Raw genomic sequence first — 50,813 nt, forward strand, 5'->3', positions numbered from 1 at the left:
CAGGCTGATACCTGGGAAGGCAGGAATGACATATGAGGAGGGATTGGGAGGATTGGGCTCGTACTCGCTGGAGTTTAGAAGAATGAGGGGGGATCTCATTGAAACTTATAAAATTCTGACAGTACTGGAAAGACTAGATGCAGGGAGGATGTTCCTGATGGTCGGGGACTCCAGAACCAGGGGTCACAGTCTAAGGATAAGGGGTAGGCCATTTAGGACAGACATGAGGAGGAATTTCTTCTCCCAGAGAGTGGTGAACCTGTGGAATTCTCTACCACAGAAGGCAGTAGAAGCCAATTTATTAAATATATTCAAGAAGGTGTTGGATATATTTCTTAAGGCTAAAGGGAGCCAGGTGTATGGGGAGAAAGCAGTGACCGGGTACTGAAATTGGCTGATCAGCCATGATCGCATTGAATAGCGGAGCAGTCTCGAGGGGCCGAATGGCCTACTCCTGCTCCTATCTTCTATGTTTCCCTGTTTCATCCCTGGGATCACATGGGCCAGACCAACCAATCAAAAAGGGGGATTCCTATGAGGCGAATTGGGATTCCATTTATGTACGGAATCCCCATAAGCATATTAGAAATCTCCAAATAAAGAGCATTTCACACCACGGAAATAAAAATAAATGGTCACTTGTTCAAACGTAATGAAATTAATTAAAGATTTAAAATATAATTTAATTTTATGAAATATAAATTTGAACATTTTAAAGCAGGCCAGAATTTACCTAAAGTAATTTTAAATGTATGTATGTTTATATCATTAAAAAAAATATGTTTTAATCGACCGACAAAAATTGTGTTGCACAATGAAGGAATTGCTAACATGTTTGCTGGGTGACAGTCAAACTTTAATAACCTTTTTTATAGAATCAGAGATTTATGACAGACGCCGATTGTTTGGTCCAGTGTTATCGTAGTGTAGTGGTTATCACGTTCGCCTAATGCGAAAAGTCCCTGGTTTGAAACCGGGTGGAAACATTATGTAAATCGTGTTCATTTAAATAGTAGAAAAAATGGAACAATTCGCATTTCTAATGCAATGTAACAAAATCCTGCTACATTTGTGTTTCTCTGTACAGTTCTGCACTCACTCAAAGCACTACAGTGTCGCTCGCTCACTCCCGTTTCCAGCTCTGACCGTGCAGGCAGCCCCTCTCAAAGCTACACATTCCGGCTGCTTTCAGTTGAATTGTGAAAGATTATTCAAGGGTCCTGCAGCTTTACTTCGGTTCACAACAGCAGATCTAAGCCACGTTTCTGCAAACTACGAACCATGTTTTCCAGAATTCCAAGGTGTATAAGGAACTCAACCATTAAAATCCCTTTCATTAACCACAGGAGTTCAGGAAATTTTCTATGATTCTATAAAAAGTTATTAAAGTTTGACTGTCATCCGGTAAACATGTTAGCAATTCCTGCAGTGCGCAACAAAATGTTGTGGGTTGATTAATGATAATAGAAACAATTATGAAGTGTCTCACAGACTTCAATGATCCCTTAATACTGTTGGTTAACTAAAATCTATCAATCGCAGGTTAAAATGAGCAATTCATGTTGCATCTTTGAAAGAGCTAACCAATCAGTCCCACTCCGCTGCTCTTCCCCCATAGACCTGCTGACACTCCTGCCAGTGAAATTTTGATCACCTCTATTAAATCTCCCCTGACCAGTGATTAATGGAGTTCAACGCGGGCAAGTGTCAGATCATCCACTTGGGGCCTAGCAAAGATGGGTCAGTGTGTGGTCTGAAAACATCATGTCAGAAATAGGTTTTTATTCTGTGAAATAGCCGGTCCCATTAAATTTAACAAATATTGCCCCAGATCGCTGCTCTCTCAAGCAATGAACATTTTAAACCATTCTCCTAAAATGCAATGTGTAAAATGAGATATGGGTTAACAGTTCAGGAGATGCAAAGAGCAAAATAAATGAATGAAGTTTCGACTGTCCCTCAGTAACCATAATATCATGTCTTTCATTCTGCAAAATAAAGTTACTGGTTAATTAATGGTGATTAAAGCAGTTCTTATTTATTCACATTAGATGCATGTAATTAATTTAATAAAATTACATCGCATTCATGAATAAAAAATGGTGATACCAAAATTTCTTCCCTAACTGGGAATCGAAACCATCTCGCAGCGCTGATAGGAATACGTTATTGAATATGCGTTATGATGCCATCGAAAAATGTCACAGTGCTAAATTAAAATCACTGCTATAATGTGTTTCGCTGCTGAAGAAGGGGATTGAAAATGACAATAAAAAGCCCATACTGCGCCCGCAGTGAGACAGAGTTCGAACTTAGAAAGTAGGTGGTGCTGCGAAGCAAAGTGCTTTCTCACCTTGTCAATATCTCTCGTCTATTTGCCGGTGATTCCCGATTCTGCCTGTCTCTCTGGCTCTGTTTATTCTTTGTGACCACCTGCAGGTTGATTTTGAGCGAATACCTGTGCTTGTGTCTTGTCACATTAAATAAATGAGGAATTGTGGCGCTTCTCTCCCTGATAATGGGGAAAGAGTGACACAGTCTTTGGAGCAAGTGTCTGGTTATTGTGAAACGGCAAAGAAAACAATAATTCTGGAATTACCCGAAAGAACAGTGACCCCGACGTGATTTGGACACACAGCCTTCTAGATCTGGACGTCGGACGCGCTACCATTGCGCTATGAGGTCCTACAATATAAGTCGCGCTGTTTTTATATACACACGTTCCACAAACACTGTTTCATTCCTCCTGCCTTCTCCTGATTCCTCAGTGTCATGCACAGAAGCGCCTGATGCACTCATTTGTTTAACGTAACAAGCAGACACAAACACAGGTATTCCTTCAAAATCAACCCGCAGGTGGCCACAGAAACAATAAACAGAGCCAGAGAGAAAGACAGAATCGGGAATCTCTGGGAAATAGACAAGAGATATTGACAAGGAATAAAGTGCTTTGCGATCAGAAAATTGCCTGAACCCCTGTGGTTAATTAAAGGGATTTTGCTGCTTGAGTTCCTTATATGCCTTGGGCTTCTGGAGAACTTGTTTCATAGTTTGCAGAAATGCGGCTCAAACATGCTGTTGTGACCGGGCCGGTGCCACCAGGTACCTGACTGCAATCAGCGACAATGAAATACAGCTTCAACAGGACTGGCTAGCTCAGTCGGTAGAGCATGAGACTCTTAATTTCAGGGTCGTGGGTTCGAGCCCCACGTTGGGCGGTATTTATTTCGTTAACTTTTATGTTGCTTTCAAAGCGTCATTAATTGAGCGATAACCTTGTTTTGCACAATGAAAGAAATGCGAACTGAGGAAATACTGCAGATGCTGGAAATCTGAATTGGGCAGAAAATGCTGGAGATACTCAGCAGGTCAGGCAGCTTCTGCGAAGAGAGAAACAGAGGTAACTTTTCAGGTCGATAACCATTCTTCAGAACTGGAAAAAAGAGGTAATGGAACAGATTTTTAAGAAAGTGTAGGGGATTCTATGAGATCATGGCTGATCTATTGCCTCAATTCCATTCACCGGCCCTATCACCATATCCCTTGATGCCCTTACCAGTCAGAAATCTACCGACTTCTGTTTTGAACATACCCAATGACTGAGCCTCCACAGCCCTCATGGGTAGAGAATTCCAAAAATTCACCACCCTCTGTGTGAAGAAATGTCTTCTCCTCTCAGGCCTGAATGGCCTAACCTTTATCCTGAGGCTGTGTCCGCTGGTTCTAGAAACCCCAGCCAAGGGAAACATTCTCCCAGCATCCAACCGATCAAACCCTGTAATAATTTTGCATGTTAATGAGATCCCCTCTCATTCTTCCGAATTCAAGAGATTGCAGGCCTAGTTTACTCAATCTCTTCTCATACGAGGCCAGTGACAGTCTTGCAAATGGTGACTTGATATTTGGTAGTGGGGTCATGGTCCAGGCGGAGGTAGGAGGAGGTGTTGGAGAGTTGGCGTACAGCTTCCGCTAGGTAGAGTTCGGTTCACCAAACAGCAACAGCACCACCCTTGACAGCAGGTTTTGTGCTTTGCATGTTAACTGTTAACTGTTACCCATATCTCATTTTACACAATATATGGGCTACTCCAGCTCCTAATTCTTTTGTTCTTAGTTGTTATTTCCTCACACAGGAGAGCAATCTCGCCCCCGGACAAGCAGAAGGAGCAAGTTCCAACAAAATGATTCCGCAAACGTGATAACTGCTACACTGTGGAACCGTCTCCACTTTCAGTACCAGGTCAGATGGAAATGTTAAAATTTTTTGAGGGTGTAACTAGTAGAATAGATAAGGGAGAACCAGTGGATGTGGTGTATTTGGACTTTCAGAAGGCTTTCGATAAAGTCCCACATAAGAGATTGGCGTGCAAAGTTAAAGCACATGGGATCGGGGGTAAGGTACTGACTTGGATAGAGAACTGGTTGGCAGACAGGAAGCAAAGAGTATGTCTAAACGTGTCTTTTTCCAAGTGGCAGGCAGCTACTAGTGGGGTGGGGCAGGGACAAGTGCTAGGACTCCAGCTACTCACAATATATATTAATGATCTAGAAGGTTGAACTAGATGTAATAACTCCAAGTTTGCAGACGACACAAAGCTGGGTGGGCATGTGTGCTGTGATGAGGATACAGAGTAACTCCAGTATGATATGGACAGGTTAGGTGATTTAGCAGAAGCATGGCAAATGCAGTATATTGTGGATAAATGTGAGGTTACCAACTTTGGTAGCAAAAACAGGAAGACAACTATTATCAGAATGTCAATAGATTGGGAAAAGGGGAACTGCAATGACACCTGGGTGTCCGTGTGCACCAATCGCTGAAGGTAAGCATGCAGGTGCAGCAGGTGGTTAAGAAGGCAAATGTTGGCCTTTCTAGTGAGAGGTTTCGAGTACAGGAGCAAGGGTGTCTTGCTGCAGTTGTACAAGGGCTTGGTGAGACCATACCTTGAGTATTGTGTGCAGCTTTGGTCACCTTAGCTGAGGAAGGATGTTCTTGCCATGGAGGGAGTGCAGCGAAGATTCACCAGACTGATACATGGGATGGCAGGAATGACGTATGAAGACAGATTGAGATGATTAGGCTTATATTCGCTAGAGTTTAGAAGAACGAGAGGGGATCTCATTGAAACTTACAAAATTCTAACAGGACTAGACACACTAGATGCAGAAAGAATGATCCCGATGGTGCGGGAATCCAGAACCAGCGGTCACAGTCTAAGGATAAGGGGTAAGCCACTTAGGGCTGAGATGAGAAGGAATTTCTTCACCCAGAGAGTGGTGAACCTGTTGAATTCTGTACCACAGAAGGCAGTTGAGGCCAATTCATTAAATATATTCAAGAAGGAGTTAGATATATTTCTTAAGGCTAAAGAGATAAAGGGATATGGGGAGAAAGCAGGGACAGGGTACTGAATGTGGATGATCAGCCATGATCTCATTAAATGCCGGAGCAGGCTCGAGGGGCCGAATGGCCTACTCCTGCTCCTATCTTCTATGTTTCTATGTGAATGGAGCAGGTGAACTGCTGAATCCCACTTTTAAGGGATGTCCCAAAGTGCTTGACAGTGGTGTGAAAATAAATGAGTTCCGCTTGGTAATTTAAAGTAAAGTCTGTCAGAAGTGGGATTCGAACCGTCGTCTCCATAGAGGAGACTGCGATCTGAACGCAGACGGCTTAGACCGCTCGGCCATCCTGATTGTTTCATTAACTTCTGCATCTCATCACTTCCGGATGATAAACGTTTCCGTCCGGGTGCTTGTTCGATGCTGTTGAAGGTTCAGTGACCGGGATATCATCTCCCCCGGGGTTTTCCTGAGCTTGTGTTCGGTGTATGGGGAGTCCCTGGTATCTTGCAGCTCTTAGGGATGGGCAGTAACAATCTGAGCTCTGGAGCTGGGGAAAAGCGAATAATTAATGAGTTTGTTTTCGGGCTTGAAATGCGGCTTAGATCTGTTGGTATTAACCGAGGCCGGGGCTGCGAGATATTTCAGTTTGTTCACGTTTAATCAGAGGAATATCCGCAGTCAGGAGCTGAAAAGGACCAAGAGCTGAAAAAACACCAGAAAAAAGATAAGAAATATCAGCAATTGTGATCAACTCTTTAATGTGTGTTCTGGTAGTTTAGTGGTTTAATTGTTTTAATCAACATTCATTAACCGAAAGCGTTGTTTTGCAGAATGAAAGAAATGCTCACAGTAAGGGACAGTCGAAAGATGAGTAATTTAACTTTAATAATGTGTGAAAGTTTATTCATTGACGAAGATTTATACCCTATCAGAATTTACGCACTGCGTATTTTAGGAGTCTGCTTTAAATTATTCGTTGCTTCTGACACAAGAAACCTGTTAAATTTATTTCACATAAAAATAACATTCCCGCCCGGGCTCGAATTGGGGACATTTCGCGTGTGAGGCGAATGTGATAACCGCTACACTACGGAAACCTCTGCTTAATTAAGCAGCGAGAAAGCACTGTTCAGACAGAAGGGACACTACAGAATCGCTCTTTCTGCAATGATTTCCTTTCACTGGCATTTCTCTGACCGAAATGCACAAGTCAAAAATGTTCCTTTCAAACTTATTAAACTGCCGAATTTCCTTCCCTCTGGTTTAACCCAGGGGTTTAAATTGTTCTGCAAACCATGAACCAGGTTCACCTGAATTCCAAGGTGTGTAAGGAAATCAAGCATCAAAAGCCCTTTCCTTAACCACAGGGATTCAGGCAATTTTCTAATCGCAAAGCGCTTTCTCACCTTGTCAATGGCCCAGTAATTCGTCTCTGAACGCGTGAGTACGGTCGGGGTACTCATGCGTCTGGCCGGAGGAACTGCTCGTGTTCAGCATGCACAACGCATGCGGGGAAAACCGTCATTTCCAGTCCACTGAACGAAGGGGTTCAGAGGCACAGCGCGTGCGACTGCACAGGCAGTGCATGCGCAGTGAACTTCGTCGATTTCATTCATGGATTCAGTGAGGGTAAGTCCTGACAACTTACACATGAAAAAAGCAGGAGTAAAGCTATCGAGAAGCTGCGGAGGAAGAAGTCTGTCATCGTGGAGCTTCTGAAAGTCTTCAATTTCTGTTTGGGAAAGGGAGGAAAGTAATTTTAAGAAAGGCTGAGGTAAGTTTAAAAATTTATTTTTGTTTAAAACGGGTTTTCAGAACTGTAGTTAGAAGGAGCAACTGTGGCTGTGGCCAAGGCCTCATTGAATTTATTTTTATAAAATGTGAAATTTAATGTTTTAATAATAATAAAATGCTGACAAAATGTTATTGTCATCAGTAATATTTAGTAAGTATGTATGTATGATTGTATGTATGTATTTATATTTTCCATTTAGGATGTGGATTTATGTATGTATTCCTTTCAGTACATGGATGAATGTATTTATGTATGCAATTTAGAAAAATATGTAGGCCTGTGATATTTATCAGGCGGGAAGGATGTGTTTGCAAGCCGTTAAAGCATGCTTCCTGTCATAGGCCGAGTTGATGTAAAAGGCACTCAGTTTATTAAAATAAGTGTAACAACTATTTCCATTTACTCCGTACAGGTACGTCTGTGTGAGGAGTAGTCCTGTCAGCGAGGAACATGCCCTGGTGTAAAAATTTTGCCGTGATGCTATTTGTGTATTTGCTTCAAAGAAATAGGAATGCCAGGGAGCAACGTAGAAGATTTAGGAACCATGAACCTCTCCTGATCAGAAGGAACAACTACCCACCCCACAGAGTTTACAGGGAGAGGCGATCATTTGAAATGCTGTCCGAGGAGTTGTGTATCAGGCGGCTGCGCTTCAGTAAAGAGGCAATTGGACGACTATGTGACATGTTGAAGGCAGACTTGGAACCACGCTCAAAGACCCGTACTGCCTTGTCAGTGAACATGAAGGTAACCACAGCATTGAACTTCTTTGCAAGTGGATCATTTCAAGCAGGCACCGGTGACATAATCAACATCTCTAAGAATGCTGCGAGGGTCTGCATTCACCAGGTCACAGCAGCCATTTGCCGTAGGATTTCTGATTTCATTATGTATGACTTGTCCGCTCGTCATCAGAAGGAGATGGCCTTAGCATTTCATCGCATTGCTGGATTCCCCAAAGTGATTGGGGCCGTCGATGGAACACATATTGCATTGAAGACACCCAAGGATGCACCTGTGACATTCATTAACAGGAAGGGGTATCATTCATTGAATGTAATGATATTATGTGATGCGCACCTGAGGATCCTAAACGTTAATTCAGGACACCGGGGGAGTAATCATGACTCCTTCGTCCTCCGTAACTCTAAATTGTATGATTCTCTCAGCAAATTGCCTACAGGATCCGTATGGATATTGGGCGACAAGGGCTACCCGGTAAAACCATGGCTGATGACCCCCTACCGCAATACCATTAATGAGTCTCAGGAGAGATACAACCATGCACACGTGTCTACACGTCAAGTGGTGGAGAGGACAATAGGAGTTCTGAAATCACGCTTCCGGTGCCTGGATAGGTCAGTGGGGACCTTGCAGTACTCTCACCAGAAAGTGGCAAGGATTGTGCTGGCCTGTTGTGCTTTGCACAACCTTGCCCTGCAGGAAGGACTGACCCTTAACAATGAGGAACAGCTGCCTGTTGAAGTGGAGGATGAAGACGATGGCATTGTACATGTTGCCAGGCCTCATGGGGAGGAGCCAAGTGCCGCCGAATCTAAGGCTGCTCGCGAACTGCTGGTAGCCAACACCTTCACGCGGTAGTTACGCCCTGTACCTACCCCTCCCCCCCGCAAGGCAAAGACAGAAGCAGACACATATTGAAGTGAAACAGTTACCTTTTATTGCATAATCAAACACTTTTCAGATTCAGTTTCAATGTTTAAAGTGAATAACTTGTAAATTTCAAGTAACAGTTATGAACTTTAAAAAAATTTATGGACAGGAACAGCGAGGAAGTGTTATTGGAAAGAGTTCGTCTTTACTTGTCTTTCTTTCTTCGTTCAAGGATGTTAATGACCTATTTTATGCAATTTAAAAATGTTAACGTTAACAGTTTTGAAATCACTTTGTAAACATGTTTAACTAATTTGTGTTTGATTCTTAGTGAAATTAAAAAAATTAAGATGCTAACTACCTCTTTTAACGTTTTGAAACATGTGCAAAATGGTGACTGTTAGAAAAGAAAATGTAAATATTTTACAGTAATTTTTACTTTCTTACTGCAATACAGACATTCAAAGCGCAAACTAGCTATTTTACAATTTTGTAACATTTGTTGTAAAAGTTTTTGAAGTCAAATAAAAGTTTAAATTCTTTATACATTGATTACTGGGTGTACTGCTGAAACGATAAGGTTACCTATTCTTTCCTTCATAAATAAACACTTGAATTTAAATATGTAAGAAAACATTTAACATTTAAATAAAGTGAAAAATATAACAATTTAACGATTTGCCAACTGGCCTGTGTGACTGAGGGTTGAAGGTGGCGGAGTGAGCTGACGGTGACACTCTAACGCTTCCTGCGCCTTTTCACTACCCGTGACTGGAGCCCTCCAGATCTATTTGCAAGGGCCCTGTCAGATTGTTCCTGCTTTTCAGCAGCGGCTTGAGAAAAGGGTTGTTGCTGAGGCAATTCTATGCTGTCCTGCATCATGACTGGCGCAGCTGCTGGCTCCTGGGACCAAAGTGGCTCTGCACTGTGACCTGGGGAGGGCATTTGTGCTGGAGTCAGCGTTATGCCAGTAGTGATAGATACAAGTGAATTAAGTAGTACAATCATAGTTTCATTAAGCATCACCAGCTGCGATGATATCTGATTAAGAGAATTATCATTAAGCACCCCTAACTGCGATGATATCTGATTTAGTGTAATGACAATATTCTCCATTCCCTGCCTGATAGTCTCTAGCGTCTACTTCCTTCTCAGTGAGAGAGCTCAGCAATTGCCTGAAACCTGCAATATCTTGCTGCTCATCTTGTAGGTGCTGCTGTACTTCTGCTACTCCCACCTGCACTGAATTGTCCATATGGTGTCTGCCTGTGGAGCTACCGTCATCAGTGTCTAGCACAGAGCCACAAGGGCCAGGAGATGGTGAGATAGTGGCCAGCGACACAGGGTCTATACACACCTGCTGCACTTGCTGACATAGGACAGGTTGCTCCTGTTCCTCAACCACCTCAGCCTCTTCAGTAATTGCTGCCATTGCATCGGAAAAACCTTCCCCAATGCCCTCTGTGGCCGCTGACTCCACGCACTGCTCATCCCGTGTGTGAGAGGTACTCTGTCCAGCTGTGGGAAGGAGGCAGAAAACATTTGCTAAGGTAAAGCACGATGTGCCACATCACAGATATTCAGCACACACCTAACCTTATTTAACATATAGCTGCCCAGGCCAACTCAGATTGAGGGTCAGCAATGTCTGTTTCAGATGCATCCGCGGGGCAATTGCTAGCAAATTCGTACATCTGCTGGACCCGTTCCTCATGTTCGGTCAAAACCCTCAGCATGGCAACACCACCGCCTGTGAGTGTGCGTTCCCTGGAGTTGTGAGCACTTTTACTCTGAAATTGCAGCAGAAATAAGAGAATCACACAGCTGTATTTCTGACATGGACAGCGAAGGCTTTGAAGACTGGGTTGGGTGTTTCTTTACATCTTTCATTGAAGTCTTACAGCTCCAAGCAATGGAATCAAGATAAGAGAACAGTAGGTATCCCTGAGCTGGCCCCAAAGCCATAAAGTTTTATCGCTACCTCAGGTGATTTTACCAAGAAGTAAATTGACTGCAGTAAATGCATTGAGAAAGCCTTTATAAAACTAGCTAACTTAAATTCTAAGCAATGTTACAGTACAGTTTAGTAATAACTGTACAAACCCTGACAGATCGGAGTAAGTCACTGAATTTCTTGCGGCATTGTTCCGCTGTACGTGGAATGGTGGAGGTCGCGCTGACAGCTTGTGCAACTTCCGACCACGCTGCCATCTGACATTTTCGTCGAGCTCTCGACTGCTCATTCCCCATGATGCGCAGGTGCCTCGCCTCCACCTCGTTGAGGAGATTGCTGAGGTCATCATCAGTGAAGTTCTGAGTTCTTTTAATCACGTGAAATGTGCTCATTCCAGCCATTTCACTTTGCTAATTAACTGAAAAGAATTAATAGAATGTTTTCAAGGCTTTAAAAAATGCTTAAATAGCATCAATTCTCTTTAAAACTTTCTAAGAGTCATCAAAATCATTTAAACGTTTTTAAAATTTAATAAAAGTTCACAAAACATTCATAAAATAGCAGATACCTTACTTTCCCTGCAGCTGTGTAACTACAAAGTCCTCTGCAGCGTCTTGGAGAGATTGGGGGCGTGTCCTATACAATGAGACCTTAAGGGGCGTATCTCACTTGCACAGCGCGCTCCAGGCTTCGCGCTGGCTGCACTCCTGGGCGGCGTGACGTCAGACGCTGCCCGGGATTCTTCTCTTTCAAACAGGAATTCCAGGCATTCCTGGAGCTGAAATGTCAGCGCGTCGGGTAAGTGCAGATCCGGGGCTTGCACGCGCGGCAAGCCCCCGACCCGAATTACTGGGCCAATATCTCTCGTCTATTTGCCGGTGTTTCCCGATTCTGCCTGTCTCTCTGGCTCTGTTTATTCCGTGTGACCACCTGCAGGGTGATTTTGAGCGAATACCTGTGATGTGTCTTGTCACATTAAATAAATGAGGAATTGTGGCGCTTCTCTCCCTGACACTGGTGAAAGAGTGACACAGTCTTTGGAGCAAGTGCCTGGTTATTGTGAAACGGCAAAGAAAACAATAATTCTGGAATTACCCGGAAAAACAGTGACCCCGACGTGATTTGAACACGCAGCCTTCTAACCTGCAGTCAGACACGCTACCGTTGCGCCAGTAGTTCCTACAATTTAAACCGCGCTGTTTTTATATACACACGTTTCACAAACACTGTTTCATTCCTCCTGCCTTCTCCTGATTCCTCAGTGTCATGCACAGAAGCGCCTGATGCCCTCATTTGTTTAACGTAACAAGCAGACACAAACACAGGTATTCCTTCAAAATCAACCCGCAGGTGGCCACAGACACAATAAACAGAGCCAGAGAGAAACACAGAATCGGGAATCTCCGGGATATAGACAAGAGATATTGACAAGGACTAAAGTGCTTTGCGATCAGAAAATTGCCTGAACCCCTATGGTTAATGAAAGGGATTTTGCTGCTTGAGTTCCTTATACGCCTTGGGCTTCTGGAGAACTTGTTTCGTAGTTTGCAGAAACGCGGCTCAGACATGCTGTTGTGACTGGGCCGGAGCCACCAGGTACCTGACTGCAATCAGCGACAATGAAAGGCAGTTTTAACAGAGCCGGCTAGATCAAGCAGTAGCGTACGAGATTCTTAATTTCAAGGTCGTGGGTTCGAGCCCCACGTTGGGCGGTATTTTTTTTTTTAACTTTTAAGTTGCTTTCAAAGCGTCATTAATTGAGCGATAACCTTGTTTTGCACAATGAAAGAAATGCGAACTGAGAAAATACTGCAGGTGCTGCAAATCTAAATTGAAACAGAAAATGCTGGAGATACTCAGCAGGTCAGGCAGCTTCTGCGAAGAGAGAAACAGAGTTAACGTTTCAGGTCGATAACCTTCCGTCAGAACTGGAAAAAAGATGTAATGGAACAGATTTTTAAGCAAGTGTCGGGGATTCTATGAGATCATGGCTGATCTCGTGCCTCAATTCCATTCACCGGCCCTATCGCCATATCCCTTGATGCCCTTACCAGTCAGAAATCTACTGACTTCTGTTTTGAACATACCCAATGACTGAGCCTCCACATTCCTCTGGGGTAGAGAATTCCAAAGATTCGCCACCCTCTGTGTGAAGAAATTTCTTCTCCTCTCAGTCCTGAATGGCCTATCCTTTATCCTGAGGCTGTGGCCCCTGGTTCTAGACTCCCCAGCTAAGGGAAAAATTCTCCCAGCATCCAACCGATCAATCCCTGTAATAATTTTGCATGCTAAATGAGATCCCCTCTCATTCTTCCGAATTCAAGAGATTGCAGGCCTAGTTTACTCAATCTCTTCTCATGCGAGGTCAGTGACAGTCTTGCAAATGGTGACTTCATATTCGGTAGTGAGGTCATGGTCCAGGCGGAGGTAGGAGGAGGTGTTGGAGAGTTGGCATACAGCTTCTGCTAGGTAGAGGTCGGTTCGCCAAACAGCAACAGAACCACCCTTGTCAGCAGGTTTTGTGCTTTGCATGTTAACTGTTAACTGTTACCCATATCTCATTTTACACAATATATGGGCTACTCCAGCTCCTAATTCTTTTGTTCTTAGTTGTTATTTCCTCACACAGGAGAGCAATCTCGCCCCTGGACAAGCAGAAGGAGCAAGTTCCAACAAAATGATTCCGCAAACGTGATAGCTGCTACACTGTGGTACCGTCTCCACATTCAGTACCAGGTTAGAAGGAAATGTTAAAAAATTTTGAGGATGTAACTGGTAGAATAGATAAGGGAGAACCAGTGGATGTGGTGTATTTGGACTTTCAGAAGGCTTTCGATAATGTCCCACATAAGAGATTGGCGTGCAAAGTTAAAGCACATGGGATCGGGGGTAAGGTACTGACTTGGATAGAGAACTGGTTGGCAGACAGGAAGCAAAGAGTATGTCTAAACGGGACTTTTTCCAAGTGGCAGGCATTTACTAGTGGGGTATGGCAGGGAAAAGTGCTAGGACCCCAGCTACTCACAATATATATTAATGATCTAGAAGTTTGAACTAGATGTAATAACTCCAAGTTTGCGGACGACACAAAGCTGGGTGGGCATGTGTGTTGTGAGGAGGATGCAGAGAAACTCCAGTATGATATGGACAGATTAGGTGATTTAGCAGAAGCATGGCAGATGCAGTATAATGTGGATAAATGTGAGGTTATCAACTTTGGTGGCAAAAACAGGAAGACAGCTAATTATCAGAATGACAATAGATTGGGAAAATGGGAACTGCAATGAGACCTGGGTGTCCGTTTGCACCAATCGCTGAAGGTAAGCATGCAGGTGCAGCAGGTGGTTAAGAAGGCAAATGTTGCCCTTTATAGTGAGAGGTTTCGAGTACATGAGCAAGGATGCCTTGCTGCAGTTGTACAAGGCCTTGGTGAGACCATACCTTGAGTATTGTGTGCAGCTTTGGTCACCTTATCTGAGGAAGGATGTTCTTGTCATGGAGGGAGTGCTGCGAAGATTCACCAGACTGATACATGGGATGGCAGGAATGACGTATGAAGACAGGTTGAGATGATTAGACTTATATTCGCTAGAATTTAGAAGAACGAGAGGGGATCTCATTGAAACTTACAAAATTCTAACAGGACTAGACACGCTAGATGCAGGAAGAATGATCCCGATGGTGCTGGAATCCAGAACCAGCGGTCACAGTCTTAGGATAAGGGGTAAGCCACCTAGGGCTGAGATGAGGAGGAATGTCTTTACCCAGAGAGTGGTGAACCTGTTGACTTCTGTACCACAGAAGGCAGTTGAGGCCAGTTCATTAAATATATTCAAGAAGGAGTTAGATATATTTATTAAGGCTACAGAGATAAAGGGATATGGGGAGAAAGCAGGGACAGGGTACTGAATGTGGATGATCAGCCATGATCTCATTAAATGACGGAGCAGGCTCGAGGGGCCGAATGGCCTACTACCTGCTCCCAGCTTCTATGTTTCTATGTGAATGGAGCAGGTGAACTGCTGAATCCCATTTTAAGGGATGTCCCAAAGTGCTTGACAGTGGTGTGAAAATAAATGAGTTCCGCTTGGTAATTAAAAGTAAAGACTGTCAGAAGTGGGATTCGCACACACGCCTCCAGAGAAGACTGCGACCTGAACGCAGCGCCTTAGACCGCTCGGCCATCCTAACTTGCTCCGTTAATTTCTACATCTCATCACTTCCGCATGAAGAACGTTTCCGTCCGGGTGCTTGTTCAATGCTGTTGAAGGCTCAGTGACCGGGATATCATCTCCCCCTGGGGATTTCCTGAGTTTGTGCTCGGTGTATGGGGAGGTTTGTCCCGGGTCCCTGGTATCTTGCAGCTCCAGGGATGGGCAGTAACAATCTGAGATCTGGAGCTGGGGAAAAGCGAATAATTAATGTGTTTGTTTTCGGGCCTGAAATGCGGCTTAGATCTGTTGGTAATAACCGAGGCCGGGGCTGCGGGATATTTCAGTTTGTTCACGTTTAATCAGAGGAATATCCGCAGTCAGGAGCTGAAAAGGACCAAGAGCTGAAAAAACACCAGAAAAAAGATAAGAAATATCAGCAATTGTCATCAACTCTTTAATGTGTGTTCTGGTAGTTTAGTGGTTTAATTGTTTTAATCAACATTCATTAACCGAAAGCGTTGTTTTGCAGAATGAAAGAAATGCTCACAGTAAGGGACAGTCGAAAGTTGAGTAATTTAACTTTAATAATTTGTGAAAGTTTATTCATTGACGAAGATTTATACTCTGTCAGAATTTACGCACTGTGTATTTTAGGAGTCTGCTTTAAACTGTTCGTTGCTTCTGACACAAGAAACCTGTTAAATTTACTTCACAGAAAAATAATCTTTCCGCCTGGGCTCGAACCAGGGACTATTTCCGTGTATAAGGCAAACGTGATAACCGCTACACTACGGAAACCTCTGCTTAAATGCGCTCGAGAAAGCACTGTTCAGACAGAAGGGACACTACAGAATCGCTTTTTCTGCTTTGATTTCCTTTCACTGGCATTTCTCTGACCGAACTGCACAAGTCAAAAATTTTCCTTTCAAACTCATTAAACTGCCGAAATTCCTTCCCTCTGGTTTAACCCAGGGGTTTAAATTGTTCTGCAAACCATGAACCAGGTTCACCTGAATTCCAAGGTGTGTAAGGAAATCAAGCATCAAAAGCCCTTTCATTAACCACAGGGATTCAGGCAATTTTCTGATCGCAAAGCGCTTTCTCATCTTCTCAATATCTCTCGTCTATTTGCTGGTGTTTCCCGATTCTGCCTGTCTCTCTGGCTCTGTTTATTCTGTGTGACCACCTGCAGGTTGATTTTTAGCGAATACCTGTGCTTGTGTCTTGTCACTTTAAATAAATGAGGAATTGTGGCGCTTCTCTCCCTGACACTGGGGAAAGAGTGAGACAGTCTTTGGAGCAAGTGTCTGGTTATTGTGAAACGGCAAAGAAAACAACAATTCTGGAATTACCCGGAAGAACAGTGACCTCGACGTGATTTGAACACGCAGCCTTCTGATGTGGAGTCAGACGCGCTACCGTTGCGCCACGAGGTTCTACAATGTAAACGTTCCACAAACACTTTTTCATTCCTCCTGCCTTCTCCTGATTCCTCAGTGTCATGCACAGAAGCGCCTGATGCCCTCATTTGTTTAACGTAACAAGCAGACACAAACACAGGTATTCCTTCAAAATCAACCCGCAGATGGCCACAGACACAATAAACAGAGCCAGAGAGAAAGACAGAACCGGAATCTCCGGGAAATAGACAAGAGATATTGACAAGGACTAAAGCGCTTTGCGATCAGAAAATTGCCTGAACCCCTGTGGTTAATGAAAGGGATTATGCTGCTTGAGTTCCTTATACGCCTTGGGCTTCTGGAGAACTTGCTTTGTAGTTTGCAGAAACGCGGCTCAGACATGCTGTTGTGACCGGGCCGGAGCCACCAGGTACCTGACTGCAATCAGCGACAAAGAAATACAGCTTCAACGGGCCCGACTAGCTCAGTCGGTTCGAGCATGAAACTCTTAATGTCAGGGTCGTGGGTTCGAGCCCCACGTTGGGCGGTATTTATTTTGTTAAACTTTTATGTTGCTTTCAAAGCGTCATTGGGCCAGAAATTCGTGAACGGGGCTTGCCGCGCGTGCAAGCCCCTTATATGCACTTACCCGACGCTCCTGCCGATCACCTCCAGGGACGCCTGGAATTCGTGTTTCAAAAAGAAGAATCCCGGGCAGCGTATGACGCCACGCCGCCCAGGAGTGCAGCCAGCGCGAAGCCTGGAGCGCGCAGTGCAACTGAGAGACGCCCCTTGAGGTCTCAGTTTCACAGGACACGCCCCCAATGTTTCTGCCAAGCTGCTAAGCATTTTTACATGCAAAGCAGCAGTTTAAATAGGTTTTTGGAAGTTTTTTGAAGATTTTGGTAACTTTTATAAACTTTTAAAAATGTTTACATTATTTTGAAGAATCTGAAGTAGTTTTAAACAGAATTAAAGCAATTTAAAGACCTAAAAGAATTTTTTTCATTCCATTTATTTATTTAGCAATGTCGTCATCATACGTGTCTTCACACTGTTCCCTTTGGGGAACTGTATGAAGTGGTGGAAGGATTTATGGCCATGATTAACGCTCATTCTTGGCAGTAACCATTTTTGAACCAGCCATTAGGGCAGTTAGTCCTATGGCAGGAGGGTTTTACAGGCTCTCACAAGCTATACAAGGAGGGGGGGCCACCCACACCCACGGACACAAATATCCCACTGGATGTCAACCCAAAATTTAGAGCTGGAGTTCCGACTCCACTTGTCAGGACTGTCTGGAGCAGAGTTTGAAACCCCGATCCTGATCTGGCACTAGCGACCGGGATCCTACCGCTATGCCAAAGGCCCAATCCAATGAGCAACGTGAAATGGCTGGAAAGAGCACAATTCATGGCATTAAAAGAACTCACAATTGAACTGATGATGACCTCAGCAACCTCCTCAAGGAGGTGGAGGCGCAGCGCCTGCTCATCATTGGTAATGAGAAGTCAAAGGTGCCGCAAAAAGGGCAGATGATAGCTTGGTCTTTCAAGTGGCAGCATAGGGCTCCAGTCACGGGGAGGGAAAAGGCGCAGGAAACGTATGGGTGTCACCTTTTGTGTGGAGTGGGCCTTTTGCGTAGCAGTAAGCATCCCTGCCGCTGGGCCAGAAGGAGTAGGGTTTCGAACCCCACTCCAAATAGTCCCAGCAAGTGGAGTCGGAGCTCCAACTATAAATTCTGGGTGGACTTCCAGCGGGATACTTGCGTCCGTGGGTGTGGGTCCCCCCCGCCCTCAGATGGGTTGTGGGAGCCTGTAAAACCCTCACGCCATAGGACTAACCACCCTAATGGCTGGTTCAAAGATGGTTACGGTCACGGAATGAGCATTAATCACGGCCATAAATCCTTCCACCACTTCATACAGTTCGCGAAAGGGAACAGTGTGAGGATACGTACGACGATGACCTCTTGCGCAATGCACCTCCTTGGACCCTCAGTCGCAGATGCGAGGGGGCAAATCGTGCAATTGTTAAATTTTTCATTTTATTTACATGTAAAATGTTGGCCCAGTAATTCCCTTCCAAATGCGCGAGTACGGTCGGGGTACTTACGCGTCTGGCCGGAGGAAATGCCGGTTTTCAGCATGCACAGCGCATGCGGGGAAAACCGGCATTTCCTGTCCTCTGAACGAAGGGGTTCAGAGGCAGAACGCGTGCACAGTAAAATTCGCCGCTTTCATTCATTCTTTCAGTGAGGTCAAGTGCTTACAACTTACACATGAAAAAAGCATGGGTGCAGTTGCTCCAGAGGCTGCGGATGAAGATATTTCTTATCGTGGAGCTTCTGAAAGTATGTATGTCTGTATATATTCCTTTGCGTGTTATGTATATATTCCTTTACTTATGTGTATGAATGTATTATTTAATTATGACTTTCAGAGAAAGTAACTTATTGGAAAATCATAATTAAAAACATACATTCATACACATAAGTAAAGGAATATAAAACATACATACATATATGTAAAGGAATATATGCGGATATACATACAGAATTACTTATTACTGATGAAAAGTTTCTTTCTTAAAAGTGCTGGAAATGTTACATTACTCATTTTAGAACACTCATTTTCACATTCCATTCACACAGCCACAATTGCTCCTTCTACCTACCGCTCTGAAAACCCGTTTAAAAAAAAAAAAATTAACTTTAAAACTTACTTAAAATTTCTTAAAATAACTTCCCTCCCTTTCCCAAACAAAAATATTGCCTTTCAGAAGCTCCACGATAAAATATATCTTCCTCCGCAGCCTTGGAACAACATTACACCTGCTTTTTTCAAGTGCAACTTGTAAGGACTTACCCTCACTGAATCCATGAATGAAATCTACGAAATTCACTGCGCAAGCGCTGCCTGTGCAGTCGCACGCGCTGTGCCTATGAACCCCTTCGTTCTGAGCACTGGAAATGCCGGCGTTCCCCGCATGCGCTGTGCATGCTGAACGCTGGCATTTCCAACGGCCAGATGCGTGAGTACCCCGACCGTACTCACGCATTTGCTCACGAATTTCTGGCCCATTAATTGAGCGATAACCTTGTTTTGCACAATGAAAGAAATGCGAACTGAGAAAATACTGCAGATGCTGGAAATCTGAATTGAAACAGAAAATGCTGGAGGTACTCAGCAGGTCAGGCAGCTTCTGCGAAGAGAGAAACAGAGTTAACGTTTCAGGTCGATAACCTTTCGTCAGAACTGGAAAAAAGAGGTAATGGAACAGATTTTTAAGCAAGTGCAGGGGATTCTATGAGATCATGGCTGATCTCCTGCCTCAATTCCATTCACCGGCCCTATCGCCATATCCATTGATGCCCTTACCAGTCAGAAATCTACCGACTTCTGTTTTGAACATACCCAATGACTGAGTCTCCACAGCCCTCTGGGGTAGAGAATTCCAAATATTCACCACCCTCTGTGTGCAGAAATTTCTTCTCCTCTCAGTCCTGAATGGCCTAACCTTTATCCTGAGGCTGTGGCCCCTGGTTCTAGACTCCCCAGCCAAGGGAAACATTCTCCCAGCATCCAACCGATCAAACCATGTAATAATTTTGCATGCTTAATGAGATCCCCTCTCATTCTTCCGAATTCAAGAGATTGCAGGCCTAGTTTACTCAATCTCTTCTCATACGAGGTCAGTGAGAGTCTTGCAAATGGTGGCTTGATATTCGGCAGTGGGGTCATGGTCCAGGCGGAGGTAGGAGGAGGTGTTGGAGAGTTGGCGTACAGCTTCCACTAGGTAGAGGTCGGTTCGCCAAACAGCAACAGCACCACCCTTGTCAGCATGTTTTGTGCTTTGCATGTTAACTGTTAACTGTTACCCATATCTCATTTTACACAATATATGGGCTACTCCAGCTCCTAATTCTTTTGCTCTTAGTTGTTATTTCCTCACACAGGAGAGCAATCTCGCCCCTGGACAAGCAGAAGGAGCAAGTTCCAACAAAATGATTCCGCAAACGGGATAACTGCTATACTGTGGAACCGTCTCCACTTTCAGTACCAGGTGTGGTAAACCAGTGTTATACCTGCCAGTGTGGGTGTTTTTATTCCACTGTGTACATGTCTGTACATGCCTCGGCTGACTCCTCCCACAAGTCCAGGTATAAAGGTGACTTCTCCACAGTCCCTCTGTATTCTGGACTGGTCGACCACTCGAGGCACACCTTCATTCTCTTGTTAATAAAAGCCTGTTAGTTACTCGCTTAACCTCAGTCTTTTGAGTAATTGATAGCGCATCAATTTTATTAACAAGACTTTTTATAATGGAGAAGATCCTCACACCAGCATGCCTGGACTTAGACCATCGGGAGGCGGATGCATCCACCAAGTTTGCTCACTGGCTTAGGTGCTTTGAAAGATTCCTGATCGCCTCCGCTGCAATGGTCAAATCGGATGAGGACAAACTGGATGTCCTGACCTCCAAAGTGAACCACCGAGTGTACTCGGTCATCCAGGATGCGACCTCATACACGGCTGCTCTCAAGCTCCTCAAGGACCAGTACACGTGCCCAGTGAACGAGCTGTGCGCCAGGCACCTCCTGGGGAGTCGTATACAACAACCTGGGGAATCGACCGAGGAATACCTTCAGGCACTGTCTGTGCTTGGCCGGGCCTGTGGTTGTAAGGATGTAAAGGCCACCGTGTACACAGAGGAACTTATCCGGGACGCTTTTGTAGCGGGCCACAGGTCCAATTACACCCGACAGCGACTGTTGGAGCAGAGTGACCTCGACCTCAACACGGCCTCCGAACTCGCACTATCATTGGACGCAGCCTAACGGGGCATGGATGCCTACTCTTCTGCACCGTGGACGCCGCGGGGAACGACAGCCTGGGACATGGTAGGACCGTCTCATAGCGCCGTGCCACACCAGCCACATTCCAGCAACGGCCCAACTACCGCAGCAGTGTCCCAAGGCCAGAAATGTTACTTCAGTGGCCAGGCCAAACACCCCAGAGCGCGCTGCCCGACGAAAAATGCGATCTGCTCGGGCTGCGGGAAGAAGGGACACTACGCCAGCGTCTGCAGGGCCAAAGCCACCCCGAACCCCAGCAGCGCCATGTGTGGGCTGTGCGGGCCACCATCTTGGGCCTCCCCAGCCATGTGCGAACCACCGGAACAGCAGCCATTTTGGACGCCTCCAGCCACATGGGGATCATGGACGCCGCCATCTTGGATGCCAGCCGGGACGCAGCAGGCCCCAAACACCACCTCATCTGATACCCGCAGCGACACACCGACACCTACGCTGGCCTCCGTTACGCTGGACCAAGCGAGACCGCACCAACTGGCCCGGTCCACAATGGACATTAAGGTAAATGGTCACAAAACAACCTGCCTTTTTGACTCTGGGAGCATGGAGAGCTTCATCCACCCCGACACGGTGCGGCGTTGCTCTCTCCCAGTCCTGCCTGCGCACCAGCGGATTTATATGGCCTCCGAGTCCCAGTCGGCGGACATTGGCGTCTACTGCATGGTGACACTCTTAGTAGACGGGACTGTGTATGATCATTTTAAACTTCTGGTCCTGCCCCACCTCTGCACTGCCGTTCTACTGGGGCTAGATTTTCAGTGCCACCTTAAAAGTGTTACGATGGCGTAAGGTGGACCCCTCCCCCCACTCACAGTCCACAGCCAGCAGCTTCCAAACTGCCCGCTGCGCACCAGGTGCAACCTCTCCACACTCAGAGTCACCCCCACCCCCACTGTTTGCTAGCCTCACCCCCGACTGTAAGCCCATCGCCACAAAGAGCCGGCGATAAAGTGCCGGGGACAGGGTTTTCATTAAAACCGAAGTGGAGCGGCTCCTGAAGGAGGGGATTATTGAGGGCAGCACCAGCCCCTGGCGAGCCCAGGTTGTGGTCGTTAAGACCGGCGAGAAGCAGCGCCTGGTCATCGACTACAGCCAGACAATAAATCGCTACACCCTGCTGGAGGCTTACCCACTCCCCCACATAGCTGATATGGTCAACCAGATCACGCAGTACCACGTCTTCTCGACCATTGACCTGAAATCAGCGTACCACCAGCTCCCTATCCGCCCTGAGGACCGCCAGTATACTGCCTTGGAGGCAAACGTCCGCCTCTATCACTTCCTTCGGGTTCCCTTTGGCGTCACCAACGGGGTCTCCGTCTTCCAAAGGGAGATGGACCGGATGGTCGATCAAAATGCGTTGCAGTCCACTTTCCCATATCTGGACAATGTGACCATCTGCGGCCATGACTTGCAGGACCATGACGCAAACCTCGAAAAATTCCTCTGCACCGCCCAACTCCTGAACGTGACGTATAACAAGGAGAAGTGCATATTCCGCACAACCCGCCTCGCCATCCTTGGCTGCGTTGTGGAACACGGAGTCATCGGTCCCGACCCCGACCGGATGCGTCCCCTTATGGAACTCCCACTGCCTCAAGGCCCTGAAGAGGTGCCTAGGGTTTTTCTCCTATTACGCCCAGTGGGTTCCCTACTATGTGGACAAGGCCCGTCCGCTGATCAAGTCCACCTCTTTCCCCTTGACAGCAGAGGCCCGCTTACCCTTCCACCATATCAAGGAAGACATTGCCAAAGCCACCATGCACGCAGTGGATGAATCCATCCCCTTCCAGGTGGAATGCGACGCGTCCGACTTTGCCCTGGCCGCTACCCTTAATCAGGCAGGGAGACCCGTGGCCTTCTTTTCACGAACCCTCCAGGGCCCGGAGACCAGACACTGTGCTGTTGAGAAGGAGGCACAGGCTATTGTGGAGGCTGTGCGTCATTGGAGGCACTACCTGGCCGGAAAGCGATTTACCCTGCTCACTGACCAGCGTTCAGTTGCTTTTATGTTTAACAACAAGCAGAGAGGCAAAATCAAAAACGACAAGATCTTGAGGTGGAGAATCGAACTTTCCACCTACAATTACGAGATCTTGTACCAGCCCAGGAAGCTCAATGAACCCTCGGATGCTCTATCGCGTGGCACCTGCGCCAGCGCACAGATCGATAGACTGCGGGCGCTCCACAACGACATCTGCCACCCGGGGGTCACCAGGTTCTTCCACTTCATCAAGGCCCGCAACCAGCCTTACTCCATTGAGGAGGTCAGGACCATGACCAGGAACTGCCAAGTCTGCGCTGAGTGTAAACCGCACTTTTATAGACCAGACAGGGCTCACCTAATAAAAGCCACTCGCCCCTTCGAGTGCCTGAGTGTTGATTTTAAAGGGCCTCTCCCCTCCTCCGACCGCAATGTGTACTTCCTCAATATTATTGATGAGTACTCCCGTTTCCCATTCGCCATCCCCTGCCCGGACATGACCAGTGCGACCGTCATTAAATGTCTGAACGACCTCTTCACCCTGTTCGGTTTCCCCAGCTATATCCATAGCGACCGGGGCTCATCGTTTATGAGCGACGAACTCCACCAGTACCTGTTGGCTAGGGGTATTGCCACAAGCAGGACCACCAGGTACAAACCCCGGCGGAACGGACAGGTGGAAAGAGAGAATGCGACAGTTTGGAAGGCCGCCCTGCTAGCCTTAAAGTCTAGGGGCCTTCCGACCTCCCGCTGGCAGGATGTGCTCCCCGATGTGCTCCACTCTATTCGGTCACTGCTCTGCACTGCCACTAATGCCACCCCTCATGAGAAAATGTTTGTCTTCCCAAGGAAGTCCACATCGGGGACATCGCTACCGCCATGGCTGACGTCCCCAGGGCCGGTCCTACTGAGAAGACACGTGAGGATCCATAAAACGGACACCCTGGTCGAGAGGGTCGACCTCCTCCACGCCAACCCCCAGTATGCATACATTGCGTACCCGGACGGGCGGGAAGACACAGTCTCCATACGAGACTTTGCACCCTCGGTGGCCCCAGTAACCCACTACCCACTACCACCGCCCCCCCCACGATCCAATATCCAACCCCAGCAGATGGCATGCCTGGGCCCCACGACCCGCTCGACACCCACGAGGGCTACACACCAGTGCCCCAGCCTACGCGGGAGTCGACGCCGGAAGCTTCACTACCCCTGCCATCGCCACGTCGATCACAGCGGCAGACAAGACCTCCGGAGAGACTCCAATACACAAACTTTTAGTACACTTCACCCCGCTGGACTCATTCTTAAACAAGGGGTGAATGTGGTAAACCACTGTTATACCTGCCTGTGTGGGTGTTTGTATTCCACTGTGTACATGTCTGTACATGCCTCGGCTGACTCCTCCCACGAGTCCAGGTATAAAGGTGACTGCTCCACAGTCCCTCTGTATTCTGGACTGGTCGACCACTCGAGGCACACCTTCATTCTCTTGTTAATAAAAGCCTGTTAGTTACTCGCTTAACCTCAGTCTTTTGAGTAATTAATAGCGCATCACCAGGTCAGATGGAAATGTTAAAAATTTTTGAGGATATAACTGGTAGAATAGATAAGGGAGCACCAGTGGATGTGGTGTATTTGGACTTTCAGAAGGCTTTCGATAAGGTCCCAGATAAGAGATTGGCGTGCAAAGTTAAAGCACATGGGATCGGGGGTAAGGTACTGACTTGGATAGAGAACTGGTTGGCAGACAGGAAGCAAAGAGTATGTCTAAACGGGTCTTTTTCCAAGTGGCAGGCAGATACTAGTGGGGTAGGGCAGGGATAAGTGCTAGGACCTCAGCTACTCACAATATATATTAATGATGTAGAAGGTTGAACTAAATTTAATAACTCCAAGTTTGCAGACGACACAAAGCTGGGTGGGCATGTGTGCTGTGAGGAGGATGCAGAGAAACTCCAGTATGATGTGGACAGGTTAGGTGATTTAGCAGATGCATGGCAGATGCAGTATAATGTGGATAAACGTGAGGTTATCAACTTTGGTGGCAAAAACAGGAAGACAGCTTATTATCAGAACATCAATAGATTAGGAAAAGGGGCACTGCAATGAGACTTGGGTGTCCTTGTGCACCAATCGCTGAAGGTAAGCATGCAGGTGCAGCAGGTGGTTAAGAAGGCAAATGTTGGCCTTTATAGTGAGTGGATTCGAGTACAGGAGCAAACATGTCTTGCTGCAGTTGTACAAGGCCTTGGTGAGACCACAACTTGAGTATTGTGTGCAGCTTTGGTCACCTTATCTGAGGAAGGATGTTCTTGCCATGGAGGGAGTGCAGCGAAGATTCACCAGACTGATACATGGGATGGCAGGAATGACGTATGAAGACAGATTGAGATGATTAGGCTTATATTCGCTAGAGTTTAGAAGAATGAGAGGGGATCTCATTGAAACTTACAAAATTCTAACAGGACTAGACACACTAGATTCAGGAAGAATGATCCCGATGGTGCGGGAATCCAGAACCAGCGGTCACAGTCTAAGGATAAGGGGTAAGCCATTTAGGGCTGAGATGAGGAGGAATTTCTTCACCCAGAGAGTGGTGAACCTGTTGAATTCTGTACCACAGAAGGCAGTTGAGGCCAATTCATTAAATATATTCAAGAAGGAGTTAAATATATTTCTTCAGGCTAAAGAGATAAAGGGATATGGGGAGAAAGCAGGGACAGGGTACTGAATGTGGATGATCAGCCATGATCTCATTAAATGGCGGAGCAGGCTCGAGGGGCCGAATGGCCTACTCCTGCTCCTATCTTCTATGTTTCTATGTGAATGGAGCAGGTGAACCGCTGAATCCCACTTTTAAGGGATGTCCCAAAGTGCTTGACAGTGGTGTGAAAATAAATGAGTTCCGCTTCGTAATTAAAAGTGAAGACTGCCAGAAGTGAGATTCGAACCCACGCTTCCAAGAGGAGACTGCGACCTGAACGCAATGCCTTAGACCGCTCGGTCATCCTGACTTACTTGATTAATTTGTGCATCTCATCACTTCCACATGAAGAACGTTTCAGTCCAGGTGCTTGTTCAATGATGTTGAAGGCTCAGTGACCGGGATATCTTCTCCCCCGGGGTTTTCCTGAGCCTGTGCTCGGTGCATGGGGTGGTTTGCCCTGGGTCCCTGGTATCTTGCAGCTCCAGGGATGGGCAGTAACAATCTGAACTCTGGAGCTGGGGAAGAGCGAATAATTAATGGATTTGTTTTCAGGCCTGAAATGCGGCTTAGATCTGTTGGTATTAACCGAGGCCGGGGCTGCGAGATATTTCATTTTGTTCACGTTTAATCAGAGGAATATCCGCAGTCAGTAGCTGAAAAGGACCAAGAGCTGAAAAAACACAAGAAAAAAGATAAGAAATATCAGCAATTGTGTTCAACTCTTTAATGTGTGTTCTGGTAGTTTAGTGGTTTAATTGTTTTAATCAACATTCATTAACCGAAAGCGTTGTTTTGCAGAATGAAAGAAATGCTCACAGTAAGGGACAGTCAAAAGTTGAGTAATTTAACTTTATTAATTTGTGAAAGTTTATTCATTGACGAAGATTTATACCCTATCAGAATTTACGCACTCTGTATTTTAGGAGTCTGTTTAAAATTGTTCATTTTTCCTGACACAAGAAACCTATTAAATTTATTACAGAGAAAAAATCATCAGGAACATAATGTTTCCGCACGGGCTCGAACCAGGGACTTTTCACGTGTGTGGCGAACGTGATAACCGCTACACTCTGGAGACCTCTGCTTAGTTAATTATCGACAAAGCACAGTTCAGACAGAAGGGACACTACAGAATCGCTCTTTCTGCAATGATTTCCTTTCACTGGCATTTCTCTGACCGAACTGCACAAGTCAAAAATGTTCCATTCAAACTCATTAAATCCCGAATTTCCTTCCCTCTGAACCTGACGTCTCTAGTTTTGCCCACTCAACCAATGTCCCTTTGCAATTTTCTGCTCCCTTCCGCACTACTTACTCTGCCACTAAGTTAGTGTCGTTAAACTTGGTAATATATGCCTATAGAAGACTTTGGGATTACCTTTTATGTTAGCTGCCATTCTTTTCTCAGACCCTCTCTTTGCCCCTCTTATTTTCCTTTTCACTTCTAATCTGAACTCTCTATAGTCAGATATATTAGGATAGTTGAAGCCCCCATTATCACTAGTCTATACTTCATTGTCATAGAGTCGGAACGGCACAGAAGGAGGCCATTCGGCCCATTGATTCTGTTCCAGCTCTCTGTGGAGCTATCCATTCAGTCCCATTCCCCCGCTCTATCCCCATAGCCCTGCAAGTCTATTTCCCTCAAGTTTCTAACCAGTCTCCCCTTGAAAACATTGAGTGTCTCTGCTTCTACGACTTCCGTTGGCAGCGAGTCCCAAGTCCTCACCACTCGCTGAGTAAAAAAGTTTTCCTCACATCCCTCCTGTATCTCTTGCCCAAAACCTTGAATCTGTGTCCACCAGTCCTTGTACAATGAACTAGTGGGAACAGCCTTTTCCCCTCTCGTGTATCCAAACCCGCCATAATCTTGTACACGTCTATCAAATCACCCCTCAACCTCCTTTGCCTTAAAATCATCCTGTCCAGCGCCTTGGGACGTTTTACTACGTTAAAGGTGCTATATAAATAGAGGTTGTTGTTGTTGTTGTTGTGGTAATGAAAACAAACCCAGCTTCTCCAACCTGTCCTTGTAGCTAAGATGCCCCATCCCCAGAACCATTCTGGTAAATCTCCTCTGCGCCCTCTCAAGGGCCTTCACATCCTTCCTAAAGTGTGGTGAACAGAACTGGACGCAATACTCCAGTCGTGGCCTAAACAGCGCTTTATAAAGGTTCAGCATAACTTCTCTACTTTTGTACGCAATACCTCTATTTATGAAGCCCAAGATCCCATATGCTTTGCTAACCACTCTCTCAATATGTCCTGCCACCTTCAGAGACCTATGTACATTAACTCCCAGGTCCCTCTGTCCCTGCACACTCTTTACAACTGTGCCATTAAGTGTATATTGCCTCTCCCTGTTCCTTCTACCAAAATGCATCACTTCACACTTCTCTGTATTAAATTCCATCTGCCATTTGTCTGCCCATTCTGCTAGCCTTTCTATATCCTGCTGTATTTGACTGGTATCATCCTCACTGTTTGCCACACCCCAAAGTTTGTTGTCATCGGTAAATTTAGAAATTCTACTCTGTATTCCAATATCCAGGTCAATTACATATATATCATAAAAAGCAGTGGTCCCAGCACTGACCCTTGGGGAACACCACTGTCTACCATCCTCCAGTCTGAAAAAACACACATTTACCACAACTCGCTGTTTTCTATCCTTAAGCCAATTCCTTCTCCAAGCTGCCACTGACCCATCTATTCCATGAGCCTCAATTTGGTTATCCAGCCTTCTACGTGGTACCTTATCAAACGCCTTCCTAAAATCCATGCAGACAACATCCATTGCATTCTCTTGATCAATGTTCCCTGTTACTTCATCAAAAAATTCAATTATATTAGTCAAACACGATCTGCCTTTTACAAATCCATGTTGGCTCTCCTTAATTAGCTTAAACCTCTCCAACTGGCCGTTAATATTTTCCTTGATTATTGTTTCTAGAACTTTACCCACCATTGATGTTAAACTGACCAGCCTGTAGTTACTAGAATTATCCTTACAGCCTTTCTTGAATAGTTCTTACATCTCTCTGTAATTTCTCTGCAAATTTGCTTCTCCATATTTTCTCACTAGTTGGTGGCCTATAGAATACATCTAGTAGTGTAACGGCCCCTCTATTATATCTTAACACTAGCCATATAAATTCAGTCCCTGTCTCCCCATCCTGGAGTCATGTCTGTTCTCCTCGTCTGTCTAACGGTCACCCATTCCCTCTCTGCCTGTACACTCCTTAGCTGCGGGGTGACCACCTCCTGAAACGTGCTGTCCACGTAGCTCTCAGCCTCGCGGATGCACTGCAGTGATGCCAGCTGCTGATCAAGCTCCGAAACCTCGAGCTCCTCCAGCTGACGACACGACCTGCACACGTGGTTGTCCAGGACATGGGATAAGTCCTGGATTTCCCACATGGCACAGGATGCACATTCCGTGGGACTGAGCTGCCCTGCCTTTATTTATTCGACTATTAACTAACTTTACAGAATATTAAGACTAAGATGTACCTAATTAAAGTTATCAATGCAATATATTATTAACAGTTACTAATTTAACGTAGAATTAAATTTTTGCTAACAGTCGCTTGTGTGAAATCTTCTCAAATGCCTGCTAGAAATTATCATATTAAATCTAGAAAATCCCTCCATAGTGTCCTATGTACATTAACTCCCAGGTACCTCTGTCCCTGAAAACTCTTTAAGACTGTGCCATTAAGTGTATATTGCCTCTCCTTGTTCCTTCTGCCAAAATGCATCACCTCACACTTCTCTGTTTTAAATTCCATCTGCCCATTCTGCTAGCCTTTCTATTTCCTGTTGCCGTCGATTAGTATCAACCTCAATGTTTGCCACACCCCCAAGTTTGGTTTGATATTTAAGGGGGAACTGATAGGGTAGGTAGAGAGAAACTATTTCCCCCAGTTGGGGAGTCTAGGGTTAGGGAACATAGCTTAAAAATTAGATCCAGGCCTTTCAGGCGTGTAGTTAGGAAACATTTCTACACACAAAGGGTGGTAGAAGTTTGGAACTCTCTTCCACAAACAGCAACTGATGCTGGGTCCATTGTTAAAATTAAATCTGCGATTGATCGATAATTGTTAACCAAAGGTAATAAGGGGTATGGGCAAAGGCGGATAGATGGAGTTAGATCACAGATCAGCCATAATCTCATTGAATGGCGGAACAGGCTCGAGGGGCTGAATAGTCTCCTCCTGTTCCTATGATCCATGGGGATTGACAGGGTAGACACTGAGAGGTTGTTTCCCCTGGCTGGAGTGTACAGAACTAGGCATAGTCTCAGGAAACGGGGTCGGCCATTTAAGACTGAGATGAGAAGGAATTTCTTCACTCAGAGTGTGGTGAATCTTTGGAATTCTCTGCCCCAGAGGGCTGTGGATGCTGAGTCTTTGTGTATAGTCAAGACTGAGATAGATATAATTTTTGGACTGTAGGGGAATCAAGGGACATGGTGATCGGGCGGGAAAGTGGAGTTGAGCTCGATGATCAGCTATGATCTCATTGAATGGTGGAGCAGGCTCGAGGGGCCGTATGGCTGACTCCTGCTCCTAATTCTTAGGTTATTCTGTTCTAAGGGGGCTTTCTGGTTGATGTTGGGTGTCAGCCTCGGCTCAGTTGTTCGCGTGCTCGCGTGAGTCGTAGGTGCAAGCTCCACTTGACTGAAGCACAAATTTCTGTGAAATAGTACTGAGGGAGCGCAGCACTGTCGGAGGTGTCGTCTTTTGGATGAGATGTTAAACCGAGGCTCTGTTTTCCATCTCAGGTGGACGTAAAAGATTCCACAGTTGTATTTGGAAGAACACCGGGGTTTTCTCCTGGACAAATGTTTATCCTTCAACCAACACCTCCAAGTCTGCAGACGACACAAAGCTGGGTGGGTGTGTGTGCTGTGAGGAGGATACCGAGAAACTCCAGGATGATTTGGACAGGTTGGCTGATTGGGCAGATGCATGGCATACGCAGTATAATGTGAATAAATTTGAGGTTATCCACTTTGCTGGCAAAAACATGAAGGCAGATTATTATCTGAACGGCAATAGATTAGGAGAAGGGTAAGTGCAACGAGACCTGAGTGTCCTTGTGCACCAGTCGCTGAAGGTAAGCACGCAGGTGCAGCAGGCGGTTAAGAAAGCAAATGGTATGTTAGCCTTCATATCGAGAGGGTTTGAGTACAGGAACAAGGATGTCTTGCTGCAGTTATGCAGGGCCTTGGTGAGACCACACCTTGAGTATTGTGTGCAGTTTTGGTCGCCTTATCTGAGGAAGGATGTTCTTGCCATGGAGGGAGTGCAGCGAAGAGTCACCAGACTGATACCTGGGATGGCAGGAATGACGTATGAGTTATATTGGACTTATACTCGCTGGAGTTCAGAAGAATGAGAGGTGATCTCATTGAAACTTATAAAATTCTAACAGGACTAGACAGACTAGATGCAGGAAGGCTGTTCCCGATGGCAGGGCGGTCCAGACCCAGGTGTCAAAGTCTAACGATAAGGGGTAAGCCATTTAGGACTGAGATGAGGAGGAATTTATTCACCCAGAGAGTGGTGAACCTGTGGAATTCTCTACCACAGAAGGCAGTTGAGGCCAATTCATTAAATATATTCAAGAAGGAGTTAGATATATTTCTTAAGGCTAAAGGTATCAAGGGATATGGGGAGAGGGCAGGGACAGGGTACTGTGTTTGGATGATCAGTCGTGATCTCATTGAATGGCGGAGTAGGCTCGAGGGGGCGAATGGCCTATTCCTGCTCCTATCTTCTATGTTTCTATGTTTATTTTTCCCTGTGTACACGGAGGTCATTGACAGGCTGGTGGAATGGGCGAGCACATGGCAGACGAAATTCAATGGGTTTGAATGTAAGAGTGAGGAAAGTGTCGCTGCGATTGTAGAGGGCCTTGCTGAGACCACACCTGGAGTACTGTGCAGAGTTTTGATCTCCTTTCCTAAGGCAGGATATACTTGCCTTAGAGGGAGTGCAATGAAGGTTCAGCAGACTGATTCCTGGGGTGAGAGGGCTGTCCTATGAGGAGAGATTGAGTAGATTGGGACTATGCGCTCTGGGGTTTGGAAGAATGAGAGGTGATCTCATTGAAACGTGTAAAATTCTTAAGGGGCTTGGCAGGGTAGATGCTGAGAAGCTGTTTCCCCTGGCTGGAGAGTCCAGAAGGAGGGGGCGACTGAGATGAGGAGATATTTCTTCATTGAGGGTGGTGAATCTTTGGAATTCTCTACCCCAGAGGGCTGTGAATGCTGAATCGTTGAGTATATTCAAGGCTGAGATCGATAGCTGTTTAGACTCTAGGGGAATCAAGGGATATGGGGATCAGGTGGGAAAGTGGAGTTGAGGTCGAAGATCAGCCATGATCTTATTAAATGGCGGAGCTGGCTTGAGGGACCATATGGCTGACTCCTGCTACTATTTCTCATGTTCTTGAGAGGGGAAGATAATGGGCGGGGTCAGTGGGAAGGTAACGGTACAGGGGATGCAATGGGAATGAGGGGTGGGAGGCGTGAGTGTTTGGGGATGGGTCGGGAGGGAATTCCGGCCAAGTCCTACCCACAAATTGCTTCCGGAAGACATTGGCGGCTGCTTATTGTGCACCGCCACACGATGCAAACCAGCAGCTCCCATGCGAAAGGAAAAAAGAAAAAGGGTAGGGGGAGAAAAGGAGAAAAAGAGAAGTGAACATAGGAACTGAGGATTGAAGAGAAGGGATATAGGGAGAAAGAAGCAAAGGAGGAGACAGAGAGAAATAGCACACACAGCGAAGAGGAACCTTGCCATGTGCAGTACCTTAGGATACTGACTATATTTATATCTTTCAATAGCATTCTATTATTATCAGTTAATCTCCATTAGTGCCACACACGGGGCACTGTGACTAGGGGGGAAAAGTTCAGTATCGCCCCGTTTGGGGCGGCATTATCGGCCATGCGCAAAATTTAGTGCCTGGCGCACTAATTATCGCCTCCGACGGCAAACTTGGCTTTTATTGCCCCTGGAGGTGATTGGAGCGCTAAATCAGGTGCTTCACACCAGTCTTAAGGCAAAAAGTCCGAGGAGTGATGCGATACCTCAGAGCGCTGGCGAAGCAAGGAAGGGCAAACCAAAATAAACCTGCAAAGTGCTGCTCTGTACCCAAAACTCCTTCACACAGCATTGAATCTCTCCAGAAGTCTCTCTCTCTCTCTCTCTCAGAATGCGTGGTGCAAAAATGTCACCAACAAAAAAAGGCAGGAAGCGGTCGCCTTTAAGTAGCGCTCCCCCAGTCCCTTTCTGACTCCATAACGCTCTCCTCAAACTCTTGTTGCTAGCGGCAGGCGGTAAGGCAGGGGGCGCCACTAAATACCTGGTCCGGGGCACTACCGGGGCATTGTGCACTTGACTGACGTCACGATCTGCCGGCACAAGAGATCGTGGCGGTAGTGTTTAGTGCCGCCGCAAAAGTCTAGTTAATTTCGCGAGTGGCGCAAGCATCGCCGCGCCCGTGCACTAGTTGCTTTACGCCCATTTAGTGCCCTCTTAAGGCGCTAACGGGAGGTGCCAACAACTGAATTTCCCCCCTAGGTGTGGTATTAAGGCGAAACACTCTATATCAATAAGTTAGATGAAGGGAGCGAGTGTAATGTGCCCAAGTTTTCTGACGATACAAAGATAGGTGGGACAGTAAGCTGTGAGGAGGACACAAAGAACCTGCAAAGGGATATAGACAGGTTAAGTGAGTGTGCAATAAGGTGGCAGACGGAGTATACTGTGGGGAAATGTAAGGTTATTCACTTTGGTAGGAAAAATCAGAAAACAGAACATTTTTTTAAACGGCGAGGAACTGTTAAATGTTGGTGCTCAGAGGGCTTTGTCTGCCTTGTACACGAAACACAGAGAGGTAACATTGTAGGGGTTCGCAAAATCCCCTCAGCCCCCAAAGATCGGGAAATATTAACCCACATCGTGGACGAAGACGTTGCGTGATTTAAATTGTCTCTGGGTTGGACAATGTTTTAAAACATACCCAGAACCGCAAGAAGGCTGCATTAAGCTAGGCAGCACTTGGACAACACCGGATTCAAAGAACTTTGTAAAAAAATCGCACACCTTAAGACAGTACATTTTTATTAAAAAAAGGAACTCTTGAGTTTGGTAAATAGCCCAGGGATAAAATGGCTGTCAAACTGCATGGCCAAGGACAAAGTGCATGGAAGCAGCTTTCTGTGTCTGTGAAGCAACGGCAGTCAAATTCTGTCAATCAAAAGGGGAGTTTCCCCTCCCTGCAGAGACAATCGATGTTTGTTTACAGAAACTGCTACAAGGATATTTGCACAAGGGATTAAACCAATTGACTGCGGTTTCAGTGACTACAAGATAATGGGTTTCTGTTTACATAGTAATACAACTCCATTCAAAACCCATCAGGTTGAATGGAGATGGTTCGAAGGCTCAGCACAGACATTTGAAAAGAAACACTTAAACTGAGGAAGGGAACAGTTTAAAATGAATGGGTTTGAACCACCCATTACTGGAAAATGGGGACAGTTGGATCCCTTTTGTTTTAGCCCAGAAACTTCCGGATCTGGGCGGGCACATTTCGGCACAAAAACTGGGGTATAAGAGATTGCTTCTCAGAGGCATCTCTCTCTCTCTGGCTTGCCTCCGTGTGCCCTCTGCAGCGTGGGAGTCTGTCTGAAGAAGTAAGAACACCAGCAGTTTACTTTTAAAACATTGCGGTGTTTCTTTACTTCAGGACAGTGAAGATCTCGTTGGACATGGAGCTGGCACTGCAGTGGTGAGCATATATTTTTCTGGCCTTCCACAAGGCAACTTATGATAGGTTTAGGGGTGGGAGTAAAGTGGGGATTTCGTTAGAATTGTATTTTAGTCGATTTCCCTCGTTGTGTCCGTTTTTTTCCTTCCCTATTTAAGCAATTTTACCGTGATTACAAGATCGTGTGTTGTAGTTTCTTAGTTTTAGTAAAGTTTGACTTTCTTGCATCCAGACCATTTGTCCATTTTAATATATCATTAATTATAAGTTCCTCCAGTCAGAACTGGAAGGAGGGGTTTTGTGATTTGAAACCGCTGTGCAGTGCAAAAAGTGCAGTGGCAAAAACGCTGCCTGACCAGGTAAATTACCGTAAACCAGGTAAAGGAAGGTAAATTACCGTAAACCAGGTAAAGAATGCCCCCTTCAAATTTGCGACCGTGGCAGGACTGGAGGCAGTTTTTGATATGATAAGTGGTCTGGATCTGGAGAAAGCACCAGCTCTTGCTTTTCTTGCTTTTAGTCTGTGGGTAGCCCTGCAGAAGTTAGCGGCAGTGTGTAAGCTCACCGTTTATGGTATAGGTGGCTGGGTTAAGAAGGGTGAGATGAGGGTGCGGGAGGAGGTTAAAGAGGCCAAGAATCGGGAGTCAGAGTTTGAAAAATGCCAGGCGGAGGTAGAATGCCTCATAAGAGAGGTGAATAAGGCCAGAGATAGAGGGATGAGGGTGCGGGAAGAAAATGCACGCCTTACACTAGAGGTCATGAAATGCCAGGCTGAGATAGAGCGCCTTGTGCAGGAAGCCACAGTGGCTAGGGACAGTGAGATGAAGCTACAGGAGGAAAACGCACACCTCACCCAAGAAACTAGTGATGGCAAAAGGCACGCGAGGCACAAGATAGAGTTCCTAAAGTGCCAAATTACAGAAGCAAGGAGGAACGAGATGAGACTGCGGGAAGAGAATACCCACCTCACCTCAGAAGTAACAGAGCAGGAGGAAAAGGTTAAGAAGGTAAAGGCAGCTTATAAGCTGGCCTGCGACCAAAGGTTTAGTGGAGCAGATCATACCCCATGTAGCAGAATGATTGAGAGTTTGGGTATGGAGTTATTAAGGACTGAAGGGATGGAATGTCTCATAAGTCCGAAGGGAAGTCCATCGGACAGTACCAGCAGCCCAAATAAAACCGCCCCACAGGCAGCACCCAGAACAGAGCTTGCTAGGGAATTAGAGATCCCAAGACAGCAGCCCACGGCACCGAGTTTTGAGGAGCTCTGGCAGCAAGAAGGGGTGGACAATGGGGTGGTAGGAGAATGCCAGCAGGTCCCGCTAGGCAGGCGGGGATCAGGACCAGTGTACCCCCTCCCACAACGGAGGTACGGGCCGGCCGTGAACGATAAAGACCCAGGGACTGCTCAGCATACCTATCTGGTGCCCTATGATACCCCACAGCTCAGAGGCCTGGTGAAACATATTCCCCTGCTCTCCGAAAAGAGAGACCCCTCAGTGCACTTGCAAGGGATAGAACAGGCAGCCTGTGTTAATGGCTGTGATGATGAAGAGAAAGCCAAAATGTTCCTTTTCTCTGTAGATACTAAGCTCTATCAGACCCTTTCAGATGAGGCTAAGAGAGGTCAGAAGGGTTTTGAGGACCTAAAGGAGGAAATACTGGAAGCCATGGGTGCGAACAACGGCAGTCCGTTCGATCGCATAGGAAAAACACTGCAGAAGGAAGGGGAGACCCCACAGACATTTGCAGACAGGCGGTAGCCAGTCTACAACAGCGCATGTACAGGGGGACAAAATAGGGCACGCCTGAACCCGCAGCAGCGGACCCAATGGCTTTGTTGCCTGGTGTCCAATTGTCTGCCCCAGATAAAAGCAAAGGCTGATACTTGGTTTGACCACCGAGACCCCCTAGCAACCGAAGAGACTGTAATCCGGCAGCTCACAGTAGCATATAGGAACAGTAGGAATAGTGGGAGCCCCAGCAAAAGGGTAAGGTCCACAAGGTTAAACCTGGGACTCAATTCAAGAAATAGCGTCGCCAGGAGGGGAGCCGACCCTCCAAGAACAAGGTCACTTGTTACAGGAGCGGGGAGGATGGCCACTGGCGCAGGGATTGTAAAAAGCCTGGAGAGACGATAAAGCCAGCACCCCCGCAGCCCCAACTCAGAAGGCAGAGACAGAAACTCCTCCCGATACAGTCGAGTCCATCATGGAGTCGATAAAATCGTTCCTCAGGGCCAATCAGGGAAAGGTAGCAGCCATCAGTGGCGCTGCAAACCCCTTGCCCACCTTTGCCTCCCCACAATGACTGGAGCACGCGCAGCCTGTCCGTCTGTGTAATCTCCGGTAAGATGAATGGAAGAGACCGCTCGTACAGATGGAGACAGAGAAGGTTACAGGGACTTATCTATTGGATACGGGTGCATCATGCATCGTGATCCATATGGATAATCCCACCACCACACCTCTGTTTGATGGGGTTCCAAACATACTATCGGAATTCACCAGTCAGTAGCAGGCGGGGGTATACTCCAGATCCCTCTCCGTCCATCTGGGCACGCTCCTAACTAAGTGGACGTGCATCCTGGCAAAGTGGAATAAGGAGGAAGGAAACGGGATCCAAGGAGCCGACTTCCTGGTGGGCCACGGGATCCTCGTGGATCTCCGCAACCATTGCCTTTGGGGGGCTAGCACAGACAGGGAAGAAGGTGTAGTGGTCATCCCGGCCAAGGAGGGTAAGGGGACCTTGTGTACTGTGAAGCCAAAAGAAGGTTACGACCTCAGGCTCATGGTAAATGGTGTCCCGGAGGCACTGCAGGCAGTCGTGCAGGCAAACCTCACAGCCTTTGCCACCCATAAACACGCCTGCGGAAGGATCACAGGGTTTGAGTTTAAAATAAATGGGGAACCCATGATCCGACCACAGAAGCAGTACAATTTCCCCAAGGAGGCAGAACCCGACATGGAGGCAGCCATCACCTCCTTAGTTAAACAGGGAGTGTTGAGGCCCATAGCCACTCATGTTAATTCTCCACTTTGGCCGGTTAGGAAACCGGATAATTCATGGAGAGCCACGGTGGACTATCGGGTGCTTAACAGCAATATCCCCGTGTGTGCCCCCACAGTAGAAGCAGTGGCTAATATTATTAGCAGTATTCCAGAGTCCGCGAACACATTCACGGTGCTGGAAATTTCGAATGGGTTCTGGTCCATCCCTTTAAAATGGGAGGTACAATATAAGTTTGCCTTCACCTTTAAGGGACAGCAGTATACCTGGACCTGTCTGCCACAGGGTTTCTACAACAGTCATGCATCTTCCACCAATGCATGAAGGATAGTTTAAAGGAGTTCAGTCAAACTACTCAATTACTGCAGTATGTGGATGATCTGCTCTTATTTACCGACTCGGTCGGGGAGCATGGCCCACTGCTGGCTGAGCTGCTGCAGAGAAAGTGGTTTAAAGTCAACCCCAAGAAGGCGCAGATGGGTCAGCAAGAAGTTTAATTCCTGGGTCTGACTGTCCGCACAGGAGAGAGGTCGATAGATAAGGCAAGGATGGAAGCGGTCCAGGAGTTACCGATTCCCAAATCAGTAAGAGGGCTGAGGTCGTTCCTGGGATTGACGGGGTACTGCAGGGAATTTATAGAGGACTATGCAGCCACAGCGGCCCCTCTGCTCCGTCTCCTACACAAGGGAGTGGAGTGGTCCTGGGTTGAGGGATGCCAGGCAGCATTTGTTAAGTTAATGGGAGACCTGCAGACCGCAGCAGCCCGAGGAGCGATAGATGGGAAAAGGGAATTTTTTCTGCAGGCAGCAGACAGCATGAGGAAGCAGCATTGGAATAACCGGCTGCTGCTGGAGCCTAGCAGGAGCCACCAGTGGGAGATAGGAGACCTAGTGATGGTAAGATACTATGCCCAGGTGGGAAGTTTAGAGCCACTCTACATGGGACTATACTATTTTAGTTGATAGGGACAGCCCCATGGTCAATGCAGTAAAACTACCCCGGTGCACAAAGTAGTTCCACGCCAACCAATGTAAATTGTAACAAGTTCAAGTTCACAGGCTGTAAAGACAGGCACTGTGGCTTGTTCCAAGGGAAAAGTTGTCCGGCCCACCAACTGGGACACTTCCCCGCCCCAGTGGGACCTAAGTTTTGGCCTAAGTTTAAATTTGAACCAGTTATCTAGTTCAGAAACAGAGAAACAGCCGCCTGAGAGTAAAAATCTGCAGGGTGCTGCGAGTTCATTCCCAGAAGAGACTGCTCGCACATGTGTAGTCGCTGGTCTGGAGGCAGGAATTCCCCAGTCTTTTGAACAGGAGGTACACGGGGAGAGGTTTCCCAACACCAGGTTCGCACAGGTGCAGTTCCCCAGCCTGTGACCCCAGCGGCTCCTCTTCAGTTTTCCCGCTCAGGCGCTGTCGCCTGTTTGAATACAGAGATTTCACAGCCTCTGCCGGGGGACTCAGGGGAGGAGGTTCGTGCAGGCGCAGTTGCCTGTTTCAAGGGACAAACTTCCCAGCCCGCTTCTAGAGTGGTTCCCCCTATGGTGTGGGACTCTGGGGAGGAAAGGATTGAAATTCCTCTTGTGGGGGACATATGGAAGGAGCCGGTACCAGGTTTTGGACCTGGAGAGGAAGATTTTCAGTCACCAGCAGCGGGTGGTGAGGGGATGCCTGCCCCCAGTACAGGAGTGGGTAGGGAAAAGGAGACAAACCCGGATTACTGGCAGGCTGCCAGGTATATTAAACAGTGCGGTCTGTTTGCATCAGGGGGAGAAAGTTCCTAGCCAGCTAGGGCTGTGACCCAGGCTCAGGGTCTGTCAGCCAAGGATTCCCCGCAGAGACGACCCTCAGAAAGTCTCAGCGGGTCCACAAGCCTAATATAAGATGGTCACCAGGGTACCTGTCACAAAGAGCAATCTTCCGAGCCGGGAGGAAACAGATCACAGAGGTCCCCAACTAGCAGCCATAAGCTGCCAGGGACCAGAAGCAGGAGGCAGTCCAGCTTCACTGCAGGCAGCAGTAATCTGCGACAGTGACACCAGAGATTAGCCTGGCCGTCTGGAGACGGGCGGCATTTGTATTATAGCTTTGTGTTAAGTTACCAGTGTTTATAGCTTGCTTTTAAGGTGTTTAAATTTTAAGTTTAGAATGTAACTAGTAGTTTAAAGTTTAAGCTTGTAAGTGTGCCAAATATTTGTATTTTGGTCCGAGGTCAAGGGACCCGACCATGTCTCCACCTAAGGCAGCAGGTCAGTGAGAGACTTGGCTGCATGTCCTTTTAAGTTCTTTTGCAGGAGAGTGGACAAAGGAGCAGACCTGTTCGCCCAGCCCGAGCTGGGCATCGAATGAAGATATGGTTATACAGAATGCTGGTGATCACCTCGCCATTGGACAAATCCAGAAGGAGACCCCACAGTGACCTTCGGGAGAAACCGGACAGAGTCCGGAGGAACCTGCCTACTCAAGGGGGGCACGGTGGCATAGTGGTTAGCACTGTTGCCTCACAGCGCTAGGGACCCGGGTTCAAATCTGGTCTCGGGCGACTGTCTGTGTGGAGTTTGCACATTCTCCCTGTGTCTGCGTGGGTTTCCTCTGGGTGCTCCGGTTTCCTCCCACAGTCCAAAGATGTGCAGGTTAGGTTGATCTGGCTATGATAAATTGACCCTTAGTGTTAGGGGATTAAATGCGTGGGGTTACGGGGATAGGGTGGGATATGTGTCGGTGCAGGCTCGATGGGCTGAAATGGCCTCTATCTGCACTGTAGATTCTGTGTGTGATTCATCCTACGTGGTAGTGATGGCCCCAGCTAGGTGGGGCACAGCCGCAACCCAGCACTATCCTGACCGAATTTCACTTGCTGGGGACCTCGCTATTGAGGAGTCATGGTGGGGAAGCACAGGCGCCTTGTCAGATAGGGACGCGTTCCCCGGGGACTGGGTGGTGATGGCCCGGGAAAGAGTGTAAAGGGGAGGGGGAGACTCAAGAGTCGCATGGGTGCATTCGGGGAAGGGAGGAACTCACCCGGGGCCCACAGGCAAAGTTGGAGTGTAACTGTGGCTGGGAAGGATGAGTGAGTGGCCGGATCTGGGATCCAAGTTTGAGTGTGGGGCCAGTGAGAGACGCCACACAGGCACCCATCATTTTCTGCAGCCAGTCAAGGGAAGATGGGAGGGGGAGGGACTGGGAGTTGCGATCCCATACTCCCTGGTCTCGGTCTGTGAAACATGAGGGGTACCCCGCCTCCACAAAGGGAGAAGGGAATGGCTTGGGGCTGGCGGAGCAGACTGTTCTGTAAAATCCATTCTGTATGTTTTAAAAGTTTAAGACCATTAAAAGGGGGGGTGGAAGGAACATTTACTGCCCGGGTGGGAGGAGCAATACTCACTCGAATTTCGTGGCCCTTCATTGGCACGTGATGGTCGGGGTTTATTTCACCATTTTGTTTCAAATGTTTAATGGAGATTTTTGTATTTTGTTTTACAGTTCCAAGTGCTGCAGAGGCGTAGGACACTCTACGTGCTTGAAATCATTCTGATTACATTGTATAACCAAGATTGCAACATTTTGTAATATGTTATAATGTAACAAGTGGTGCAGGGGTATGAGACCCTTATTGTAACATTTTGTAATTGATGTATCTGTAGATGCCTACCATACCACGGTTTTCTCGGATTTGAGGGGAATAGACAGGTCGGGGAATCAGTGATAGGTAGCTATAGGTAAATACAGGGGATGGTTGTTTGTCGGGTGTTAGAAATCTTTGCTCACTTCTTCAAGAGGATACTACAAGCAAGTTGGAAGTATCCAAGGTGCGAATGTAGGGGTTTGCAAAATCCCCTCAGCCCCCGAAGATCGGGAAATATTAACCCACATCGTGGACGAAGAGTTTGCGTGATTTAAATTGTCTCTGGGTTGGATTTTTTTTATAACATACCCAGAACCGCAAGAAGTCTGCGTTAAGCTAGGCAGCACTTGGACAACACCGGAATCAAAGAACTTTGTAAAAAAATCGCACACCTTAAGACAGCACATTTTTATTAAAAAAAGGTACTCTTGAGTTTGGTAAATTGCCCAGGGATAAAATGGCCGTCAGACTGCGTGGCCAAGGACAAAGGGCCTGGAAGCAGCTTTCTGTGTCTGTGAAGCAACGGCAGTCAAATTCTGTCAATCAGGAGGGAAGGTTCCCTCCCTGCAGAGACAATCGATGTTTGTTTACAGAAACTGCAAAAGGCTATTTGCACAAGGGATTAAACCAATTGACTGCGGTTGCAGTGACCACAAGATAATGGGTTTCTGTTTACATAGTAATACAACTCCATTCAAAACCCATCAGGGTGAATGGAGATGGTTCGAAGGCTCAGCACAGACATTTGAAAAGAAACACTTAAACTGAGGAAGGGAACAGTTTAAAATGAATGGGTTTGAAGCACCCATTTCTGGACAATGGGGACAGTTGGATCCCTTTTGCTTTAGCCCAGAAACTTCCGGATCTGGGCGGGAACATTTCGGCCCCAAAACGGGGTGTAAGAGATAGCTTCTCAGAGGCATCTCTCTCTCTCTGGCTTGCCTCCATGTGCTCTCTACAGTGTGGCAGTCTGTCTGAAGAAGTAACACCAGCAGTTTGCTTTTAAAACACTGGGGTGTTTCTTTACTTCAGGACAGTGAAGATCTCGTGGGACACGCAGCTGGCACTGCAGTGGTGAGCATATATTTTTCTGGCCTTCCACAAGGCAACGTAGGATCGGCTTAGGGGTGGGAGTAAAGTGGGGATTTCATTAGAATTGTATTTTAGTCGATTTCCCTCGTTGTGTCCGTTTTTTGCCTCCCCTCTTTAAGCAATTTTAGCGTGATTACAAGATCGTGTGGTGTAGTTTCTTAGTTTTAATAAAGTTTGACTTTCTTGCATCCAGACCATTTGTCCGTTTTAATATATCATTAATTATAAGTTCCTCCCGTCAGAACTCGAAGGAGGGCTATAGTGATTCGAGACCGCTGTTTGGAGCTGGTCAAAGTGCAGTGGCAAAAAGGCTGTCTGACCAGGTAAAGTACCGTAAACCAGGTAAAGGAAGGTAAATTGCCATAAAGCAGGTAAAGAATGCCTGCCTACAATATGAAGGTACACCAAAAAATTAGGAAGGTGGATGCATTTTGGCCATTATTGCAAGGGATTTGGAATATAAAAGTGAGGAGTAAGTCTCTCATCCCTGCAATTGTCAATGCTTTTGGGCCCTGAGGGAATCAGGAAATATGGGGATCGGGTGGGAAAGTGTAGTTGAGGTCGAAGATCAGCCATGATCTAATTGAATGGCGGAGCAGGCTTGAGGGGCTGAAAGGCCTAATCCTGCTCCTGATTCTTATGTTTCTTACATGACAGGGTTAGGGAGTTGGGGTTAATTGGAGTAGGGCTTCCAGATTTCATTGGTTCTCCATTTTAAAGTCCCCACATTGTGGTTTGCAACAAAGCTTTGAGTAATATGCAAGGTAGCTACAGTGGGTTGAACCAGAGACGAGTGCACACTGAGAAGCTGGGCTGGTAAATCTGTGCTGCTGCAGCGGCACCAAGTGGTGACATAGAGAGTTGCCATTATTCTTATGGACAGAGCAATTTATTGCAGAAAAGTTGGCACAGAAGTGTGACAAAAAAGTGATAGGAAGTTTTGTAGAAAGGACTCTGTCTTTAAGGGGCCCACATTCTCCTTCGCCTCCCTCTTTATCATACTATACCAGTAAAAACTTTTCACAGGTTTATTCTTGCATTCCCTTTCTACAGTGCTTTTGCACCCCTTTGCTGTACAAAGAGACTCGAGGTTCCATGTACATAGGTCAATAAAATCTCATGAACAGGTATGGAAAATAATCAAAAAGGCAAATGGAATGCTGGCCTTAATATCTAGAAAGCTAGAATACAACGGGGCAGAAGTTATGCTGCAGCTATACAAAGCCCTGTTAAGGCCTCAGTTGGAGTATTGTATTCAGTTCTGGGCAGAGTTGTTAGATGGCTGTGATCCTAGGATGGATTAACTATTATATCCTGTAAGTTACGGTTGCCCCATGATCTCATGCCGTTATGCCCAGTGTTCTGTGTTTTGCTGGTCTTGAAACAACTATTAAGTAAATATTAAATTGATTTATATATACACACATATATATGACACAAATCCACTTTGAATTGAATTCTGACGAGAGGCAGGACTAATTATATTTGATTTCCTTTACATGTTGAGGAACGATAACCTGCTTGAATTAGTTCTCGTACCCGGGCACAATGTCCATAATATGCAAGAATGATTATATCCAAATACTCTCAATATCCCCACGTGCACTTTATATATGTTCAAATGTATCAAATTACTGTATCACTCATTCCATATATGTATCGGTTCAATAAAATGTAATAAAAACATTTCATCTGCGCCAGTTCCTTATTACAAAACCTCCTGTCCCTATTTTGTCACACTTCTGTGCCAACTTTTCTGTAATAAATTGCTCTGTCAATAATAATAATGATAAAGGCAACTCTCTATGTCACCAGTTGGTGGCACTGCAGCCGTCCAGATTTACCTGCCCCAGCTTCTCATTGTCCACCATTCTCTGGTTCAACCCACTGTAGCTGCCTGGCATATTACTCTAAGCTTTGTTGTAAACCTCAATGTGGGGACTTTAAAATGGGGACCCAATGATGTCTGGAAGCCCTACACCAATTATCCCCAACTCCGTAACTTGTTACATAAGTTACATAAGAATCAGGAGCTTCGTTTGACTGCACAGCAGATTGCTCAACATTTTCTTTGCAAGCTGCATTCGGCTGGCATACTTGTTGAAATTGAAAGCAGTGCTTCTTGAAACGTAGGCATTGCACTTCGTATTCGCGAAAAAAGTTAACAATTGCTTATCTTTCGTGCAGCAGTGCCTTGCAAAGATTATACACATTTTACCTGGCAGTACTGCAATGCAAGCTGCCATGAGCAGTGTGAAAAAGAAGCTGAGATTTGTGAACCGATAGCCATCAAGGCAGCTGCGTGATTTGCACAGAACCGAGGCTTAGCAGAGGGGCAAGTGGGCAAGCTGAAGTTAAGGATGAGACCAGACCAAGACAAAGTATAATGGTGGAGACGGTAATGTTGTTGATTTTAAGAAAAGATTCTAATGAATTCTTCAGCGACGGTTGCATGATGTAATGGTGACCACTCTGGACTTTGAGTCCAGCGATCCAAGTTCAAATCTTGGTGGAACCTGAATTCTTGTTGTCCCAGCTGCTGGAAATTTGGGACATACAAGCTTGGCATCTGCATACCAACCACGGTTACGGGACCGTTTGCTGCCTGAATCAATGACGGTTGATTTATTGTTCTCGACATCAGATGATAGGCTGAACCTCTCATTCGCAGTTCCAAATAAGCGGGGGAGAAAGATGTGTATTGTCCAGTGCTTCGTTTGACTGCACAGCAGATTGCTCAACATTTTCTTTGCAAGCTGCATTCGGCTGGCATACTTGTTGAAATTGAAAGCAGTGCTTCTTGAAACGTACACATTGCACTTCGTATTCTCGAAAAAAGTTAACAGTTGCTTATCTTTCGTGCAGCAGTGCCTTGCAAAGATTATTCACATTTTACCTGGCAGGACTGCAATACAAGCTGCTATGAGCAGTGTGAAAAAGAAGCAGAGATTTGTGAACCGATAGCCATCAAGGCAGCTGTATGATTTACTCAGAACCGAGGCTTAGCAGAGGGGCAAGTGGGCAAGCTGAAGTTAAGGATGAGACCAGGCCGAGACAAGGTATAATGGTGGTGTGATGAAATACTCCATTCATCACTGTCTGTGACTGTGGTTGGTTTCAGGTTTCAGTTCCCTTACCTCAGTCCCGTCTCCTTACCATTGTATTGTATATTGTAATGTATTGTGTGTAGGGCTCCGCCCATGCCTGGCCCCTATGTAAGCAAGCTCAGTCTGGCCTCATATCCAGTACTGCAGACCTCCAGATGGAAGATACCTCTCTCCACTGCGTGTTACCTTCTAAGTTAAAAAAAGCCTTGTTTTATTTCACTAACATCGAGTCTCGGAATTATTGAGGCACATCAGGTGGAGATGGTAATGTTGTTGATTTTGAGAAAAGAATCTAAAGAACTTTTCTGTAACGGATCCATGGTGTAAGGGTGAGCACTCGGGACTCTGAATCCAGCGATCTAAGTTCAAATCTTGGCAGGACCTAAATTCTTCTTGTCCCAGCTGCTGGAAATTAGGGACATACAAGCTTGGCATCTGCATACCAACCACGGTGACTGGACCGTTTGCTGCCTGAATCAATGACGGTTGATTTATTGTTCTCGACATCAGATGATAGGCTCAACCTCTCATTCCCAGTTCCGAACAAGCGGGGCAGAAAGATGTGTGTTTTCCAGTGCTTCGTTTGACTGCACAGCAGAATGCTCAACATTTTCTTTGCAAGCTGCATTCGGCTGGCATACTTGCTGAAATTGAAAGCAGTGCTTCTTGAAACGTAGGCATTGCACTTCGTATTCTCGAAAAAAGTTAACAATTGCTTATCTTTCGCGCAGCAGTGCCTTGCAAAGATTATACTCATTTTACCTGGCAGGACTGCAATACAATCTGCCATGAGCAGTGTGAAAAAGAAGCTGAAATTTGTGAACCGATAGCCATCAAGGCAGCTGTGTGATTTGCTCAGAGCGGAAGCTTAGCAGGGGGGCAAGTGGGCAAGCTGAAGTGAAGGATGAGACCAGGCCGAGACAAAGTATAATGGTGGAGATGGTAATGTTGTTGATTTTGAGAAAAGAATCTAGGGATCGGTTTAGCAAAGGTTTCATGGTGTAATGGTAAACACTCTGGGCTCTGAATCCAGCGATCCGAGTTCAAATCTGGGTGGAACCTGAATTCTTGTTGTCCCAGCTGCTGGAAATTTGGGACATACAAGCTTGGCATCTGCATACCAACCACGGTTACGGGACCGTTTGCTGCCTGAATCAATGACGGTTGATTTATTGTTCTCGACATCAGATGATAGGCTCAATCTCTCATTCCCAGTTCCAAATAAGCGGGGGAGAAAGATGTGTGTTGTCCAGTGCTTCGTTTGACTGCACAGCAGATTGCTCAACATTTTCTTTGCAAGCTGCATTTGGCTGGCATACTTGTTGAAATTGAAAGCAGTGCTTCTTGAAATGTAGACATTGCACTTCGTATTCTCGAAAAAAGTTAACAATTGCTTATTTTTCGTGCAGCAGTGCCTTGCAAAGATTATAATCATTTTACCTGGCAGGACTGCAATGCAATCTGCCATGGGCAGTGTGATAAAGAAGCTGAGATTTGTGAACCGATAGCCATCAAGGCAGCTGTGTGATTTACTCAGAACCGAAGCTTAGCAGAGGGGCAAGTGGGCAAGCTGAAGTTAAGGATGAGACCAGGCCGAGACAAAGTTTCATGGTGGCGATGGTAATGTTGTTGATTTTAAGAAAAGATTCTAATGAATTCTTCAGCGAAGGTTGCATGGTGTAACGGTGACCACTCTGGACTTTGAGTCCAGCGATCCAAGTTCAAATCTCGCTGGAACCTGAATTCTTGTTGTCCCAGCTGCTGGAAATTTGGGACATACTAGCTTGGCATCTTTATAACAACCACGGTTACGGGACCGTTTGCTGCCTGGATCAGTGACGGTTGATTTATTGTTCTCGACATCAGATGATAGGCTCAACCTCTTATTCCCAGTTCCAAATAAGAGGGGGAGAAAGATGTGTGTTGTCCAGTGCTTCGTTTGACTGCACAGCAGAATGCACAACATTTTCTTTGCAAGCTGCTTTCGGCTGGCATACTTGCTGAAATTGAAAGCAGTGCTTCTTGAAACGGAGGCATTGCACTTCATATTCTCGAAAAAAGTTAACAATTGCTTATTTTTCGTGCAGCAGTGCCTTGCAAAGATTATAATCATTTTACCTGGCAGGACTGCAATGCAATCTGCCATGAGCAGTGTGATAAAGAGGCTGAGATTTGTGAACTGATAGCCATCAAGGCAGCTGTGTGATTTGCTCAGAACCGAAGCTTAGCAGAGGGGCAAGTGGGCAAGCTGAAGTTAAAAATGAGACCAGGCCGAGACAAAGTATAATGGTGGCGACGGTAATGTTGTTGATTTTAAGAAAAGATTCTAATGAATTCTTCAGTGAAGATTGCATGGTGTAATGGTGACCACTCTGGACTTTGAGTCCAGCGATCCAAGTTCAAATCTCGGTGGAACCTGAATTCTTGTTGTCCCAGCTGCTGGAAAGTTGGGACATACGAGCTTGGCATCTTCATAACAACCACGGTTATGGGACCGTTTGCTGCCTGGATCAGTGACGGTTGATTTATTGTTCTCGACATCAGATGATAGGCTCAACCTCTTATTCCCGTTCCAAATAAGAGGGGGAGAAAGATGTGTGTTGTCCAGTGCTTCGTTTGACTGCACAGCAGAATGCTCAACATTTTCTTTGCAAGCTGCATTCGGCTGGCATACTTGCTGAAATTGAAAGCAGTGCTTCTTGAAACGTAGGCATTGCACTTCAATTTCTCGAAAAAAGTTAACAATTGCTCATCTTTCGTGCAGCAGTGCCTTGCAAAGATTATACTCATTTTACCTGGCAGGACTGCAATGCAGTCTGCCATGAGCAGTGTGAAAAAGAAGCTGAGATTTGTGAACCGATAGCCATCAAGGCAGCTGTGTGATTTGCTCAGAACCGAAGCTTAGCAGAGGGGCAAGTGGGCAAGCTGAAGTTAAGGATGAGACCAGGCCGAGACAAAGAATAATGGTGGAGATGGTAATGTTGTTGATTTTGAGAAAAGAATCCAGGGAACTGTTACGCAAAGGTTCTATGGTGCAATGGTAAGCACTCTGGGCTTTGAATCCAACGATCCGAGTTCAAATCTCGGTGGAAACTGAATTCTTATTGTCCCAGCTCCTGGAAATTTGGGACATACAAGCTTGGCATCTGCATACCAACCACGGTTACGGGACCGTTTGCTGCCTGAATCGATGACGGTTGATTTATTGTTCTGGACATCAGATGATAGGCTCAACCTCTCATTCCCAGTTCCAAATAAGCGGGGGAGAAAGATGTGTGTTGTCCAGTGCTTCGTTTGACTGCACAGCAGATTGCTCAACATTTTCTTTGCAAGCTGCATTTGGCTGGCATACTTGTTGAAATTGAAAGCAGTGCTTCTTGAAACGTAGACATTGCACTTCGTGTGATTTGCTCAGAACCGAAGCTTAGCAGAGGGTCAAGTGGGCAAGCTAAAGTTAAGGATGAGACCAGGCCGAGACAAAGTATAATGGTGAAGATGGTAATGTTGTTGATTTTGAGAAAAGAATCTAGGAAACTGTCCAGCAAAGGTTCCATGTTGTAATGGTAAGCACTCTGGGCTCTGAATCCAGCGATCCGAGTTCAAATCTCGGTGGAACCTGAATTCTTGTTGTCCCAGCTGCTGGAAATTTGGGACATACAAGCTTGGCATCTGCATACCAACCACGGTTACAGGACTGTTTGCTGCCTGAATCAATGACGATTGATTTATTGTTTTCGACATCAGTTGATAGGCTCAACCTTTCATTCCCAGTTCCAAATAAGAGGGGGAGAAAGATGTGTGTTGTCCAGTGCTTCGTTTGACTGCACAGCAGATTGCTCAACATTTTCTTTGCAAGCTGCATTCGGCTGGCATACTTGCTGAAATTGAAAGCTGTGCTTCTTGAAACGTAGGCATTGCACTTCGTATTCTTCGAAAAAGTTAACAATTGCTTATCTTTCGTGCAGCAGTGCCTTGCAAAGATTATACTCATTTTACCTGGCAGGACTGCAATGCAATCTGCCATGAGCAGTGTGAAAAAGAAGCTGAGATTTGTGAACCGATAGCCATCAAGGCAGCTGTGTGATTTGCTCAGAACCGAAGCTTAGCAGAGGGGCAAGTGGGCAAGCTGAAGTTAAGGATGAGACCAGGCCGAGAAAAAGTATAATGGTGGAGATGGTAATGTTGTTGATTTTGAGAAAAGAATCTAGGGAACTAATCAGCAAAGGTTCCATGGTGTAATGATAAGCACTCTGGACTCTGAATCCAGCGATCCAAGTTCAAAGATGGGTGGAACCTGAATTCTTGTTGTCCCAGCTGCTGGAAATTTGGGACATACAAACTTGGCATCTGCATACCAACCACGGTTACGGGACCGTTTGCTGCCTGGATCGATGACGGTTGATTTATTGTTCTCGACATCAGATGATAGGCTCAACCTCTCATTCCCAGTTCCAAATAAGAGGGGGAGAAAGATGTGTGTTGTCCAGTGCTTCGTTTGACTGCACAGCAGATTGCTCAACATTTTCTTTGCAAGCTGCATTCGGCTGGCATACTTGCTGAAATTGAAAGCAGTGCTTCTTGAAACGCAGGCATTGCACTTCGTATTCTTCGAAAAAGTTAACAATTGCTTATCTTTCGTGCAGCAGTGCCTTGCAAAGATTATACTCATTTTACCTGGCAGGACTGCAATGCAATCTGCCATGAGCAGTGTGAAAAAGAAGCTGAGATTTGTGAACCGATAGCCATCAAGGCAGCTGTGTGATTTGCACAGAACCGAAGCTTAGCAGAGGGGCAAGTGGGCAAGCTGAAGTTAAGGATGAGACCAGGCCGAGAAAAAGTATAATGGTGGAGATGGTAATGTTGTTGATTTTGAGAAAAGAATCTAGGGAACTATTCAGCAAAGGTTCCATGGTGTAATGATAAGCACTCTGGACTCTGAATCCAGCGATCCAATTTCAAAGATGGGTGGAACCTGAATTCTTGTTGTCCCAGCTGCTGGAAATTTGGGACATACAAACTTGGCATCTGCATACCAACCATGGTTACGGGACCGTTTGCTGCCTGGATCGATGACGGTTGATTTATTGTTCTCGACATCAGATGATAGGCTCAACCTCTCATTCCCAGTTCCAAATAAGAGGGGGAGAAAGATGTGTGTTGTCCAGTGCTTCGTTTGACTGCACAGCAGATTGCTCAACATTTTCTTTGCAAGCTACATTCGGCTGGCATACTTGCTGAAATTGAAAGCAGTGCTTCTTGAAACGTAGGCATTGCACTTCGTATTCTTCGAAAAAGTTAACAATTGCTTATCTTTCGTGCAGCAGTGCCTTGCAAAGATTATACTCATTTTACCCGGCAGGA

At 46.2% G+C, this 50,813-nt stretch overlaps 3 non-coding genes across 3 annotated transcripts; 2 read left to right on the plus strand and 1 right to left on the minus strand.

The window, feature by feature from the left end:
- Nucleotides 1-3,145: 3,145 nt before the first annotated feature.
- trnak-cuu (transfer RNA lysine (anticodon CUU)) lies at nucleotides 3,146-3,218 on the plus strand. The gene has a single exon. It is a non-coding gene; the product is annotated as a tRNA-Lys (tRNA).
- Nucleotides 3,219-16,227: 13,009 nt separating this feature from the next.
- Nucleotides 16,228-16,299, minus strand: trnaw-cca (transfer RNA tryptophan (anticodon CCA)). The gene has a single exon. It is a non-coding gene; the product is annotated as a tRNA-Trp (tRNA).
- Nucleotides 16,300-16,736: 437 nt separating this feature from the next.
- Nucleotides 16,737-16,810, plus strand: trnak-cuu (transfer RNA lysine (anticodon CUU)). Its single transcript has one exon. It is a non-coding gene; the product is annotated as a tRNA-Lys (tRNA).
- The last annotated feature ends 34,003 nt before the right edge of the window (nucleotides 16,811-50,813 follow it).

The sequence above is a fragment of the Somniosus microcephalus genome, unplaced genomic scaffold (assembly GCF_052327205.1).
Source record: "Somniosus microcephalus isolate GS21.2 unplaced genomic scaffold, FLI_Smic_1.0 unresolved_chr4, whole genome shotgun sequence".
Classification (NCBI taxonomy): Eukaryota; Metazoa; Chordata; class Chondrichthyes; order Squaliformes; family Somniosidae; genus Somniosus; species Somniosus microcephalus.